General features: G+C 46.6%; 2 protein-coding genes, 1 long non-coding RNA gene and 1 other non-coding gene across 4 annotated transcripts; 2 read left to right on the top strand and 2 right to left on the bottom strand.

Annotated features, from left to right (window-relative positions):
* Window positions 1–2,480: 2,480 nt before the first annotated feature.
* On the bottom strand, window positions 2,481–6,350 carry LOC125546478 (probable ubiquitin-conjugating enzyme E2 23). Its single transcript, XM_048710733.1, has 6 exons — window positions 5,874–6,350; window positions 4,671–5,783; window positions 4,446–4,571; window positions 3,855–4,211; window positions 3,273–3,354; window positions 2,481–3,199 (listed from the first exon to the last, which is right to left on the bottom strand). The coding sequence occupies exons 1-6, from the start codon at window positions 6,348–6,350 to the stop codon at window positions 2,481–2,483; spliced, it is 2,874 nt and encodes a 957-aa protein (XP_048566690.1).
* A 32,203-nt stretch (window positions 6,351–38,553) lies between these two features.
* On the top strand, window positions 38,554–40,106 carry LOC125547630. The gene is made up of 4 exons (XR_007300715.1): window positions 38,554–39,045; window positions 39,152–39,544; window positions 39,630–39,730; window positions 39,871–40,106. It is a non-coding gene; the product is annotated as an uncharacterized LOC125547630 (long non-coding RNA).
* Window positions 40,107–43,565: 3,459 nt separating this feature from the next.
* Window positions 43,566–47,321, bottom strand: LOC125547627 (probable ubiquitin-conjugating enzyme E2 23). The gene is made up of 5 exons (XM_048711447.1): window positions 46,344–47,321; window positions 45,606–46,298; window positions 45,406–45,531; window positions 44,857–45,243; window positions 43,566–44,351 (listed from the first exon to the last, which is right to left on the bottom strand). Exons 1-5 carry the CDS (start codon window positions 47,319–47,321, stop codon window positions 43,782–43,784), a joined length of 2,754 nt encoding a protein of 917 aa, XP_048567404.1. The 3' UTR covers window positions 43,566–43,781.
* A 1,555-nt stretch (window positions 47,322–48,876) lies between these two features.
* Window positions 48,877–48,976, top strand: LOC125549651. The gene has a single exon (XR_007301426.1). It is a non-coding gene; the product is annotated as a small nucleolar RNA Z103 (small nucleolar RNA).
* The last annotated feature ends 23,113 nt before the right edge of the window (window positions 48,977–72,089 follow it).

Below are 72,089 nucleotides of genomic sequence, written 5' to 3'. Positions count from 1 at the left end.
GCCTCCGTCAAGATTGTGGAGTTGAACCAATGAGTTTGTAAGGGCAAGAAGATCGCCTACTTCGTGAAGATCTATCCGAGTGAGGCAAGTCCTTCGTGGGCGACGGCCATGGTGGGATAGACAAGGTTGCTTCTTCGTGGACCCTTCGTGGGTGGAGCCCTCCGTGGACTCGCGCAACCGTTACCCTTCGTGGGTTGAAGTCTCCATCAACGTGGATGTACGATAGCACCACCTATCGGAACCACGCCAAAAATCTCCGTGTCTCCAATTGTGTTTGCACACTCCAAACTCCTCCCTTTACCTTTATATGTAATTGTTTTACTTTCCGTTGCTATACTCTTAGAATTGCATGTGTAGGTTGATTGCTTGACTTGTGCTAAGTTGCTAAAATCTGCCTAGAACTAAAATTGGGAAAAGGCTAGATTTTTATTTGATCAAGTAGTCTAATCACCCCCCCTCTAGACATACTTTCGATTCTACAGAGGGACTTTCCACTGAGATGAAGCATGCGGTGGCCGTCCTTGCCTCCACATGGCAGAGCCTCCGTGCCAGGCAGATCGAGGCCGGCTTGCTGGCCAGCTTGCTCGAGGTCTCCGGCGACGAGGACGACACCACGATGAAGACGGGCTCCGACGACACTGCCTCGGCTCCCGCGCCTCCTGTGCATGCCAGCCTCACCATGGAGGAGGCGCAGTACAATGTAGCCATGGTAGAGGTGCAGCCTGTGCCGGCGCCTTTGTCTGCATTCCAACAGGCGTAGGTGGAACAGGTTGTATCGTTGTTCCTCCTGGAGCAGCACCGGCTGGCGGAGGGCCAGATTTACAACAAGCGCGCGAGCGAGAAGGTCGTGGCGGCTATGGCCGCGGCGAACCCCAACTTCATCGCGAAGCAGCGTGCCATATATGATGTCGTCCACGCTCAAGCGGCCGCCGTGGTGGCGCAGCTCCAGGCAATCGCGAACAAGAACAACGGCAGATGCGCCTCCTATACGCCGCTGGCGGCCCGGTGAGACGAAGACAGCGCGGGCGCCACCAATTTCTATCGTGGACCTCACGTCTACCGGCGACGGACAAGGCGCGGACTCCTTCGAGGATGAGTAGGGCACGGGAGGCATCAGGGCCTTGTGTCCCATGTGGGCCAGTCTGTCTCCCATGTTCTACTCTTCCTCGCCGAAGGCCGCATCTTCACTTCATCGGTCTTATCACCATGGACATGAAGACGACGGATGGAGGACGAGAAGGTTTTGGACGTTGGGCGTTGCCACTGTAGGATAGGTTTAGCGTCATTTTTTTCTAAATCTAATGAAAATCCGCCGTGTTTGTATGAAATCCGTCCGTCTTTGCATGAATTTCATCCGGGTTGCTGAAAAGGTGTTTGAAATGTATGCGCATACGGTTGGAAAAGGACCTCCCGCATCCGTGTGATCTGCGACTGCCCCCAAATTGGGGGTTGCCCTGGGAGATGTCCTAATGAGGTGAAACCAATGGGTGTTTGGCAAAATTTGGTGTTCTTGTATGTCCTAATATGTGTTGTTCTTGATCGATTTTTCGCCTGTTCGCCTCATTAGTTTGTAGATTTTTCTTCGATTATTAGGCTTGGTATATGGATGTTTGCGGGAGTCGGAGGATCGTACACATTATCTGCCATGTTTGATTAGCAAAGAATTTAATTCCCTTGCAATATCCTTTGGAAGCAAATACTTGTATTTTGTGTCTCTTTGTGAGAAATACATCATGGCTAAACTGTGTGGTTCGTCGAGCGCTACCAAATGTATCAAATTCTTTCTAAAGTGCTCGAAGCCTACCGAACGTAGTTGTATTACATGGAGCCTTGTTCTTAGAAGAATTTGGTATTGCGCACCTTGTTGATCAAAGTGCCATATGATGTACAATTCCGATCATTGTGGTTCTACATTTTTTTTCATGCATTGCAGATACCCCATAGCATCACTTTCTTTATAATATTTAGCATGATAAATTAACAGCAGACAAATGTAGAACAAAAAGCATGAAACAGCGAGAAGGTACATAACCATCATTTCAGAACAGAACGACACTTGTTATAACATGGTTATGATCTACTTTAAGTACAAAACCATCTTAATTAATTTGTAGTTTTACACCAAAAAAAGTGTTTTCCTTAACTCATTTCTTTCGCAGTTTACTCTCTTTAACTTCCTAGAAATGTATATATTAACCAAAATTATGACTTTTGGAAGTTATTATATAGCTATAGAAGGGAAGCATGTTTAATAAGCATAGCAAAATCCGTAACCTACAGGAGTATGTAATTGTTGTAGAACAAAAATGTGAATGATTACAAGACCACCACCATCACCAAAAATCATATATCTGCGTACCCCACTTTTCAGCTAATCCCCCCCCCCCCCCCCCCCCCCCCTTCAATTTTGACGTAGCCCCCTCCCTATCCAAACTAATCTGTAGGTGTACCAAAGGTCTCACAATCACATATTCATCTGTCTAGTGAGTTGCTGAGAGCACATGGCAATTTGATTCACAGCTACGGTACTCTTCGCACCCGTCGGCTCGGATCTCTGTGAAGGCCGCCATGAGGCTTGGCACCACGTTGGTGAGTGCAAGCCTTAACCCAGCCGAGCACGGCTGCTTCCTACTCACTTCAGTGGCATGAGCATTGTCGACAATATTTCCCTGCAGCCACGCATTGCATGTCCTGAGCACAAACCTTCCCCTATGGCGGAAGTGTTCCTTAATGAATTCCTCAAATCCCTGAGGTGGCCGACGTAAAAGGTGTAGCATGGTCCGGAGGGTGAGCAGATAAGCATTCTCGCTGTAGGGCAGCGCATTGCGGAGGCCCTCCGGTTTGTCGACCATTGTCTCATAGCCAGTCTCATTGTAGTATGGTTTGTCATTGAGGACAAGGCCCTGGATGGAGACAACGACTTGGAGGAGGCTTGACGCCGTCGAGGACCAGACCTCGGTGCCCTCGCCACCGAATGTGTTTAGCAGGCTGAGGCACACTGTACCAGACTCGTAGAGGTTTGGATTGAGGCGTAGGCCGAAGGAGTGGTAATACACTTGCGGTGGGGCATCTGGGTACGAAGGAGGTAGCTGCAGATCGAAGAAGAAGAGGCCGTCATGGTACGGTGTCCCGCTCGCGCCCACCATCACCACCCGGAGCAGATCCATGCGGTCCTCGAACGCTCGCACGTAGATGGTTTCTGCAATTAAATAAGTGGATATTCATTTGTATCCATGCATATGGACCATGTATTTTGAGCTACATTCACATACCTGGTAAGTCGTTCTCCAGAATTTTCCATTCCTTTTGCACTGCTTTAGCCCAACTCTTCGCACGACTAGTGCCCTGCATTTCCTTGAAAAAAAAAGAGCGTTGATTAAAGTTCTACATTTAGCAAAATACGTTTTGTAATGACTTGTAACATGTTGTGTGGTCATTTACTAATTTTAAGTTAGGGAGTTTAGTTTTGCACTAAAAAACGAATGCCGTAAAATGGATTCCAGCGTTAGACAAACCATATTGTGCATGTAAACCTTCTTTACTCTAAACTTAATAGTTACTTACGTTCTTCATCATTTTCTAACATACTCCCTCCGTTTCTTTTTAGTCCGCATATAAGATTTGGTCAAAGTCAAACTACACAAAGTTTGACCAAATTTATATAAAAAAATATGAACATCTACGATACTAAAACTATATGGTATGAAAATAGTTTCATGGTGCATCTGATAATATTGATTTCATATTGTGAATGTTTATATTTTTTAATATAAAGTTAGTCAAACTCTACAAAGCTTGACTTTGACCAAACTTTATATGCAGACTAAAAACAAATGGAGGGAGTATATAATTACCTGGTCCGTAGTGTCAAGGTAGTGGTGATCCAGAGGGCTGATCTGCAGTACATCGAAACGTGGAAAGCAGAACGATTCATCGGAGCAACAGGTACCATGGCTGGTCACATCTACAGCAGCATCGCTGGTCCCCACTGCAGCACCACCGATACTATCATCGTTTGCGGGCGCGGGTAACTCTGAGCTTGGCAACGACGACAACGATGATCGCCAGTTCATCAAGTATCCTTTACCTCGAGCCACCATGTCGCTGGTCAATTGGAGCAAAGACCGGAATGAAGAACCAAAAAGTCTTGTCCTTGACATTGTCGTGCTGACGCTTTCGACACCGTTATCTAGATTCTGAAGATCAATGTCCTAAAATCAGATAACACATATAGCCATATCATTTGAGGTGAAAATCTATAAAAATGACTGCCGGAAGAAATTCCTACAGTTTCAGGTCAAAACACATATAGCCACATCAATTGAGGTGAATCCATCCATAAAATCATATTATCATCATAGTATAAATAGTACTTAATTTGGTGCCTACCAGGAGAAACTAAAATAGTCCCCAAGTGGATAATGTTTACAAAGATAGATATATACCGTGTTGGCAGCAACCGGTTCTTCGGGTGCGTCATCAATGCCATCGTCCTCTACCCAGTCGCCCATTTCAAGCCATAGCTCCATGTAGTTCTCGTCATTGACGACAACGATCTCATGGGGCCATACCTGCAGCTCGCCCAAACAAATCAACAACAACTAATGAGTTTAGTAGAGAATGTAACATAGTTGTAGATCTAAGAAAGGTACTAGAAACTACCCACGTACCGTTGACATGCTACCATCACCCCACTTGACTTGGACGTGCCCATTAGAAAGTTCAACTACCCGCCCCACCCATGAAAGATTGGCGGGAACGGCATTTTTCTTCTTGTTTCCCTGTAACAAGGGTGCACTTTTGCCGTCATCTGTTGATACTGATGGTAGGATACGAATGACAATATCACCATAGTAAGCAGAGTGGTTAGAGTCCAATCTTAGGTCATAAGCACTGACGGTATCATCGCACTCAACCTCCCTAGCCTCATCAGGATGCCCTGGCGTCTTGAACCATGATACACAAACCGTCTGGTCCTCGTATTGCATGCTCTTGACGATGCCCACACGCTCCGCTGGTCTAGTTCCAGGTGCGGCAATGCCGTTGTTGACACTAATAGTTGTCATGTCATCAATAGCGTCAACGGTGGCATTAACAGGAAGGTTGGCGACAACGTGTTGCCCGGGAAAGAACTCTTGCTCATTCCAGATCCCAAAGGGGACGATGGTCGCTGAAGGCCTGCCTTGTTGCCGTGTGCCGTCTTGCCACAGCACGTCTACGGTGGTGCACGTGTTGGCGACGAGCATGGGAAACTCCACCTCCACATGTCTCATGACTTGTGACCGTTGTGCCCGTCTATGGCCCTCAAAGACAAACTTCCTTAGCTGCTTCCGATAAAACCTCGCATCTTTCTGCTTCGTGGGAGGTACCACCTGAGAGGTTGATGCTTCACACTCTTCTTGATTGTCCTCTGAGCATGCATTATATTCCTCCTCCTCCCCATCATCATCATCATCATCATGATGTTGATCAGGAGAGCAAGCTGCACCCCCTTCGTTGGAACTAGTTTCAAGGAAAAAACAGCGGTCAGCAAGCCCCCAGCAGCAATCGTACGAGGCGCAGAAAAATGTTAGATCGTCTGGGTTCTGGTAGGCCGGAGGAGCGGATGCCTCCAGTAGCTCCTTGTCGGTGCCACAATGCATTGATGCAACCCAGTAGACGAGGACGCCAGAGGTCTCCAGCGTCATGATGGTTCCTAGGTCTCGTTGAGGATGCCAATAGCCATTAAGCCACCGTGCCGCCTTGAAGATTGAACAAGCGTCCGGCCCGCCGACGGACTGCCCCTGGTGGAATATGCTGTTCATTTGGCAGCGACGCCTGGTGTGGCGGTTCTCACACACCGCCACAAGGTTCTTGGACTCCGCATCGCTGACCCTGCAGACGGCTCCGTCATCGAACAATACATCGATGTCGATCGACACCTCCACGACGCGGCCGAGCCACGGCCCGGACACGACAAAGTCGCCAAGGTTGAGGCTCCTGATGCGCCGCAGGCTAGATGGGGGCACTCCCCTGATGACCTTGATTGGCAGGCCTTTGTTGTCGAGCTTGGCCAGGTTGAGCATGGTGTTGACGCCGGTGATGACGCCGATTTGGCCGCCCATGTCGGAGGCCGATCCGACCAACTGTCCGGGGTACAGGTGGCTCCTGTCGACCACCTTGATGTCGCCGATGTTCTTGTACACAACACTGTCATCGATGCGCAGGAGCTCGAACTTGTCGACGGGGAGATAGTGGTTGTCCACCTCGCCGTCCGGGAGAACGAGACCTCGGTCGATGAGCATGGGGCCGGAACTCACGAGGTCGAGAAAGTAAAGATTGGGAGATTCCGCCGCGGGGACGACGTCCATCGTAACCGACTTTTCGGGCGAGAGCACGTACGTACGTACCAGAAGCTGGCGGCCTTATGCCGATTGCTTGCTTTCCGATCTCGTCCGGCGGATCGGTGGTGCTAGGTACATATGCTATATACCACGTACGGATTGTATTAGAATTCCTGTACTACTCGGACAAGTACCACGGCCTGCTTAATACAGATCGATCGCACACGACGGAAACTGTATATATAGAAAAAAAAAATGATCCTGAGTTCTAGCCTTATACGGATGAGGATTTTGTTCCTTCTACGATAGCAATACATTTTCTTTTCTTTTTCGATATCATAGGCGTCTAACATGCGTTCGTTTCTCCTCGTCACCCGATCGAAAATTCCCACCGCCTCATGCGACGTGCAGCGCCGTCTCATGGCAAGGTAGATGGAGAGAGGGAAGTACACTCTTTCCGGAGATGCAGAACCCATCTTAATAGTTTCTTCCCCTGACCTTAGACGGCTAGAACAAAATCTCTCTTCCAGACTTCACTGACGAGTCTGTAGATTTGCCTCCCCTCGTCTGCCGCTTCAGTGTTGGTGGCGGGGAGGGGAATCCCGGTGCCTCTCCTCCGATTAGTAGTTTATAGATTAGGGCTTTTTAGTTCTTGCAGGCACAACGCTCGGGTAGATGGTGGCGCTTCTTTTTCGAGTTTGTCTTGCTCCGATCCTCCTCAAGTTCGTTAGTCTGGACGTAGCTGACGGAGCTCCCTCCCCCAATCTCTCTCTCTCTTTCTCTCTCTCTCTCACACACACACACATTCTCCACAAAACTAGCCAAGGCTAGGGGAGGGGCATGGCACCTGCAACTTTGTACATAGCTTCACTAGTGCGCGCGCGCGCACACACACAGAGTCAAGGCACTAGGATTTGTAGTCGACAAGTAGAGAGGAAGAGAATCCATGGGCTCGGCCAAGAGTTGTTTTTCAAGTGTACAAAAATAGTTAGTAGACAATAGCCATATGAGATGCGCTACATAATTATGATTAATCTGATTTAGTCCCTAGCTCTGAGCTTGATCATGTGCTTAATGTTTAGATTTATGGATGCCTTTATGTTTGGTTTATGGATGCAAATTTCTCTTCGTATGCTTGTTTACTCTTGCCCAGATTAGATTGGTAGCCAATAGAGGGAGGGGTGTGCGTTAGTTGGATTCAATCTTGTAAGTAAACTACCGCATTGATAGAAAGTGGAAAATGCTTGTAGTGTATTGTTGCCGCTAAGGATATATATTTATAGGAGGAATAAAATGGGTCCTATATGACAGTTGTCATCATGCTTGAATCTTTGTGTTTACACTTAATTTTGGATGGTGCAGAAAGAATCTCGACCTACAAACAGACTATTAGCCATAAGATCTAGAGGGTATCCCTTAGTCTATGGAAATCATAGGTATTGCCTATATAAAATCAATACAGATATGCTACATTAATAGAAGATTCACAAATAAATCCAGGAAGACATGTAATTTCTTCATGCCTTACTATCACATTTAAGTTGAACAGATAGAAACATGTTTTAGTGTGTATTTTATTGAGAAATGTAAATCAATTATGAAAAATGTTTAAGTTCACCATAAAAATTAACAATCACTGTGAGTTGGAAAAATGACTTATAAATTAACATGTATTAACTTTTAGTATAAATGTTGATATTTATTTGACTCGCACATGTGCCTAATATTTACTATATTTGACTCCATACTAAATCCATAGTATAGGTAGATATATAGTTATCCAGAGACTCTTCGTAATTGATGTTGCTCAAGCTCGCCATCGCCGGAGTCGGCTACGCTCCGGCGCAAGCCCCTCCGATTAGGCCTTGGCTTGTCGTCCCCACTCACATCTGTGGGGACGCGCCGAAGGGGTTCACCAGGGCAGAGATACCGGTTGCGAGAAGAAGGACTGGACCTGCTCCTTCGTGTCGTTGAGCTGCACCTCAAGCTAGATGTGATGGAACAACGCCATGGTCGTGACGGCGGAAGGCCGAAGGCGGGGGTGACGTGCTTGGCCAGCGCGATGGGGCGGCGCGAGCGGGGCGGAGGAGGGGTGGTGCGGCGGCATACGACGGGAGCACGGGGCTGGGTGGTGGGGGCCATCAGGGATCACTTCGGCTTGGATCGCTCTTTCTCAGGAGGAGGGAGGAAGGAGGAGCAGATGAGCGCGGAGCGCGGCACCGGAAAATTCGGCTTCCCCCACGCCGCCTCCAAGATGGCGCCAGGTCTATGCATCTAGTTCAAGGTGCAGGAGGACGAGACCCCTGAGGAGGTCCCCGTCGACCTGACCACCACCGGAGTCTCCGCCCCGCCCAACCCGTTCGCCGCCCTTGCGTCGGACGTTACCGGGGACGATGACCCCAAGGCATAAGTGGGAGGGAGGTGCTCGCGCCGGAGCATGGGCGACAATATCTGCTTCTACAGCGGCTGCACAAGCTTCGTCCCGGGCCCGAGGACCACGTCGCGCGGCACCCCGAGCCCGAGGGCGTCCCCATGTGCGATGCCTTGCTCGTCCTCGTCATACTCCGACTTCCGCGTCGACCATGGCGACGCTGCGCGCGAGGCCGCTGCGCTCCGCCACGAGTATTCCAGGTTTGGGCTCCGCGTCGCCAACAACGGCCTCGGCGGCCGCTTCGCCATGCTCAGCGGCCGCCGTCACACTGGCCGAGCAGCTCCGCCGCCTCCACCTCGGCACGTGCACACGCAGGCCATGCCAATTCCCCCGTGCTGCCAATGGCGCGCCTCGCCTCCTCTCCATCCTCTCCACCTCAGCTCCCCCGAGGTGCAGGCCATGTAGCGCTCGTCTCCCAGCAGAAAAGCACGCAGCCACGGGGCAGATGGTGATGCCCAAGAGCATCTCCATCAGTCAACCGGCTACCTGGAAATGACCAGGAGGGGTGCCAAAGGCAAGCATCGCATGACGAAGCCGGTGAATTTTGTCTCGACGAGATCATCTCGAATCCTGCAGTTCTCTTCCATTACGAACAATGACACTCACCTGTTCCATAAAATGCTTGTATCGATGCAATGCCAGGAGCAACATGAGTTTATGAGCCATGAAGTGGAGGGCGCGCAGGCTAGGGGGCGGCGGCGGCGGGGAGAAGGGCGGCTAGCTGGTCAAGTCCGCCGGCGGGCTGGTGTTCGAGGAGACCCGGCAATTCGCACACGGCATGGCCGAGCTCCGCCACCCGCACTAGAAGACCCAGGCCCGCCGCATTTGTTTTGAAAAGGAGGTTAAAGCCCCGGCCTCTGCATCAATCGATGCATATAGCCATCTTTATTAATTATCCCACAAAGGTCTGGCAAGTATATACATCAATCCACCCGAAGCCACCACTCACACCTACAAACTCGATAATATGGAGTGCTCTCACTCCCCATATCTAAAACTGGCGTCGTCGCTGATCCATCCACATAACCTACCGGGGCCAATAGCCAGTGCAGCCTACCTAAAGGGCACACCACATGCATACGTTTTAGAAGCCACCATCATCATCGGACCACTGACCCATCTTTAGGATAGAGATCCGCATCATCTTTGCCAGTCCAAACATCCGTCGCCGCCACCACGGCACCCAACAAGACCACCGCCCTGCGCTCGTTCGTCTAGACGCAAAGACTCTGGAAGATCCGTCATGCGTAGCACCTGCCAACTAGGCATGACTCAGCTTAGCACCTGTCGGTCAGCCATGACTTGATAGCTCCACCGATGCTCCGTGCAAGACAAAGCCGCTCCACCTCCCGCCTTTGTCTCCCAGCGCTGCTCCACAAACGATACTCCCAAGAGAGAAACGACACCGTAGTACCGCCATCGTCCAATCTGGAAGACTAGATCCTAGGGTTTCCCCTGAAGCAGCACGGGTGGGTTGACAACTGCTACACGACGACGCCTTATCAAGGTAACGGCGCAAAATGCCGCCATCGCCCACCAACGGCTCGGTTTTCACCGGCAACTATGTCTCCCCGACTCGTAGCCGAGACTGCTGACGAATTTCGATATTCGACCACCCAGCCACGGGCTGGCCACCTCTGACGAAAGTGATGACCACCATTGCTGGCTGCACCAGTCAGAATAGATCTAACTGAAGGTGCCGCCGACGCGACCACCAGGCCCTCAAAGCCGCCGTCGCCGCCCAAACAGGGCAGGCCGGCGCGCCCGCAGCTTGCGCCGCCTCCGACGCCGCCGCGCACAGCCATCGCCGGCGCCTCCACAGCCGCCATTAGGATGCCAGCCGGCCGCCACACCGTCGTAATCCGGATCTGGGCCGTCATGAACCAGATCGTCCCCGCCGCAGTCCAGATTGGGGTCACACCATCGAGCCAGGGCGCCCCGCGTCACCCTATGACCCGCGAGAGGGAGGGGTGCCTCCGCCGCCACCGTCGCACGCATAAGCTATGCCCGGCACTGACCACCGGCAGCGACGGAGGGGAGGGAGAGGAAGGAGCGGTGACCCGGCGGCTAGGGTTGGAGCCCCTCGGTTGAGCGCGCACGCGGGGGGGGGGGGGGGGGGAACCCCCCAGGCCTGCCGCATGGTCATCGAGGTACCCTCTGCTCCTATGGCCACGCGACACGCTGTGATGACCAAGAGCATCTCCATCCAAGCCCTCCAGGTCGACGGCGGCGGCGAGAAGGGCGGCCAGTTCTCGAGGGCCACCGGCGGGCTGGAGTTGGAGGTGTGCAACAAGTGAGATCATCATCCAAGCCCTACACTACTGCTACTCCATCCCGCGGTTCTGTTCCATTTGGATCAATGGGGCTAACCTGTTCGACAATTTGCATGTGCAGATGCAATACGAGCAGCAGCGATGTGGAGGGCGTGAAGGTGCAGGAGCGCAAGGGCAGCAGCGGTGGCATCGAGAAGGGCAGCCAGCTGGTCAAGTCCGCCGGCGGGATGGAGTTGAAGGTGTACAGCTCGGGCATGTTGGAGCAGTTGCAGTGCAACAAGTGCGAGGAGACCTGGGGCATGCCTGTACAGCGAGTAGTGGCATCGCCGAGCTCCGACCAACATCCGCCACCCATGCTACAAGTCCCAGGAGCATGTTAAGCATAGATGTCATTGTTATGATTTGTTTGTAGTCAGTAGTCACTGTTGCTTTCTTTTCTGCTAGGCTTGATGTTTCGGTTCCTAATCGTAGTATGTCAGTCTAGCATGAGTTGGTTTTTTCTCCACATCTATAAGTTGTTCCAGTTCTCAACGGTGCACTGCCGGGCAATAGCTTGAGTGCTTGAAAACTTGTGATCGCCAGTTGCATTTTGAGTTCAGATTGCTACAGGAGTAAGACCAAATCCAACGTGCCGACCAAAAAGATAGTGATTTTGTCCATTTGAATCGGCCGCCCGTTCGGCGTCCGCCCTGTTTATGATTTGGGTCAGCAGTGCGCCCAACGCCCTAGACCAGTTTCATGCCCGCACACAAATTTGAAAAGGCCCGCGGCCGTAGATCATGCTAGCGGCCATGCCGTCGCCCAAAGTTCATGTCGACACCATGCCAGCGGCCGACATACAATGCCAGCTCCAAAAAAACACCACATAGTTCATATTGGCGCACTTGCTAGCGGTCGGCACAAATGCCAGCACACAAAAAGGGGCGGGAAATTCAACCACGCCATCTCGGTCGTGGTCATGACAACACACTTGCCCGGCATGCAAAAAAGGGATGGAGGTCGCCGCCATAGATCACTCGCCGTCGAACTTGAGCATGTCGTCCTGCATCTTCTCGAACCATGGCCTCTTCCTCGGCGACACGGTGTTGAGGTCGACCTTCTTGATTTCCAACCCCGTCATCATGCTAGCGAGAGCCACTTCTTTCGCCTTGGTCTTGGCATTGGCGGCCTTGATGTCTAGCATCTTGGCTTGCTTCTCCGCCTCCATCTCAAGCATTCTCGTTTGCTTCTCCGCCTTCATCTAAAGCCTTCTCATTGGATCTCCATGAAGGCATTCATTTGCTCTTTCTTGTCTTGCCGATGCTTCCCCTCCCTTGAGTCCTTCTTGGTCATCATGCTCTCCACGGTTGCGATCAAGGAGATCGATGCCACATCCCGCTTGTCCTTCTTCTTGGAGTTGGTCTTCCCCCGCAGCCGCTGCTTCGTCCCTTGCGTCCGCCGCGTGCCTCCAACCCTTCCTCTTCGCCGACTCCGCGGCCCGCTTCTCAGGCATTAGATGCTTCTTCTTCTTGGACGACGCGACGGTCTTGCGCCGGGGAGGGGGGGAGGGCTTGCCTTTACCGAAGGGGACGGATGTGATGTCGGACGAGGCGAGGAGGGCGAGGCCGGCAGTGGCATCGAGGGCGTCGTTCATGGCGAGCGGCGGGGAGTGCGTGCGGGCGGGATGGTTTTTGGGAAAGTGGAGGGAAATGGTGTAGTCTTTGCCACCGACTGGCGGGCCAGGGGTAGTAGTTGGCGCACGGCGCGCGCTTCCGTCTCATGTCTGCGTCGACCTAAATGAGGCTCAAAATTAGACCGCGAATGTGTCGGCAGGCGGACGAAATATGGACGCGCGTCCATTTGGGTCGGCGCGTTGAGACGAAAAGCGGACGCGTCCGTTTGAGTCGGCGCTATATTTAAATAGCACTGTAGCATTAAATCAAGGACTTAAAAAAGACCTCAAATGATTCGAATGCACTAGTTATGTTTTATTAGTTGCATAAACATTACTTAATCACTGCTAATAGGAGGAGTACGACAAAGTGGTTGCTACTCCCATTTGTCCGCTTCGAGGGACAAGGGCGCACAGGACAGCCAGCCAGCAACCGAACTCAGGTGAGCGGTGGGGTCCACCACTTTGATGACATTTTGGCTGATTGTTTACTTTCTGCCCTAAGCTGCAGCCGAAAGCTAGTACTTATAGATGTTTGCAAAGTTTGTCTAATTTGCGCTAGATTTTACCAGGTAAACGAGAAACAAATTTCGTTTAGTGCAAATTATCTGTAGCGCAAAACATTTGCATTAGATGTACAAAAAACCACTAGAAAGAATGCTAGAAAATCCAAAATTTGAGTGCAACACTAAAGAAATCATGAGCTCATAATTTTTGAACAAGAAATATACAGGGATGTGTTGTACAATTTTTTTAGAAAAAGAACTTTGGACCTAGACACGCATGGTGGCGCTGCGAGAAGGCCTCCTTGCTCCCGGCTGGGGTGTTGATGATGAACCTCATATGGAGGATTATGCGTACCTTCTATGAGGACAAATTACAGTGTAGCACCTTGGGAAGATCCACACTACTACCTATTGGGGGATAGCACTGGAGGGAAGGGAGAGGGACGACCACCTCCGGCCAACTTGCTGATGCTGCCGCAGCGGTGTCCTCCGCCCACCCCCTTTGGCCGTGAGGAGGTCGGGGTCAGCCGTGAGGATGTCGGCGTCGGGGATGAGCCGAAGGTCAAGGCAGTCGTGAGGATGTGGGGGACGAGGCGAAGGCTGAGGCGGTCCGTAGCAAGGTGGGCGGGCGGGGATGAGCTGGAGGCCAGGGCTGGCCGTGGTAGCAGGGAAGATGAAGGTGGGCGACGGGGACGAGGTGGATGCAGCGCCACCAGCAGGTTCGGTGGCTTCCCACCATTGTTGCTCTATCATCAGCAGCCCCACCGTGCATTTTGCTTCTCCTTGCGTGTTGGTTCCCTCCCAGTGCCATCACTGGTAGAAAAAGGGCCTATAGTCCCGGTTCGTAAGGGCCTTTAGTCCCGGTTCGTGAACCGGGACTAAAGTGTCGGTACTAATACCTCCCACCTTTAGTCCCGGTTCAATCCAGAACCGGGACTAAAGGCCCTCCACGTGGGCAGTGCGCAGAGCCCCGTCAGGAGACCCTTTGGTCCCGGTTGGTGGCACCAACCGGGACCAATAGGCATCCACGCGTCAGCATTTCTATGGCTGGATTTTTTGTTTTTTTTTGAAAGGGGGGGGGTTTGGGGGTTTTGGGGGGTTAATTTTGGTGTTTCATATATTGTGTTAGCTAGCTATAATTAATAGAGAGAAGTGTCCTCTCTTATGTCCGTGCTGGGTCGACGCTACGTACTATACATACGTATAGAGAGGACTAGACACGCTGGCTAGCTAGTAAGCAAACGAAGGAAACAGAAGATCATGATGAACATGTATGCATACAGAGAGAAGTGATATCGACCACCTCTCTTTCTTCGAAAGATTGGTCGAACAACAAGTTCTCGTATATCTATCTGACACTACCGGCTACATATATACAGTAATTATCTCTTACAAATATAATCATACGGATTCAGGGTCAACATAGAATTCTCCGTCTTCAGGGATCACGTGGTCAAGAAAGAATGCCGCCAATTCCTCTTGAATTCCTCGCATGCGAGCTGGTGCTAGGAGTTCATCCCGCTTCCGAAACATCTAATTTAAAGAAGGGGGTCAATACATATATATATGAATGAATGAAACTCAACACAAATGATGGTAATAAAATAAAATTGTGAATGTTGTTATTTACGTACTTCATATTGTTCGTCAGTGTAGCCCCGCTCACAGGTCGTGTGGCGGATGGACTCGCAAACATAGTATCCACAGAAATCATTCCCTTGTTGCTGCCACAACCACTTTACAAGAAATAGAGGTTAATCAAACTGATAAGCAAGAATGCCAAATGGTATTGATGAAACTAGCGCTTGAATGACTAGTAGATGCGCTTAAAATGCTACTATAGCTAGTACTTACTTTCGGGTGTCTAAATTGCAGCTCCTTCGGCAGTTCCGGAGCTTTTCTGGTGAATTTTCTCCAAACCCTGCCGGACAAAGAAAACAATTACTTGATATATCAGGAAATGAACAAAGTTGCTGATATGGTGGATAATGATCGATTTAACTTACTTCTCGAGTATTTGAGTCATGTCTGCATAGTCCTTGGGATCTTTTCGTCTTGAGTCTAAGACGGTTACTAGTCCCTGCTCAAGCTTAATATGTAGGAGAATATAGTGGAAACTGCACACGCATGCATAACTCATCAATTACATTACTATAACCTTGACTAATATATAAGGGAAACCGAATACGCACAAGACAGTAACACTCACTTGAAGTTGTAAGGAAAGAGTATTATATCTTTGTTTTGATTTATTATCAACGATTCTAGCATGCTGGCCTCGGTTTCTGTGGCATGAAATTTAGCCTGAGTTGCATCTATGAGATATGTGTTAATGAACCCAATATCACCGACTTGTCTTTTCTTCAATTCGACGATCTTCAATCTGCATAATATAGTGAGGATGATTATAAATACATGCAATGAAAGAGCTGAGCTATATGGAGAGACTTAATGATAGAAGTAGTAGTACTTACAGACAGTAGCAGGTGACCGTTGCTTTATCGAGGGCCAATTGATTGAAAAACTGATAGAACTCCTCAAATGGAACAGGCAACAGATCAATTCCAACGAGGTCATGCTCCTTTTTAACTTTCAAATACAAAGTACTCCTCCCCCCAGAGTCTCTGCAGATTTTCAAGTACCAATCATGCAATCTTCGCATCATCGTTGATAGAGATCTTTCATCTCTGACGAGAGGCTTCCCGTACTCGTATCTTTGTATCTGTACGTCCATGGGTTCATAATGTACTTCGTCGGGCAGGTAATCTGCAAGATTGCTATAACCGGGCACCATCCTCGGATCATTATCGACGTTGTGGCTAGGCACCTTGAGCGGGGGGCACGATTGCTTCGCTTGTTCGCCGAGCTGGGCAATTTGTTTCCCAGCTCGTCGTTCTTTCAGCCTTTGATCACTGACAGTACTTCCCGACCGCTCCGCTTCGGCAACTTCCTTTCCAATAATGCGGTCATAGTTTCCTTTCGGCGGATCAGACTTCGGTGGTTTTGTCAGGGCAGCCAGAGTGCGCTTCACTTTCACCCGATCTACCTTCTCCTCCGGAGGTGAATGTTTCTTTGCTTTCACCCCTTCAAAGAATTTCTTCACTTCTTCTCGCGCGATCTCGGCGTTCTCCTCCTGGGTCCTCTCGTATGGTAACTTCTCTGGAGTCTTCAGAGAAGGACCGAATCTGTATGTCCTCCCGCCTCTGGTTGTACTGCTAGACGCCAACCGAGCAGACGTAGCGGTTGTCTTCTTTACTTTCTTAAGCAGCGGAGGAGAAGGACTACGACGCGCCGGAGCAGCTGGAGCGGCGGCAGGTCTCTTCCGCCCTTGCTGACGAGGCGGAGAAGGAGGAGGCTGGCTGCTCGGGCGCGTCGGCGCAGGCGGAGAAGGAGGCGGAGTGCCGCCGCGCGCCGGAGAAGGAGCCGGCCGAGAGCCCTGATCGTCACTCGCCGGAGGAGGAGGAGGCGGTGGAGGCGGAGTGCCCTGACTCGCCGGAGGAGGAGGAGGAGGCGTCCAGTTCGGAAGGTTGATGAGCTCCTTCCGCCATAGGCATGGAGTCTTCAAAGCAGACCCCAGCCGAGTCTCCCCTTCACCGGTAGGGTGGTCAAGCTGGAGGTCCTCAAATCCCTCCGTTATCTCATCCACCATCACCCTAGCATATCCTTCTGGAATCGGCCGGCAGTGAAAAGTTGCGCCGGGTTCAGTAGGATAAACAGAGCCAACAGCCGCCTTGACCTTCAAATTCATCCATTGCGTCATAAGGTGGCAATTTTGAGACTCCGTGATAGCATCCACGGGATAGCTGGCAGGAGCCGTCAAGGCATGCTCTGGCTGAAGCAGCTCGGTGGAAGCCACGCTGCTTCTGCGCTGAGATGGCGGGGTAGCTTCGGGGGAGGCTTCGGCAGTACGTTTGCTACGATTTGCTTCTCGTTCCTCTATCGCGTCCACCCTTGCTTGCAGCGCCTGCATTTGTGTCTGCTGCACTTTTTTCCTCCTCTCATGGGATTTGTAGCCGCCTGCGTCCGGAAACCCAACCTTCCACGGAACGGAGCCTGGCGTGCCTCGTGTCCGTCCAGGGTGCTCAGGATTCCCAAGGGCCATTGTGAGCTCGTCGTTCTCTCTGTCTGGAAAGAACGTCCCTTCCTGCGCTGCTTTGATATACTGCTTAAGCTTACTGACTGGTATGTCCATTTGATCGTTCATCCAAATGCACTTCCCTGTTTCAGGGTCCAGGGTTCCGCCAGCCCCGAAGAACCAAGTCCGGCAACGGTCTGGCCAGTTAATTGTCTCTGGTTCGATCCTTTTATGAACCAGATCATTCTCAGTCTTGGACCACTTAGGCCGGGCTACGAGGTAGCCACCTGACCCCGTGCGATGGTGAAGCTTCTTCTTCGCAGCATTTTGCTTGTTTGTCGCCGACATCTTCTTACTCTTTTCCGATGTCTTGTGGGCCACAAATGCGGACCAGTGATCTCTGATATTCTCATATCTGCCCTTGAATTCTGGTGTCTCATTATTTTCGACAAACTTATCCAGCTCTTTCTTCCACCTCCTGAATAGTTCTGCCATCCTCTTCAGAGCAAAAGACTTGATTAATTTCTCTTTAACTGGGTTCTCTGGATTATCCTCAGGCGGTAGGGTGAAATTTGACTTCAGCTCAGTCCAAAGATCATTTTTCTGCATATCATTGACATAAGAGACCTCAGGGTCTTCTGTAGCCGGCTTAAACCATTGCTGGATGCTTATCGGGATCTTGTCCCTAACCAGAACCCCGCACTGAGCAACAAATGCGCTCTTTGTCCGGAGGGGTTCAATAGGTTGGCCGTTCGGGCGCGATTGCTATGATCTCAAACTTTTCATCCGAGCTCAACTTTTTCTTCGGGCCTCGTCTCTTTACCGAAGTTGTGCTCGATCCGGAGGGCTAGAAAAAAGAACAAAGACTTAATTAATATGTGTACATACCAAAACAATGAATGCATCAATCAGCTAGTCAGCATAGGCTTAACTAATATATATACCTGGCCGGACTCGGTTCGGTCACCGGAGCCGTCCTCATGTTCTTCTTCTTGCACCGGCATTAGGTCACCGTAGCCAGCTTGTTCACCCTCTCCTTCCAGACCATCGTTTCGTTGAGAAACAACGAGATGGCATCACTTCCTTCTGCGATTATGTCCCTCAACAATGCTTCTTTTGTTGCTTCGTCTAGGGCGGTGTCCATAGTTTCTACAAATATTTACAACATGGCAATTATTATTCAAACATGACAGATGGATATATTAGTGCCAAACGTAGAACTAGCTACCTAATCATAGTAAGCTATCGGGAGGGGGTATATATCGACAACGACGACACTACATCTATGTCCCTCGACGACCCTCGTTCCCGATAAAAAAAGAGGAAGAAGAAGAAAAAAAGAGGAGAAGAAAGAATAGAGGAGAAGATCTCCTCTATTCTTTCTTCTCCTCTTTTTTCTTCTTCCTCTTCTTTTTTTATCCTCTTCTTCCTCTCATGTTCGATAGGATCGCCGAGGGGTCGGGAGGTTGCGTAGTGTCTCAGGATTCAACAAAACCATGTCTTCATCATTAGGCGAAAGTAACATGTGCATGATGGTACGAAGCTCTTCAAAGTTGTTCTGGAACGGACTCCCAGATAGGATAATCCGCCTTTTGGTACAAAGTTCAGCAAGAGCCTTCCGAATATCGCTATTTGGAAGGCCTTTGCTGAATTGGTACCAAAAGGCGGATTATTCTATCCGGGACTCCATTCCAAAACAACTTTGCAGAACTTCGTACCAACATGCCCTGGTTACTTCCGGCTAATGATGAAGGCATGGATTTCTTCAATACTTTGACACTAGGAAACCTCTCTCTACTTCCGGCTAATAAGAAGAAGAAGAAGAAGAAAAAGAAGAAAAGAAGAAAAAAGAGGAGAAGAAGAAAGGAATAGTGGAGAAAAGAGAAAATAGAATATATTCTATTTTCTCTTCTTCTCCACTATTCCTTTCTTCTTCTCCTCTTCTTTTTCTTCTTTTTTCTTCTTCTTATTTATTTCTCCTCTTCTTTTCGGTAGAGGAAACCCTAAATAGCTAGCAAGTTTCGTGGGTGTGAGATACATGTGGCCTTCGGTGTCGGACACTACATCCACGTCCCACAAGTGACGTGGGCGTCGAAGCCCGCGCCACTTGTGGGATGTGGGTGTTAGTGTCCGACACCGACGGTACATGTATCTCACACCGACGATACTTTCTACTTAGGGTTTCTCGTCTACCGCTCCTCGACCTCTCGACGAACCTCATTCCCGATAAAATAAAGAGGAAGAAGAAGAAGAAAAAAGAAGAGAAGAAAGAATAGAGGAGAAGACTTCCTCTTCTTCCTCTCCTCTTCTTCTCCCTCTTCTTTCCCTTCTTCTTTGCCTCTCTCATGAATGTCCGACGTTCTCGACCCCCCCCCACGTGTCGAAGAAAAAGAAGAAGAAAAAAAATAGGAGAAGAAGAAAGGAATAGAGGAGAAAAGAGAAAATAGAATATATATTCTATTTTTCTCTTCTTCTCCTCTATTCCTTTCTTCTTCTCCTCTTCTTTTTCTTCTTTTTTCTTCTTCTTATTTATTTCTCCCCGTCTTCCTCTCCCCTCTCAGCGACCCTAGACCCCTTCTCGACCCTCGACCCCTAGGCGACCGTCGACCCCTCTCTTTTTTTTCTTCCTCTTCTTTTTTATCCTCTTCTTCCTCTACCGCTCGGCGACCCTCGACGACCCTCGTTCCCGATAAAAAAAGAGGAAGAAGAAGAAAATAAAGAGGAGAAGAAAGAATAGAGGAGATCTTCTCCTCTTCTTTCCTTCTCCTCTTTTTCTTCTATTCCTCTTCTTTTTATCCTCCTCCTCCTCTCATGTTCGACGACCCTCGACCCCTCGGCGACCCTAGACCCCCTCTCGACCCCCTCTTCTTCTCCCTCTTCTTCCCCTTCTTCCCCGCCTAAAATGACCTAAAATGAAAATAACCTAAAATTCACTAAAGTTATCGATGACCCTCTCGACACACCCACGAATAAGAAAATATATCATCTTCTTCATCTCCTCTTCTTTGCATATTCACATAGCCACATACACATACATAGCCACATACATATAGAACTTTTCTGAACATATATATATAGCCACATTCATATAGAACTTTTCTGAACATATATAGATGATTTCCTAAAAAAAAGTAACTTTTGCATATATGAACAGAGAGCAGCGGCAGCAATGGGTGGCATCGTCGGCGACGGGGATGGGAAAGGTGGGAGCTCACTGGGGGCGGGCGGCGACGGGGAGAGGAGGCCAGCGACGGGAAAGGAGCTACGGCGGGCTCGGGGATGCCGGCGACGGGGACGGCGTGCGCGGGGCGATGGGGAGACGGGGACGGCCGCGGGCTCGGGGCGGCACACGGCGACGGGGACGATCGAGGAGGCGGGGCTCGGGGCAGGGCGGACGGCAGCGAGCTCGGGGCGGGGGGGCACACGGCGACGGGGACGGCCGCGGGCTCGGGGCGGCACACGGCGGCGACGGGGACGATCGAGTAGGCGGGGCTCGGGGCAGGGCGGACGACGGCGACGAGGAGGACGATCGAGGAGGCGGGGCTCGGGGCGCGGCGACGGCGACGGCGATGGGGCAGGGCGCAGCGACGGCGACGAGGAGGACGAGCAGCCTGGCGGCGTCGGCGATGGGGAATGGAGCAGTTGGCGAAAATTTTCAAGGGTTGTATATATAGCCAGAGCAATGGTCCCGGTTTGTGGCACAAACCGTGACCAATGCCCCCCTTTGGTCCCGGTTGGTGCCACCAACCGGGACCAAAGGCCAATTTTCAGCAGCCCAAAGGGCGGGAAGCGGCGGCCTTTGGTCCCGGTTGGTGGCACCAACCGGGACTAAAGGGGGGCATTGGTCACGGTTGGTGCACGAACCGTGACCAATGCCCCTTTAGTCCCGGTTGGTGCCACCAACCGGGACCAATGCCCTTGCTGCCGCCCAAAAGTTTAGTCCCACATCGCTAGCTGAAGGGCGCCGGCACTGGTTTATAAGCCCTGCTGTGCCTCCCCATTCGAGCTCCTCTCTAATGCAGGCTTTCGGGCCTAAACTTGCTACTGCCTGTGGGCCTATTGGGCCTCTGCGGGCCTGAATCCTGGCCCATGTAGGGTTTCTAGTCGTATTCAGGCCGTGGAGGCCCAGTAGGAGGCATTTTTTTGGTTTTTTCTTTTTTATTTCTACATTTTTTTGGTTTTTTATTATTTTTTATTTCTACTTACAACTAAATACTTAAAGTTTTTTAGTGATTTCTTTTTGCTTTTAGGTCACAAAAATTATAAACTTTCTGTTAGTGCCATTAGTTTTAAATTTTAAATAGTTTAAATTTGAATTTTAAAAAATTTGTGTGAATCACTAGTTTATGAATAACTTTACTATAAAATTAGAATTTTTTTTCTATTTATTTTTTATTTCTACTTACAACTAAATAATTATAGTTTTTTAGTGATTTCTTTTTGCTTTTAGGTCACAAAAATTATAAACTTTCTGTTAGTGCCATTAGTTTTAAATTTTAAATAGTTTAAATTTGAATTTTTAAAAATTGTGTGAATCACTAGTTTATGAATAACTTTACTATAAAATTAGAATTTTTTTCTATTTATTTTTTATTTCTACTTACAACTAAATAATTACAGTTTTTTAGTGATTTCTTTTTGCTTTTAGGTCACAAAAATTATAAACTTTCTGTTAGTGCCATTAGTTTTAAATTTTAAATAGTTTAAATTTGAATTTTTAAAAATTGTGTGAATCACTAGTTTATGAATAACTTTACTATAAAATTAGAATTTTTTTCTATTTATTTTTTATTTCTACTTACAACTAAATAATTACAGTTTTTTAGTGATTTCTTTTTGCTTTTAGGTCACAAAAATTATAAACTTTCTGTTAGTGCCATTAGTTTTAAATTTTAAATAGTTTAAATTTGAATTTTTAAAAAAATTTGGTTACGACAAAAACTTGATGCACTTCGTGTACAAAATGGACAATCACTTTCGAAGTATCAAAGTTTCGAACCATAAGACATGAAAGCATTTCAAATGAACTCTGAAAAAGTTGAAAGTTGGGATGGTATCATAATTTTACCCACATAGCATTTGCTTATTGCGGGAGAAAGTCTTCACTTTTTTTTTGCTTGTGTCATTTGCTTATTGCGCCGTAACCATGGATAATCTTCATTGTTTATCAGGATGCTTGGGTCAGCCTTGACATTGAAGGGAGGAATTTCATGAAACTTTTCATAATCTTCAGACATGTCTGTCTTGCCGTCCACTCCCAGGATGTCCCTTTTTCCTGAAAGAACTATGTGGCGCTTTGGCTTATCATATGATGTATTCGCTTCCTTATCTTTTCTTTTTCTAGGTTTGGTAGACATGTCCTTCACATAGATAACCTGTGCCACATCATTGGCTAGGACGAACGGTTCGTCAGTGTACCCAAGATTTTTCAGATCCACTGTTGTCATTCCGTACTGTGGGTCTACCTGTACCCCGCCGCCTAACAGATTGACCCATTTGCACTTAAACAAAGGGACCTTAAAATCAGGTCCGTTGTCAAGTTCCCATATGTCCACTATGTAACCATAATATGTGTCCTTTCCGCTCTCGGTTGCTGCATCAAAGCGGACACCGCTGTTTTGGTTGGTGCTCTTTTGATCTTGGGCGATCGTGTAAAATATATTCCCATTTATCTCGTATCCTTTATAAGTCAATACAGTCAAAGATGGTCCCCTGGACAACAAGTACAACTCATCACAAACAGTGTTGTCACCTCTGAGACGTGTTTCCAACCAACTGCTGAAAGTCCTGATGTGTTCACATGTAATCCAGTCGTCGCACTGCTCCGGGTGTTTGGAGCGCAGACTGTTCTTGTGTTCATCGACATACGGGGTCACCAAGGTAGAGTTCTGTAGAACTGTGTAGTGTGCTTGAGACCAAGAATATCCGTCCCTGCATATTATTGAGTCTCTTCCCAGAGTGCCTTTTCCAGTCAGTCTCCCCTCATACCGCGATTTAGGGAGACCTATCTTGTTAAGGCCAGGAATGAAGTCAACACAAAACCCGATAACATCCTCTGTTTGATGGCCCATGGAGATGCTTCCTTCTGGCCTAGCGCGGTTACGGACATATTTCTTTAGGACTCCCATGAACCTCTCAAAGGGGAACATATTGTGTAGAAATACGGGCCCCAGGATGACAATCTCGTCAACTAGATGAACTAGGACGTGTGTCATGATATTGAAGAAGGATGGTGGGAACACCAGCTCGAAACTGACAAGACATTGCGCCAAATCACTCCTTAGCCTTGGTACGATTTCTGGATCGATCACCTTCTGAGAGATTACATTGAGGAATGCACATAGCTTCACAATGGCTAATCGAACGTTTTCCGGTAGAAGCCCCCTCAATGCAACCGGAAGCAGTTGTGTCATAATCACGTGGCAGTCATGAGACTTTAGATTCTGAAACTTTTTCTCTGGCATATTTATTATTCCCTTTATATTCGACGAGAAGACAGTCGTGACCTTCATACTGAGCAGGCATTCAAAGAAGATTTCTTTCTCTTCTTTCGTAAGAGCGTAGCTGGCAGGACCTTTATACTGCTTCGGAGGCATGCCGTCTTTTTCGTGCAAACGTTGCAGGTCCTCTCGTGCCTCAGGTGTATCTTTTGTCTTCCCATACACGCCCAAGAAGCCTAGCAGGTTCACGCAGAGGTTCTTCGTCACATGCATCACGTCGATTGAGGAGCGGACCTCTAGGTCTTTCCAGTAGGGTAGGTCCCAAAATATAGATTTCTTCTTCCACATGGGTGCGTGTCCCTCAGCGTCATTCGGAATAGCTAGTCCACCGGGACCCTTTCCAAAGATTACGTAGTGTAAATCATTGACCATAGCAAGCACGTGATCACCGGTGCGCATGGCGGGCTTCTTCCAGTGATCTGCCTCGCCTTTGAAATGCTTGCCTTTCTTTCGACATTGATGGTTGGTCGGAAGAAATCGACGATGGCCCAGGTACACATTCTTCCTGCATTTGTCCAGGTATATACTTTCAGTGTCATCTAAACAGTGCGTGCATGCGTGGTATCCTTTGTTTGTCTGTCCTGAAAGGTTACTGAGAGCGGGTCAATCGTTGATGGTCACGAACAGCAACGCCTTAAGGTTAAATTCCTCCTGTCTGTGCTCATCCCACGTACGTACACCGTTTCCATTCCATAGCTGTAAAAGTTCTTCAACTAATGGCCTTAGGTACACATCAATTTCGTTGCCGGGTTGCTTAGGGCCTTGGATGAGAACTGGCATCATAATGAACTTCCGCTTCATGCACATCCAAGGAGGAAGGTTATACATACATAGAGTCATGGGCCAGGTGCTGTGATTGCTGCTCTGCTCCCCGAAAGGATTAATGCCATCCGCGCTTAAAGCAAACCATACATTCCTTGGGTCCTTTGCAAACTCATCCCAGTACTTTCTCTCGATTTTTCTCCACTGCGACCCGTCAGCGGGTGCTCTCAACTTCCCATCTTTCTTTCGGTTCTCACTGTGCCATCGCATCAACTTGGCATGCTCTTCATTTCTGAACAGACGTTTCAACCGTGGTATTATAGGAGCATACCACATCACCTTCGCAGGAACCCTCTTCCTGAGGGGCTCGCCGTCAACATCACCAGGGTCATCTCGTCTGATCTTATACCGCAACGCACCGCATACCGGGCATGCGTTCAGATCCTTGTATGCACCGCGATAGAGGATGCAGTCATTAGGGCATGCATGTATCTTCTCCACCTCCAATCCTAGAGGGCATACGACCTTCTTTGCTGCGTATGTACTGTCGGGAAATTCATTATCGTTTGGAAGCTTCTTCTTCAATATTTTCAGTAGCTTCTCAAATCCTTTGTCAGCCACAGCATTCTCTGCCTTCCACTTCAGCAATTCCAGTACGGTACCGAGCTTTGTGTTGCCATCTTCGCAATTGGGGTATAACCCTTTTTTGTGATCCTCTAACATGCGATCGAACTTCAGCTTCTCCTTTTGACTAATGCATTGCGTCCTTGCATCGACAATGACCCGGCGGAGATCATCATCATCGGGCACATTGTTTGGTTCCTCTTTATCTTCAGCAGCTTCACCCGTGGCAGCATCATTGGGCACATCGTCTGGTTCCTCTTGATCTTCACCAGCTCCCCCCGTTGCAGCATCACCGTATTCAGGGGGCACATAGTTGTCATCGTACTCTTCTTCTTCGCCGTCTTCCATCATAACCCCTATTTCTCCGTGCCTCGTCCAAACATTATAGTGTGTGCATGAAACCCTTATAAAGCAGGTGGGAGTGAAGGATTTTCCGGTTAGAGTAAGACCTCGTATTCCCACATTCAGTGCATGGACAACACATAAAACCATTCTGCTTGTTTGCCTCAGCCGCATCGAGAAACTCATGCACGCCCTTAATGTACTCGCGGGTGTGTCTGTCACCGTACATCCATTGCCGGTTCATCTGCGTGCATTATATATAATTAAGTGTCCAAATTAATAGAAGTTCATCATCACATTAAAACCAAAGTGCATACATAGTTCTCATCTAACAACATATAGCTCTCCAGAGCATCTAATTAATTAAACCATACATTGAAAACTATGTAAAACATTTCAATGCGAAAACAAATGCGATCATAATCGCAACCAAGGTAACAATTGATCCAACGGCATAATGATACCAAGCCTCGGTATGAATGGCATATTTTCTAATCTTTCTAATCTTCAAGCGCATTGCATCCATCTTGATCTTGTGATCATCGACGACATCCGCAACATGCAACTCCAATATCATCTTCTCCTCCTCAATTTTTTTTATTTTTTCCTTCAACAAATTGTTTTCTTCTTCAACTAAATTTAACCTCTCGACAATAGGGTCGGTTGGCATTTCCGATTCACATACATCCTAGATAAATAAAATCTATGTCACGTTGGTCGGCATAATTTTCATAAACAATAAATGAACCAATAGTTATGAAGATAATATACATACCAAATCCGAATCATAGACAGGACGAGGGCCGACGGGGGCGGATACCAAAACCATCGCACTATATAAGATGCAATAATAAATGTAAGAAAATGATACAAGTATCTATCTAAACAGACAAGTAAGAATATTTTTCCTTTCAGAAAGAAGATAAGAACAAGAGGCTCACCATGGTGGTGTCGGTGATGAGATCAGCGCGGGTGATCGACGGCGGTGAAGACGGGGACGGGGCGTGACGGACCGCTAAATCTAGACAAATCTCGAGGAAAATGGAGCTTGGAGGTCGAGCTTCGAGAGGAGAAAGCTTAAGTAGTGTGGCTCGGGCATTCCATCGAACACCTCATGTGCACAGGAAGTGAGCTAGAGCACCACAAAGCCCTCTCCCCCTCGGCCAGAAAAAACAGAGCACTGTGCTCTGCTCTTGCGCGAGGGGGTATATATAGGCACCTCATTGGTCCCGGTTGGTGGCATGAACCGGGACTAAAGGGGAGCCTTTGGTCCCGGTTCAAGCCACCAACCGGGACCAATGGTGGTGGGCCAGGAGCGAGGCCCATTGGTCCCGGTTCGTTCCACCAACCGGGACCAAAAGGTCCAGACGAACCGGGACCAATGGCCCACGTGGCACGGCTGGCCCCCTGGGCTCACGAACCGGGACCAATGCCCACATTAGTCCCGGTTCTACACTGAACCGGGACTAATGGGCTGAGCCGGCCTGGACCATAGCCCTGTTTTCTACTAGTGCATGTTTGCCTTTGTGGAGCTCGGCGACGCGAGTTGGTGGTGCCCTGGTCTGGCTTTCCGGGAGGCAATGGCATAGGTTGTACACCTTTGCTCTTTGGAGAGCGTTTGCATCGTCCGACAGATCGACGCCTCGTGCCAGGCGAGGAGCTAGGGAGCCCCTTCGGAGATGTAGGAGGTTGTCAACAGTTCGGTCGGAGTCTATGGAGTTGTCAGCGTTATACTCACATGCTAGTTGGGTCTCCTCAAGGCTTGGCGGTGTCTCGGCAGGGTGGATTGCACTCCGTGGAGGGCTTCACTGTCTTCAAGCTGGTCTTGTTCTTTAGTTTCTTCATCTTTGCTTGTAGATGGTAGGAAGCCTATTAGCCGCTTGCACATCACTCTGTATCCTTTGATTTGTTTCTTTGTTTCGTCTATGTAAGTTGACGTTTGATGTAATCCTGATCGGTTGATGGCTTTGTTAATTTAAAGCCAGACTCGACTTGAGCCTTCGTTCTAAAAAAATGTTGCCTTCAAGAATAGGAACCACGTGCCAGGCCATCATTGATGCTGACATTTAACAGGGTCGGACTAGGCTTTCCCCTAAAGCTCACCAAAACCATCGTCGCTTTAGCCTACCTAGCCGACCGTAGCCGTTATCTATTGACCCAATCCATGGTAGCCATAGACGTTAGTCAGCTGACTATCACCGTCCTTCACCAACATAGCTAGCAAACCACCACGATACCACCCACCATTGTCACCCCCATCTCAACCCCGACCATAAGTGCGAGTGATGATGTAATCCTTCGTATCAGGTTCATCGCCAATGCTCCGATCACGATCAAGGCGGCCCTCTCGCCATACCACCATGCATGACTAGGTCCACATGCGGTCCTAGCTCTGGCAACATCCGCTAGTTCCGGCTCAGATCCAGCTTGTGTGAATCTACTATGTCTACCATGCCATTGTCCGGCCGGACAAGCAAATCAATACTCTCGATCTAGCAAACCGCCTTGACGAAGAGTTGCGCACCTTGTGTCCTAGCATTGGCAGCATCGATGCGGTCGATGTCAGGTCACCCCCAAAACTCAAACTTAACTGACATCTTGCCACCATCGCGAGCATTAAGCCACATCAGAATAAGGCCCCCGATGGTTTGGACTTGTATCCATAGTTTTTTTAATTACAACGTATCCTTACATATTTTTCTTCAAAAATTACAAGCTAGTGATTTATCAAGCGTTGCACTCAATATTTGTAATTCCTAGCATTTTTCTAGTGGGTTTTTTCGTACAACGCATTACAGATTTTTTTCCGCTGCAGATCATTTACACTAAACAAGTTATGTTTCTTCCCTAGTTTGTAAATCTAGCACAAATTAGAAAAGGTTCGCAAACATCTACTGCACACATGAGTTCGGTTGATGGCTGGTGGTCTTGTGCGCCCTCATTTCTCGAAGCGGACAAATACCACCTGGTTAACACTGATTAACTATAATCATGTAAAGCAACACTGAATAAGTAAGGTTTCGCAAGATATTGCGTTCCAACCATTAGCCGTCTTTTTTAAGTCCTTGATTATCAACTGCCTCACTGAGTAATGACCAATGCATGCCAATTACTAGCGGGGGTAATTAGGAGTAGTACTACGTACGTACGTAGGAGTATCGAACATATAAAGGACGCTATGCTACCCGCCCACCTGAGGCACTTGCCATCGCTAATCCCCCTCCATCGTTCGATTTTCTTTACTGTGGTACGGTTTTTACGCTGGCAGTTGTTGCACCGTTCATTCGTGTTGCACATCATTAGTTTCATCAAAAGTCAATGACAGGTGGGTCTCGTTGGATGTAGACCTAGGCAAATGAAGTGAGTTTGCCTCCGATCAGGGTATGACAATAACCGACGTGCGGGGAGCGCTGTGAAAACCCTAGCCCCGAATCCCCGTCCTCCCTCGAGCCCCACGCCCAACTCATTCGCCTCTCCCCTCTTCGGCTGCCTTGCCCCTCCTCCTCTCGCCTCTTCTCCTCAAGCCCGCAGCTCTTCCAGCCAGCGATCTCACGTCGTTGCCGCCCTCCACCTCGCCCATGTCCTCAGGGCCCAAGCCACAACCGCACGGCAAGAGGCAGGGATGGCTGACGTCGGAGCCGGTGGTTGAGGTCACCCGCAAGGCAACGCCCCCGTCAGCATCCGCGTCTGCGTCACCGTTGTCCTCGCATCGAGAAGAAATCCACTCCAACCACCAGGACCTCGACTCTTCTGTTGCAACCACATCCCCATTGTTGTCGTTGCGTACATCTGGTGCTACTCAGGTTTGGATTTTTTATCTTAATCCCCTATTTTGCTCATGACCCTTGATTTCAAAATTCAGGAACTTGTTGTGGAAGATTTGCATTGCAAAGACATCTTCATTCATAGGGTTTGTTTTTGTTTTCCCCATGTATGTAGCCAATGGGCCCAACCGTGCTTCTCCATTGAAATCAAGACAACTACAGAATGCCAGGAGGTTGTTGAAGTGGTCCATGCCAAGGAAAACGATGGCATCAAGTATGTCAAAAATTTCTGGTCTAAACTACAGGTGAGCTTTTCATTGACCCAATTTCGACTTCTGCATAGTCCTAGGTTCTGTACAGATTTGAGATGATAGAAATTCAATTTAGGTAAGCCAATAAGCCATGGTTTTTCTTTGCTACCGTTGCTGTCATGTTCCACATAGTTCTTTCTGCCCCAAAATACTACTGGCTGCCTCTTCATTATTTTATCACTAGATCCATCTCCATGAATTTCGTTATTTCATACTGGATATTGCAAAATAAGATTTGACGCCGTTTGTTCATTGTGTTCAAAACAAATCTTATAGCGGATCTATTTATTATTTCCAGTCTCGCTTAGGCTAAACATTATGAGTGACAAGTTGTTTTCATCCTTTGTTGTCAAGAATTGATGTGGGTGTGCTTTGCTCTTCTCTCTACAGCCAGCTTGCTGCAGTTAGTGAAGACAACAGAGGTTAACAAAGTGCCGTGCTATACCACTATGTTGACTAGGCAAAGAAATTACAAGTGAAACCTTTGTTGTAGCTGAAATAATTTACCCTTGCATCACGATAATTAGTTTACACTGCATTATATTAGTCTCGGAAACTGATTATTGGGCATAGAAGTTAGACAGTTTGTGGAGTGTCAAAATATAATACATGCCTTCTCTTTAATTTCCACATCAAGCTAAGGTGTTCCCCTGTTTAGAATTTAGGCACTTTCTATTTATTGCTTCAATGTAATGTTTAAGTTCTTTGCTCTAATGATGTCTGATATATTTTATCAGTAAAACACACTCACAATTATTTGTTCTTCCTTGGTAAGCCACCCGCATTTCTTTTGCTGGATTGGTGCAGTTTCTTTGCCTTCCACAGGTCCTTTGTTGTTGTTGGCCATGGCCTTGCTGCTTGGAGGGGGGTCAGAGGACTTTAATGAATGAGATGAGGGTGTCCGTGGGGTTACAGGCCAGAAATAGGGGAGGTAAAAACAATACTAGGCTATATCTATGCTACAGCTTTACTTGTTGTATGTGAAGTGATACAGTTGTATTTCATTGGTGTGACATGGAGCCTGTTTGTATGTGCATGGAACGTGGACTGTCGGTTCAGTATCAGTCAGGCCTTTGTGCGTGCGCTGCTTCAGGCTCGAGAGAAAAATTGACTGACACCAAAAAGATTTCAGGTGCCTGAAGAATAGCAAAAGCAAATTATTTATATTGCTAACTGAGATGGAATTACAGTTTATTTGCTTGATTGTTTGGTCGTGTCTACCTAGGATAAGTCATTGATGGTTGACCTTGTTAGCTATAGATGCTACCCCCTGTTCCGAACAAGACTGAGGCGCGTGGTTGAAGTCTCCTGGGCAGGTTTATCTGCTTCGACATGTGTCATAGTTTGAGAGGTATGCTCTGGGGATTCAATTTTTTTGTCCGTCCAGGCATCTTTGTTTCTATCTGCCTGATAATGTTTCTTTATAGGAAACCATTTATTCTAGGCCAGTGGTGTTCCTATCTGCTGTAACCAGTGGGATGTGTATTTGTCTAGGTGGTGTCTAAGGGCAAAAGGTACAAAACATGATGTTTGTCTCTCCCTCGCAAGTCACTTTCCGCTCGATTCGTACATGATCTGATGTTATGAGCTGTTAGTTCAATTCGGTTGGTTGATTAATCATTCTCAATGTATCTCAGGTATTGGTCTCCTCTCCGTAACTGCATATATTTTACCATGCTAATTTTGAGTTAACCGTTCGGTAATATTCCGCCACTGGAGATATATGACATAACCATTTTTGTTATATATACATAAAAAAGGTTGCATATGTGATGTACTGTTGTTTGTAGCTTTTTGCACTTGTCTAATTTTTTAAGCCATATTCTTGAAACTTCATTCTGCTTATTGTTTAATTGTTTGCTCATAAAGTAGAATACACCAAAACAATAGGCAAACCGTAAAGTACCTTGGCATGAATTATTTTCTCCATTAGAGAGACGGGGTGCAATTGGTTAGGATGTCTGTCTGTCAAGTTATATGGTGTGTTTGTAGTTGTATCAATTATGCAAGACAGTAAAACTTTCAAGCTAACATGATACTAGAGATTTTGTATAGTTACAAACAACATCGATTTACCTGGAAGTATCACCATGAACATAACTGCTTGATGAAGTTAACATTTCTTCGCAGATAGTGTTGGCAAACGTGTTGCCTAAAGACTGGAAGAGATTGAGTACAGATGCCTCCCACACCCTGAAATCAGACCATAACTGCCAATACAGGGTATTGTTTAGGTACAGTTAAGCCTGATTTATTTTTTAACAACTAACTGCTACACACATTAATGATGAATTCATTTTATGAGTTACAAATACAAAATCTAAAATGGCATGGTTTTATAAAGTTGGGTGGGTTGAAAGAAACAAACTGTTCCAGGTTACATGTCATCATCTCTGTCGTGGGCTAAAAGCTCTATATGTTTTCCTCGAAGAATTTTCAAAAGAAAATACAATATGCCTTTATTTACCATTGATTGATCGAGTTAACTTGTGTTTTCATTGGTTTTGTAAATAATTTCTTAAGCGGCCTTTTATGATTGCCCGCTATATTATTTAATTGGGCTTGAAGGGTAGATCTTTTGAATGCATGTTTGGAATATGCAGTAAGGTAAATGGTGCCGGAAATAACCATAAATAACTCTATGCTGACAAGATGTGATTCCCCGCTGTCCAGTCACTATAAAACAGTGAGGTGGTGTTGGAAACTATGAAATTGGATTTCTCTTAATTTTCTTATTATAGAGGTAATTTAATTTGGAGCCTCGATGATGTCTATATCCAATATGTATATCTAGAAGTAGTGTTTTTTTGTGTGTATTATGATCCCCCGTCAGAACAAAAATGGTTTAAACTTACTGCTTTCGATCATAACTCATTGAATGATTTTGTAAGCATCCGCAAACTGTTCACCAGTTAGAATTTCAAAGAGGGTTTTATATAGGTCCTATTTTTCAGTTTGATATGTCCATGGCATCCTTGCATTAATATTGTATGTCATTGTTTATTCATGTCCAGATGTTCTATTCAGTGCTAATGCTACATGTATATTCTTATTAGGTCAGCATGGTGATTTGTTTGATGCTTGTATGCATATGCTACTTTATTTTATAGTTCATCTTTTCCATTCATTTCTTAATAATCTCGATGATTTTTAATGAAATGGCACCATAATATGTCATATGGTGGTAGGAAATATGGTTACACATGGAATTCTGTATCTTCTTGGATAAAGAACTATTATCAAATAAAATCTGCATATGAATTTCCATATCTCTTGGTTATTTATATATGCATTACATATTATTCCTAACCAATTTCTTACTTTTACTTAGGGTGTGTTTGCTTGGGCTACAATTTCCATGGCTGCAGCTGAAGGAGCGGCTGTAGCTGGTGAGGCACTTCGCATTTGCCCCACCATAACTACAGATCAGTAAAGTACAGAGAGGCTTTAGAGCATGGTAACATTGTTTATGAGAAGAATCCACGACAAACTGATAACCTATTTCTTGGAGCTATCTACTGTAAGTTTATGACTTGGAGCTAGCTGAAGCTTCTATTTTCTACCAAAACTGCCGTTAACAAAAAACTCCTGCGATCAAGGATTTTTTCCTAAACTACTATTAAACTCACAAGAGGGAGCATTTTAATAACAAAAGAACTCTAGCCATGCTTTGTAATATACTGTGTGTATGTATGTTGTACTAGCAGTTCCTATTTTTTAACTATTGTGTACCAGATAATTGAATTGGCAATGTCTGCATAGATATGATGTGTTAAATTATGTTATGAGAGGGATTTGTTCATATTCAAAACTAAGGCAGTTGGATGAGCTTAAAGCACCTATTCACCAGTTAACTGAACTTTTCTAATTGTATTTTAAATCCACAAGAGGGCAAAATCGTTATTCTTTCCCACATCTAAATCAGATGGATGGGCTCCAAACTCCCAGTGCCATTTGTTTGAATTTTACTCGAGTGCCTTTGGACATATGGTATCATGGAGAGGTGGCATTAGCACAATTGATGGTTGCTTCTCCTCTCCTGTCGGCTACACCTCCTTCCTCTATATGTCAATATATCAACAAAACAAGAGATCTCTAATATCATTGTGTTATGGAGTTCACAGATTGTTGAAGATTTTTGCTGCCATGGAATTGTGAGTTTGTGACTATACATTCTTGCCCTATATGTGAATTGAAGATATACTGTCTCTGTATGTGAATGCAAATATCCAGGTATGTAAGCAAGTCCTAACTTTTATTTACATATTTATCTATGAAATGCATGCAAGCAAGTCACATCTTACAGACCATTGCTGTCTTATAGGTAAATCTAATGATTTATAGATTAACCGGTTGGAGATCGGTAGACATTCAAGTGTATTGATAACTGGAGTTTAGAGCTCAAAATCCTTCTAACTTTTATACTAACTGTATTTTCTTGACAGCTTTCAGAGAAGAACAAGTACTGTTAGTCATTCTCTGACATGTACAATACAATTCTGGAGATGTGAACGGATGCATTCATTTAGTAGAGTATTAGTAGATGATGATTTCTTTTCTTCGCAGTCATCTGGTGTATATCCTGATATGTTTAATTTGTTCCCAAATTAATTTGTAAAGTAGCTTGAACAATTGTACAGTCTCTCGGTGTATTAGTACTCTGTTTTTTGGGCAGCCGGAAGAAATCAGTTTGTCATTACATGTGAAAATGAGTTTATTTACCTTCACTGTTGCTTTTATTAGCTAACAAAGATGTTTGTGAAATAGTTAGTTAGGCATCACAGTGAAGCTTGGCAAAGGGACTTATGGTGAGGCCTACAAGGCTCGAAGCACTGTATGTAAAGTGGTGCCCTCTCATGGATACTCATTTGTCAACCAATACATGACCATACTAGAGAAGCACATGCCTCGCACACACAAGGACCCTAACAGGTTCTAAATGTGTATGTGGACGATCTTTAAATACCTGGATGATTATTATTTAAATACCTGGATGAGTGTTCCACATAAACAAAGTCATTGTCATTTTAACGCAAGAAGCAAGCAGTGTCCCATAGCACAAATAGCTATTGTTTGTGTTGATTAGCAAAATTCATTCATTAGTTATGGGGCATCAAGAAGAGCAAATGCCAATGCGGTGAGACATACCTGATCCATATAACCATCTGGAAAGTAGTAAATCCTTTCACCTTGGCAAGGCATTGTGATCAACAGACTAGCTTAAGCATGCCATAGCTCCTTGTATAATGCATCGCTATAACTCCCTGCACAAAGAATTCATTATGTGAACGAGGCATACAATTCAAGGGGCCTTTCACCTTAATTTAGAGCGGCAGGTTTTAACAGTTGATCATGAGTTAATTTAACCAGTATTACTATCTAAACTGGTACTGCATGCAAGGATCAGGGATCCACCACTCGCCTGATGTGGTAGCACCAATTTACAATGGCGGCTGCTACGAAATCATCCACCACTACCAGCACAAGCAACGCAAAGCAGCAAACGTGACTCTGACTCCGCATGACCAACGTGACTACAGCAGGTCCTCAACGTGGCAACGACGCCAGCGCCGACGATATCGCAGCAGCGGCGATGTTGCGACCCAGTCGTCGGTGGCTCCATTGACGCTTCATTGCAGCACCGCCGTCCTCGACTTGTCGCGCCGTTGGCAGCAATGCTCGCTTCATTGCATCACCGGTGGCGAGCGTCGCCGTCCTCGACTTGCCGCGCCGCCCGCAGCAGCAGCTGCTCCATTGCAATGCCGCCGGCAGCAACGCCCGCTTCATTGCAGCACCGGTGGCGAGTGTCGCCGTCCTCAACTTGCCATGCCGCCAGCAGTAGCGCCCGCTCTTCATTGCGGCCCTGACGGAGCTCCATTGCAGCTCCGGGCGCCATTGCAGCCCCGGCAGAGCTCCATTGTAGCCCCAACCGACGACGCCCACAGTATCCCGTCGTCAGCTGGCGTCCATACTCTCACCTCCGCCGTCCCGGGCTCGCAGCAGAGCCACTGAGCTTGCAGCAGCGTAATCCAGCCATGGTCCGCTCCCTCTACCTCACTTTCTCTTGGGACACACATGGAGGCCATCGATTTGACTGCATTGCTTGACGGAGGCAGCAGATCGGGGAGGTAGGAGGGGCTTGGGGGAGGCAACAGATCAGGGAGAGACGAACAGAGGAAGGGAGGAGGGGCTTGGGGAAATATGTGTCCGTGGCCGTGTGTCTCTCGGCTGGAGATAAGAGAAAGGGAGGGCGGTGTGAGGACCCCACAGAGGCACGTGGCACACAAACAAGGCAGTTGGTGGAGAATAAGAAATCATGCAGCTCCTATATTTATGCGGCAACAGCGGATTATTCATTTTCTGATACACTTGCAATTTCATACTAACAGCCTGTGAAATTATGTCCAGTAATAACTCGGTCTGCTTGTATTCAAACACATGCATAACTGTTAAACATGCCAGGTGAAACCACAGGGCAGATAGGTCAGCTTAATGATTCTACTACTTCTTTCCAGATGTCAGCAATTAAACAAGAGGAGGCAGACACAACCAACGATACCGGCGGCGGCCAAATTACCAAGAGTAATACTCAAAAACATATTTATAATGACTATTGACAAGTTTCAAATCATAGACATCATTTTATTTTATCATGGTTTTATTTATTCATTATAGACGAACCGCTATGTCAGAAGCACAATAAACCATTCGAGTATATTCATCACCCACGCAAAGCAAGCTCAATGCAAAAATTCAAAGGCAAGAAAATCAATCTAAAGTCAAGAAAGTATATTCTCCGTGGTAAGAGCTACTCCCTCCGTTTTAAATTACTTGTCGCAGGTATGGATGTATCTAGATGCATTTTAGTTCTAGATACATCCATTTCTGCAACGAGTAATTTGAAACGGAGGGAGTACATTACTCTTCTCATTCCAACTACTCTCATCGCAATTACAAAATGGTATAACTTAATATAATTTAACATAGGTAAGCCTGACACCCACTACCTAGATGAATTTAGTCGGCACTTTGTGTGGGGAAACACAGTTAAAGCTCGACAACCATAATGGTCGTAGGCTGCGAAAGCTCCTCCACAACACCACCACACCTAATCAGTACTATATATGTGTGCCACATGATGGAAACATTTGCTACCGACTGCAAAAGGACGGTAATCCTTTGCAATTACTTTGTTCTATTTCATACAATGACATCGTATAAAATGATATACTAACTAACCATTTTCTAAGGGCTCCCTTTTCCCTCACATGGATGCTGACCATGGTGAACTGCCAGTCACTATTAGAGATGGAACTATCGCTGCACACCCCGCTTTATCAAGGGTGTTGACAAAAGGGCCACCATCACTAGAGGCTGGACCAACTTCTTCCATCAGGCGCACATGGAGGAAGGTCAAGCATATGCTTTCGCCTTCAAATACACTTTCAAAGGACTCTCTGATCGTCTATTCAATATAATTAAGTTGCAAGAGCCCTTTATTATATAACTTCGCATTAGTATACATGCCTACCAAGACTTCTATGTTTATCATGCTTTTGAATCTTATGTAATCACCTAAGACCATCCTGTGCGTTTAACTGTCGGTCATTTGCAGCTTAGACTGTTGTCTGGTGCGCTTCTGAACCAATATATGCTTTTGCCTTTAAGTGCACGTCCAAGGGCCTATGCATAATTGTTTATCAGTATCACTTACTTGTTGCATGCAGTATCATGAGCTATGCTTTGTCAGCAGCAATACTTTTAAAAAAATCTTCCTTTGTCTACTGCATATTCTCTGCTCATTGCAAATATGCAAGCTCTACTTTTTAAAATTCTTAGTGTAAAGATGCCTTATCAAGAATATTTGCTCAAATAAGTCCAGATGTATGTCAACTGAAAAGGCTCTTATATATGTTTCAATTTGTATCTATATATTTCAATGCACACTCCTCCAATACCTGGCTTGCGCTCGGCCTTTGCGCCATGGGCGCAACGGGTCATCTAGTGATAGCTAAAGCAAGAGAGAAAATTTAGACTTTTTCTAGAAACACCGGTAATTTTATTCATAACAACGATCATTATAGGTACACTTCTTTGGATCCAACATGCAATAAATTACAAAATATTTTTCTAAAGTAATTTTCACAACTACAAATTACAATAGAAGTTCCTGGAGACATATTTTCTGACGTATCAATCTTTGTAAAATGTGGTACCGCCAAGACTCTAGTAAAGAAATTGAATTGGACTAGAGCAGCAGTATTGCAACTCATTCTCCTAGACAAACTTGATTACAAATAAAGAGTTTTCGAAAGCGCTTGAGTCACCCATCCAAAAAGATCATAAGGCAGAAGCCTTGAGCGATGAACTATTTGGACTGGGAATGATTCCCTAGATGTTTAGGTCAATGAATCCGAAATCCCATGAGTCACCCATCCTAAAAGTCCAGAATCCATGAGCGATGAACTACTTGGGCCAGGAATGATTCCCTAGATGTTGAGGCCATCGAACCACATAATCTTACCATAATGCGAGGAGGGATTCTAGCTCCCTAGAAAATCAAACCAACATAGCACAACACGGCAACATAATCTCATCAGATATGAATAATCGACTCTGCGAGAACAAAGACCTCTCTGTCTCCAGGGCACAGCCACAAAAGACTTGGAGTAATTTTATTTGCAGAAAGAGTACGATGACTACTAGAGAAGAATATATATAAAGAAAAACCCTGAAGATCACCCACCTCTAAGCGTCAAGATCACATCTCGAGATGAGGGGACTCCACATTCGTGCTGTTAAAGGTACAAATATATTTGTAATTTATTGACTAGTATATGGAGAGTAAAATTGAGAGGTAGAACATGCCACTTTGATTTTCGTGATCTAGCGCGAATGTGTATATCCCTGAAAAAAAAAGGCTGTGAGTAACAATAATGGGAAGCCGTCTACCCCAGTTCTTCGACCCACCTCAATCAGAAAAAAATAAAAAGAAAAAAAAAACCTCCGAGACCTCCCACGCGAGCTCACCGCGGCCTCCTCGACCTCAACTGGTCGCTCCCCGCCGGCGCCGCCGACTCCCGCATCCCGGCCTTCTCCGATCCGGAACGCCCGCCCTAGCCCCGGCAACCACCTTCCTCTCATCAGGCAGCAGAGCGCCAAGTGCTGGCTCCCCTCCTCCACCCCGACGCCCCCGCCTCCGCCGTGTAAGGTCATCACGGACTGGAGCGATTCTGACGCCGTCTTCGTTCGTGCCCGTCTTCGCCGCCAAGATGGAGCTCCGATGCCGCTGGGGCGCCACCAGATGCAACATTTCGCAGGAAGGAGGGCCACGGCGGCTGCCGCCGGTTAGCGAGAGGTCGTCGCTCGCGTCACCACACCGCCCACCCGGCGTGGCGCCGGTCCGGCGGCCGCGACCACATCTTCGTGTACGACGCCCTCCTCGTCGAATGCTTCCTCGATACCCTTCACCTCCGCGAATTTGTATGCCCAGCCCTTCCCATCCCGTCTACTTCCCAAACACGCGCACCATCTGTTCGACGGCATGCCCATACGGATTATTTGCTTCTCTTTTCCTCTGCCGGTGCAGAGTGCTATGATGAAATACTAGACCGATTGTGACGAGACGGGGATAGCCAAGCTCGGCAGCAAGCTCACCAGTCTTTCCCCACTACGCCCTCTTGCTCTCTCGTCCAAGGTCAGATTGATTAACAAGTTTCCGGGATTTTAAGATGATTAGTACTACTTGAGAACGATAGTTGATTGTTCAGATCGAATTTCCAATCAGTTTTCCCTTCCAAGTGAAATGAAATATGCAGCAAAATTAGATGGTGTGTGTGACATGCATCAGGTGCCCTTGCGATCGCTGTGGCCAACCCCACTGACCTTGTCAAACTCAGGCCTCAGTCCGAGGGGAAGCTGGCACCTGGTTTGCCACACCGTTGCACGGACAATGCATGCTTATGTGAAGATTGTTAGGCAGGTCAGTTTCTTCCGCTCTGCACGTTAACTGTGGATTGCTGCATTTCCCAAATAGCTTGCTTCAGATATGTTTGTATCATCTTTAGGAAGGGGTTGCTGCTTTGTGCGGACTGACGTTGGTCTGAATGTTGGACATGAGGCCATCATAAACGCTTCTGAGTTGTTCAGTTATGATCAAGTGAAGCAGGTGTGCTTGTTGTCATGATTTCCTATAATTGGTTGCTTATTCTCTCTTGCTGTCATGATCTCCTATATTTGATTGCTTATCCTCTTGCTGTTTTTTTGCTTATCCTCTTGCTGTTGTGAACTGAATTGTCTATCCTACAGTCATTATCAAACTTCCTGGGTTCAAAGACGACGTCGTCACTCATATCTTCGCTGGTTTGGGTGCTCAATTCTTTGCTGTTCATGTTGGTTCTCCGGTCGACGTGGTGAGATGTCCTCCTCGCTCAGTGGCCAATTATCCATACTCTATCTAGTCTAAAGTATTATTTCGTATACAATCAACTCGAACTAATTATGGTGAGCAATGCTTTTTTGGTGTATTTATCTACTAGATATTCCCTCCTTCGCATAATATAAGATCTTATTACATCCTATTTGTGAAAATTGGATGTGATAAGATCTTATATTATGCGACGGACGGAGTAGTACTCGTGCTCTTCTTCGCCGCAGAGTGCGCATTTTGTGGGAAGGAGGGCAGGTGGCTACTGCCGTCAGTGAGAGGCGAAGTCTGGCAATTGATTTGCTGCGTTATGGGTTTCAAGGTGTTGACTCAACCCCTACCCAAGGGTGCCTCTTATTACTTTGTACCCCCTTTTATAGTTGAAGTTGCTTTTGGTTCATTTCTGTCCTAAAAGGTAACACACCTCTTAGGTTTGCTAGCTCACATCTGTTGTCTCTTTTCCTTTTTCGCCGTTCTGGACTTGACTACACGACCGCCGTGGATCCTCCTCTCCCACTACCTCCTCGTAATGCCCTCCTGTCGGTGCAGACCGCCGACCCTGGCTGCCACGAGTTGAGGGTCTACGTCACTGACCTCCCCCACGCGCCCACCACGGCCTCGTCGACCTTGATTGGTTGCTTCTTGCCGCCGAGTTCCGCATCCGGCCTCCTCTGACCGGGGCCACCTTCCCTAACCCGGCAACGTCCTCATCAGGCCGTAGTAGTACAACACTACCTTTGATGCAGTGTAGTTGGGAAGGCAGCTGCTCATTTTGATGCTTTTGCATGCTCGTTATTGAATGGTTATTGATCAACCTACTGTGTTGTCGATCAAGTTCTTTATTTTGAGTATAGTGTTCTTTATCTACATGACATTCAGTTTTTGCTTGTAGTTCACGGGGTTAATGTTTCTTGTTGTACAGGACTAATGTTCTTGTGCGGGGGATTTGGTTTTTTGAATGTACAGTTACTTAGAGGGTGCATTTAAAGGATGAGAAGGCACGTGTTGATGAACTTTGAAAGATGGTCTCAATTTCCCATGCGGGACTCTATGGGAATACATGGTTAGTGCTCAACTGTAGTATCTATCTGCAAGATACTATTTTGTGCTGGCTTGTATTTTTTAGGCATGACAGAATCTAGATGTTGATGACAAAAGCAGACTCGATTATTCATCTCTATCTGCAAGATACTATTCCCACCTCTATTTTGTTGCTCTTGCTCCTAAGAAAGTAATGCTGTGTTGTAGAAAGTGAGTTTCATGCTCGATTATTTTACTCTTATGTACCAACATAAAGACATGGCTGCTTGCATGAACTGCCAGAATAACAAACAAGTGGTGCATTTTGCTACCAGTTTAATAAAACAGTATGCGTGTGATGGATCTTTTCAACTTTGCTTCCTATTCAATTTGGTGCAGACTTTCTGAGATAATCCAATTCGAACATGTTTATTGTTTGGTTTTGTTTTTCCCTGTGGATTTCAGGATAGGAGGCCAGCTTCGCGGGGGGGCGGGGGGACTGGGGGGGGGGGGGGGGAATCATGACAAGCAAGGTGAGCCTATTCTGTGTAGTTTGTTTCACTGTTTTTTCTCAATATTTGTTTATTTGTAGAGAAATTAGTCAAAGACAAGCTTCAGTGAAGACTGATCTAGAACTGGTAGTACATTTCTGAACATTGTGCAATTTTGGTGATATGTGGGCACTTGACTGAATGTATTGCTTTTGAAATTTATCCAAACATCGTGTCATTGTGCCACTACCTGGTTCCTCATAGAATGTATGTCTGTTTGGGTTGTGCAAATTGCTAGTAGTGGAAGAGCTGTCTTCCGGTTGAACAATGCCAACATTGCATAGTTTTATGTTTTTAGGGCTTTCTCAGTTTCATATGACCTGGAGTTGTCTGATGTCTCTAAATATGTTGATCGCATGAGTTAATAAATTTTACGGATTATACCTAACATATGTGCAGCTTAAATGAAGTAATATAGAATTCGATTCCCCTGCTTGAGAGGTGGTATACTAATCAAACGAGGGTTCAAGGCATCAATTTTTATCATGATTATTTTTCTAACTATGAGGTAATTAGTAGCGTAGCTGTACCAGAACTGGCCCGTAATGTTTCTACTTTCTGCACAAGTGACAATAAGGTTTCTCTTGAAAAGCTAGTACATAAGGCAATCATATATTGGATTTCGGACATAAGCAGTGAATACAGCTGGGAATATAGAGGTGGAACTGACTTGACACTATTTCTTTAGCTGAGGTAGGAACTATGAAGCATGCAACTTGGACAAGAAACAAAAACTTAGTGACGTCTGGTTGCATGTTCTAAAGATGCTCAGTTTCAGCTCTTTGGTGGCCTTGGTTTTAGTGACGTGGCTATCTCTGAGGTCAGGATCTCTGCTTGTGTTGCCATCTTTCTTTCCTCTTCTCATTGATTCATTATGCAATCTTATTATTGTCTATTCTTATATTTTGTTTAAACAAGGTCTCACCTTCGGTGCCCATCCCTCCAACGTCTCCATCTGTGGTGAAACCCCCAGAACCTAGGTATATCCCAAGTACACACTCTGGTTATGTCGCACCATCTCCAGAGACCAACCTAATTGAGCTCATATTTGTGTAGCGACAAGGTGTTTTTTGTTGCTATGTGATATATCTGTGTGATCCACGTGTTTGCTTCTGTTGTTGTGCCATGAGCTGCAAGTGCTCTTCGCAAGACAATGTGACCTACATACCCTGCTCTTCTGGTTCTATCGATGCGTGTTATCCATATGACCTTAGCTATTGTCCTGTAAATTTTGTTACCCCTCATCAAGACTGTATCATGCGTGTGCTTCTTTTGTTGAACATGCGTTCCCCACTTCCATGTTTGGTCTATGAACTAGTTTGCTGTCATTTGGCTGCTTTTCCTGTTCTTCAGTTTAGTATGATGGTGATTCTATCGAATGTTGCTTTTAGTGTGCCATGACTGTAGACGAGGGTATCATGGCCGAGAAGCTTGCAGGACTCAGCAGCCCTCTACAAGATTTGGGGTAAGCAAAGAATAAATATTGCCTCCTATCTTGTCTACAGATTTGGTTTAGCCAGATCACTTCATCTCAAGAAAACAATAGTAGTAGCAAGATCAACTGTACACCATGCAATTAAGATGCAAGTAGCAGATTGAATTCTGAAACACCTAAACAAATGGTGATGATAACCATCTTAATTTGTAGCTTTACACCAAAGAGTGTTTTCTACCTAATGATTCAGTTAAACCTCATTTCTTTTTGCAGTAACTACTATATATGGGGTATATAAACAGGTCATCTGGAAGTGCATGCTTAACCTGCTCTCTAACCTCTAGGTCATCTCCGTCTATTATTGCTAACTGGATTGAGCTGGATCCAAAAGCAGATCTTGCACGTTCTTAAAGCATGACCATGCTTGGCAATATATAGATGATAAATATACACAAAATATGTTGATAGATAAATATTGTATTAATGCATCACAATGATAAATATACACCCAGCCTTTATATATGTTGATAGATAAATGACGTAGTCCACAATGATACCTCTCTTGCTGAACTCCTTTTTAATCGAGAAAATAAAGCAAAAAGGAGTATGTAATTGTTGTAGAACAAAAATGTGACTGATTACAAGACCACCACCATCACCAAAAATCCTATATCCACGGACCCCTCTTTTGAACTAACCTGCCCCCCATGTGCAGCAAAGCTCCCACCATCAAACACTCCTCTGTCTAGTGAGTGGTGCTGAGAGCACATGGCAACTTGATTTGCAGCTACTGGAACTCTTCACACCCCACGGCGCCGATCTCGGTGAAGGCTGCCACGAGGCTTGGCATCATGTTTGTGAGTGCAAGCCTTAACCCAGCCGAGCACGGTCGCTTCCTAGTCGCTTCAATGGCATGGGCATCGTCGACAACATTTCCCTGAAGCCATACATTGCATGTCCTAAGCACAAATTTTCCCCGACGGCGGAAGTGTTCCTTGACGAATTCCTCAAATCCCCGAGGTGGCCGACGTAAAAGGTGCTGCATGGTCCGGAGGGTTAGTAGGTAAGCATTCTCATTGTAGGGCAGCGCATTGCGGCGGCCCTCCGGTTTGCCGACCAGTGTCTCATAGCCGGCCTCGTTGTAGTATGGTTGGTCATTGAGGACGAGGCCCTGGATGGAGACAACGACTTGGAGGAGGCTTGATGTTGCTGACGACCAAACCTCAGTGCCCTCGCCACCGAATGTGTTCAGCAGGCTGAGACACACTGTACCAGACTCGTAGAGGTTGGGATTGAGGCGTAGGCCAAAGGAGTGGTAGTACACTTGCGGTGGGGCATCCGGGTACGACGGAGGTAGCTGCATATCAAAGAAGAAGAGGCCGTGATGATATGGCGTCCCGCTTGCGCCCACCATCACCACCCGAAGCAGATCCATGCGGTCCTCAAACGCTCGCACGTAGATGGTTTCTGCACATTAAATGGTTGGCTATTCATTTGTAACCATGCACATGGACCGTGTATTTTCAGGTGCATTCACATACCTGGTAAGTCGTTCTCCATAATTTTCCATTCCTTTTGCACTGTTTTGGCCCAACTCTTCCCACAACTAGCGCCCTGCATTTCCTTTGAAAGAAAAGAGTATAGATTAAAGTTCTACATTTAGTAAAATTTGTTTAATAATGACTTGTAATATGTTGTGTGGTCATTTACTTATTTTAAGTTATGGAGTTTAGTTTTGCATTAAAAAATGAATGCCATAAGATCGATTCCACCGTTAGACAAACCATATTGTGCATGTAAACATCCCTTACTCTAACCTTAATTACCTCCGTTCTTCATCATTTTCTAACATATATAATTACCTGGTCCGTAGTGTCAAGGTAGTGGTGATCCAGAGGGCTCATCTGCAGTACATTGAAATGTGGAAAGCATGACGATTCATCGCAGCAACAGGTAGCATATGCAGCCTTCGTCCCCCCAGCAAAACCGTGACAAGTCAAATCTACAGCAGCATCGTTGATCCCCATTGCAGCAGCACCACCGATACTATCATCATTTGCGGGCGCGGGTAACTCTGAGCTTGGTGACAACGACGAGGGCCGCCAGTTCATCAGGTATCCTTTACCTCGAGCTACCACGTCACTGGTGAATTGGAGCAAAGACCGGAATGGAAAACCTAAAAGGCTTGTCCTTGACATTGCCGGGCTAACGCTTTCGACATCATTATCTAGATTCTGAAGATCAATTTCCTAAAATAAGATAACACATATAACCACATCAATTGAGGTGTATCCATCCATATAATCATTTATCATAGTATATAGTACTTTGGTGCCTACCAGGAGAAACCAAAATAGTCCCCACCTCATTATTTGTCGAAGTGGACAATGTTTAGAAAGATAGATAAATACCATGTTGGCAGCAACCGGTTCTTCGGGTGCATCATCGATGCCATCGTCCTCTACCCAGTCGCCCATTTCAAGCCATAGCTCCATGTAGTGCTTGTCCTTGACGGCAACGATCTCATGGGGCGATACCTGCAGCACGCCCAAACAAATCAACAAAGTTGAGTCTGTAGATCTAAGAAAGGTACTAGAAACTATCCACGTACCGTTGACATGCTACCATCACCCCACTTGACTTGGATGTGCCCATTAGGAAGTTCAACTACCCGCCCAACCCATGAAAGATCGGCAGGAACGGCATTTTTCTTCTTGTTTCCCGATAACAAGGGTGCACTTTCAGCGTCATTTGTTGATCCCGATGGTAGGATACGAATGACAATATCACCATAGTAAGCAGAGTGGTTAGAGTCCAATTTTAAGTCGTAAGCACTGATGGTTTGGTCGCATTCGACCTCCCTAGCCTCATCTGGGTGCCCTGACGTCTTGAACCATGATACACAAACCGTCTGGTCCTTGTATTGCAGGCTCTTGACGATGCCCACACGCTCTGTTGGTCCAGTTCCAGACGCAACAATGTCATTGTTGACACTAGTAGTTATCACATCATCATGGTCACCAGTACTATCAACGGCAGCACTAATAGGGAGAATGTTGGCGACAACATGTTGTCCCGGGAAGAACTCTTGCTCATTCCAGATCCCAAAGGGGACGACAGTCGCTGAACGTCTGCCATGTTGCCGTGTGCCGTCCTGCCACAACACATCGACGGTGGTGCAGGTGTCGGCGACGACCATAGGAAACTCCACCTCCACATGTCTCATGACTTGTGGTCGTTGCGCCCGTCTATGGCCCTCAAAGACGACCTTCCTTAGCTGCTTCCGATAAAACCTCTCATCCTTCTGCTTGGTGGGTGGTCCCACATGAGAGGTTGATGCTTCACACACCTCTTGGTTGTCTTGTGAGCACGCATTGTATTCCTCTTCCTCGTCCTCGTCCTCGTCCTCCTCCACCACCTCATCATCATCATCACCGTGTTGATCAGGAGCACAAGCTGCATCCTCTTTGGTGGAACTTGTTTCTAGAAAAAAACAACGGTCAGCAAGCCCCCAGCAGCAATTGTACGAGGCGCAGAAGAACGTAAGATCATCTGGGTTCTGGTAGGCTGGAGGAGCGGATGCCTCTACTAGCCCCTTGTCGGTGCCACAATGTCTGGATGCAACCCAGTAGACAAGGACGCCGGACGTCTCCACCTTCATAATGGTGCCTACTTGTCGGTAGGGATGCCAGTAGCCATTAAGCCAGCGAGCATCCTTGAAGAGTGAACAAGCGCCTGTCAAGGTGACATGCTGCCCCTGGTGGAATTGACTATTCATCTGGTGGCGATGCAAGGTCGCCATGGTGCCGATTTCACGCACTCTGGCCAGGTTCGTGGACTCCGCATCGGTGATCCTGCAGATGGCTCCGTCATCAAACAACACATCGACGTCGATCGACACCTCGACGACACGGCCGAGCCACGGCCCGGACACGACAAAGTCGCCAAGGTTGAGACTCCTGACGCGCCGCAGGCTAGACGGGGACACCCCCCTGATGACCTTGGTCGGCACGCCGTTGTTGTCGAGCTTGGCCAGGTTGAGCACGGTGTTGACACCGGTGACAACGCCGATCTGGCCGCCCATGTCAGATGCCGACCCGACCACCTGTCCGGGGTACAGGTGGCTCCTGTCGACCACCTTGATGTCACCGACATTCTTGTACACAACACTGTCATCGATGCGCAAGAGCTTGAACGTGTCGACTGGGAGATAGATGTTGTCCACCTCGCCGTCCGCGAGAACGAGGCCACGGTCGATGAGCATGCGGCCCGATTTCACGAGGTCGAGCAAGTAAAGATTGGGAGATGCCGCCGCGGGGACGACCATCGTAACCGACTTTTCCGGCGAGAGTACGTGCCGATTGCTTTCCGGCCAGAACCTGGTGTCGACTGATCTCGCCGGCCGGAGGCTTGCTAGATCTCGTCCGGCTGGAAACGCACGGTCGTGCGGTATATGTTATGCCACGTACGGATTGGATTAGAATTCCTATAATACTACACGGACAAAAGTACCACGGCCTGCTTAATTAATTCCAACAGATAGATCGCACACTACGGCTCCTGAGTTCCAGCCTTATACGGATGAGATTTTTGTTCCTTATACAAAAGCAGCACATTCTTTTTTCTTTTTAAAAAAGGACAGATCATAGGCGTCTCGGAAGCGTTTGTCTCCTCGTCCCCCGATCAAAAATTCCCACCGCCTCATGCATCGTGCAGCGCCGTCCCATGGCAATGTAGATGGAGAGAAGGAAGTACACTCTTTCCGGAGATGCAGAACCCATCTTAATAGTTTCTTCCCTAGACCTTAGGCGGTCAAAGCAAACTCTCATTCCAGACTTTACCGGTGACCTTATGAATTCGCCTTCCCTCTGCCTTCCGCTCCGGTGAGCGGTGGTGGGGAGGAGAATCCCAATGCCTCTGTTCCGATTAGTATTTTATAGATTACGGTTGTTTAGTCCTTGTCAGTTATAGATGAACAAATTCATGATTAATTCCAGTAAGTACTTTATGACTCTAATAGAAAATAGCATGCAACAATCTAGCATACTAGATGAATAGAAAAAACATGCACAACAACATTGGAATGTAACAACAACTATAGGTAGACACATGAACATATCATGATGGACGTACGGTTCATTAGTTGCTGCGGGATCGGCGTTGTTGGTGACAATGTTGGCGACGATCTATTGCTGACGACGATGATAAGTAGCACCGCCCGACTTGGACGGAAGAGGACCCATGATGACAAACTTGGGTAGTCGCGCAGAGCGCTTCCCAAGAAACCTAATTCATGCTCACCTGATGTAAGTATGCAAGAACGAATTCGGACACCTTCTCTCCCGCACGCCGGTGTTCGGGATAGAGTAGACTATGGTGACGGGGCAAGTTGCAAGATGAGGCAAAACACTAGGTGTTTTCGATGTATCTTTGGCTGCGGCCCGGTAGCAGTACATATAAGAGGACCAGAGGCGGTATTGTGTCGCGATCATGATCTCAAACCGACTTGGATTCTAACTCGTATACTTACCGAACAAGAAATAATTAACTTTTCTGCTAAGACATCAAAAAATAAAATGGAGAGGCGAGCGTGCACGCATGCGATCTCCTTCACACCTCAATAAGTATGGTGTAGAGAACCAACTATATAAAGAGGTCTCTCACTTCCTCAACTTTCAGGGTGGTATTAAACTTTAGAATCACCACTTGCTATTTTATACATGAGCCACTTTGAGATTTCAGAAATTGTTAATGGGTCAAGCCCATTCATTTCTACGGGGTAGGAGAAAACATCAGGGCGGAGGAAGAAAAAAGAAAAGAAGAACAGTGCGCACTTGATGGTTGTTGGAAGTTGATCGTACTGTTAAAAGAAAAAGTGACCGACGGAAGTGAGGATCCTTTCCCCAGCTGATCGACTATAATTATACTGTGCTCAAATGTAATCCTTTGTCAGAGGATTCCAAGTGAAAAAAATCGATCCATCTTTATTATCTTCGCCACCTTTTTTTGAAACAAGGCAAAAGATTTGCCATTTCATTCATTAAAAAGAAGGTTTAGACAGGCCACGAAGTGGCTAGAAATAAAATCTACTCTTGTGGCATTACAATATTTAAATGCTTGGCGCCCGCCAACGCCGAAAGCGAAAATTCCTCTTTTATCTTACTAATGATATGACGACCGTCGTAGGTGCGGCCGTGTTGTGAAAAACTCTAGCATTGCGCTCCGCCCAAATTTCCCAGAAGATTAGCATCATGAGTGAGGCAAGCGCCTTGGGGGATTCGGAACGAAGATATACGTTTCCATTCCACCATTCCAACACCGAGCCCCTCGCTGGCCAAGCAGTAGTATGAATCTGACTCATGCCTAGCCAGTGAAGAATATCGTTCCACACACGAAGGGTGAAATGACATTGGAAAAGTAAGTGCTGCCGTCTCTGGACTTTTCTTGCAAAGAGGGCATAGCCGGCAGTTGGGCCACCCATGCCGAGCAAGGCGATCCGATGTCTAGATTCTATCTTGAAGAACAAGCTAGGCAAAAAATTTGCACCATGGAGGAGCCCACACCTTCCACACCGATAGGACCATTGCCGACGTAGTTAGGCCCTCAAACTGCGCCTTGTAAGCCGAGGAAGCAGAGTACGATCCATCCTTGGTGAACATCCAAATAATGGAATCGCCACACTTTGGCAGAAGATTGAATCCACCTTTTTTTATCTCATTTTGTTTTCAGTACTCAGAAACTGAACGGATTTGACTGAGACATCTGATGATCACCATTGGATGGCCTATACCCGGCCGGCTGTCCATGAATACGTTTGAACCCATGTTTGAATGTGTTCGCGGATATTTGGTGGCATTTGTTTGATGATTTACTAGCAAAAAGGCCCGTGCGTTGCAACGGGAGAAAACAAATACTACACGCTCACTACAAGAAATATGTCAACTTGTGACCACCACTATTGGTCACTGAATGGTCACAAATTTTTATTTGTGACCTTTTTGTGACCAAAAACATAAGGTCAAAAGCTGGCCGTCGTAAACTGACTATAGCGACCTTTCTTCTGGAATGGTCGTAGACGTTTATAACCAAAATACGTCTACTGTGGCGTTTTGGTCACTAGCAACCTCCCCAGGCCACGTAGGCATCCAGCGTGGCAATCTGACGTGGCACAAGATTCAGCCCGGTCCAATTTGATTTTCTACATGGGCCGAGCCCATTTATTGTTTTTTTCTTGCAATTTGGGTAAGCTACACGGGCCAGGCCCTATAGTTCGGCCTTTTTATTTCTGGGTTGTGTTCCTTTTTTTCCTTTTTCAAATGGGTCCCAATTGTCAGGTTCTGATAAGCGGGTCCCAAATGTCTGATTCTGGTTTGTGGAACTTTGTTGTCATGACCATGTTCCTCATATTTCAATATGCCAATAATTAAACAACCAGTATTTAAATCAAAATAGACAGAAAACAAGTGTAACAAGCCGATTCTAATATACAAATGTGATCAATCTGTTACATCAACAAGAAGCAACAATCTGTTACATCAACAAGAAGCAACAATCTATTACATCAACACATACAAATGCGATCACAGTATAACAAACTCTACAGGTGTCTTTTGACAGCTTCAAGTGGCCCTTCATGGCGGCAGGAAGATGGTTCCTATCACCCTTCATGGGCATCAGAGTGATGCAGCTGAACGTGGCAGGGAAAAGGATTACCTGCAAAAGCCAAATTTATACAAGATATCAGCCTTTCAGTCATGCAGAATATCAGAGACACATGCTTCATCACTCCAGGGCATGGAAACGTAAAATGCATTTTTTTACAAAGGGCTTACAATTGCGAATTTACTATCCACAAAATTAAATTAGAAAAAACAAATAAAACAGTGAGGTCCAAAAGATGTCAGCCTTAGTGTTTCTACTTCCTACAAATGACCGAGACCATGCTGTTTCAACCTTTTGTAGAACACACTATTCTCGAACAGTATATATTGAGCATGCTACAGCAGAAGCTTGAATTTATGGTTTCTATACTTCTACATTATACATCCTCAGTAATATAGACCAGTTTGTTAAACTTCAGAGGTTGAGATCAAGGCCTGTCAACTAAATCATATATATGCATTAAAAAACAAGGCCATATGGACCAATGCATCATAATTATCAGTTTAAACATCAGCAAAGGAATTAAGTAAACTATTGTGCTGGATCACTACCATTATTGTTCCATAGAGTTTATGTGTACATTGTCCACTAATTCATGAGGATTGATGCAATGGATGCTGGCTTGGCAACCATAGTAGTTTAGGCACAACAGTGTAAACCCACACAAATGCTACTAATTCCATCATATCAAGGACCATTTTATCAGGTCCATGTGTATACTACTCACTACAAGAAGCAACATGACAGCAGTATCACCATGATCATCAAAAAAAGGAACAGCTTTTCCTCTGCTCAAGCCAGCCTCAAACAACACCATAGCAATCAAATTTTCAAATAATGAACCAAGACATGTCCAGAACAATCCAAAGTTTGTTGTGCACGTGAGATGAGATGAGATGACATGACATGAGCTCACCACACCAAGTCATGTGGTTGGAGGAGTAGGGAGCAGCCATGAGGCCTCGTCATCCACCTGCGGGAGCAGCAACAACTCGTCCAAATCAGATCTAAGCAACCTGCACAAAAAGCAAAACAAATCAAATGAAAGGCAGGAATCACAACGAGACAGGAGAAGGGATTCTATCCCAAGATAGCAACCCGAAAAACAAAAAACATGATTAGGGAGCTGGTACATAAGAAAGGAATTCATGCATGAATGACATATACAACTTAAAAATCAGGATATGAAATATTATTAGAATTGCATATTAGATGGCTGCAAGATAACTGTTGCTTCATATAAAGTAACTAGAATTAGCACCCAACAGCTAGATAGCATATGGTGCAGAAACTAGTTTCAACTAAATGGGTCGTCCAAATTGGAGGGTAACTCACTTCATTATCCAGAACATTATCCAAAAATATAGGAGTGTTGTGCATATCGAGATAAAATCCAAGACCAAGACACTTGGAGAAAGCAACTGATGTAGTAACAAGCTTTGATTGTGCGAAATGCAACAGGTTTGCATAATATGAAGTTTACCAATTATTCCAGAAAACAAGGAAAAATACATGTTGATGTTTCAAGTGCAGAAGAACATAAACCGGTACATATATTGGCCCAGAAAACACTGCTCATCCAAGATGAGAACAGAACATATCTAAGCAAACTAGCAACAATGCACTGTACATGCGTTTGTAGATTAATAAAAAAAAGTATCACAGCCAATAATCCATTCCAGTGCAGTGCACTCTTAATCACCCCTAGTATAATTAGCTAAACTGTGCACACAGTTGTGTTTATATTATGAGCAAGTGTTGGTTCCAACTCAAGCACAAATGTACGCAGAACTGGAGGCCTGCCTTAAGAATCCCAACATTTTAACTACATCACCATTCGCCTCAAAACAGAAAAAGCACACGAAACCCCCACCACACAGCAATCTTAACGTCTTTAGGCAGCAACCAAATTACAGACCAGTTAATTTTTAGGCCAGCAACCAAATTTTCTTCATCCAAATTCATGACATAGAGCAGAGTTGTGTAACAGCTAGCTAACCAGTGGAACTCATGTAGTATTGTTTCTGTTCATTCAGTTAACAATGGCAGAGTAATTTTAGGCAACCTTGAGTACCAAATGACATTGTCTCTTAAAATTTATCTAATACCAGTTAACATATGCATGCAACTGTAAACATGACCACACAGAGCTACTAAACAGGCATGGAATGGGAGAGGCAACGCCAGTTGGTGTGGTCGTCGATGACGAGGCCGGCGGCGGCCGTTGGCGTCGATAGTAGTCAACCCGACATCCTGGTGCTCGAGTGACGACGGATCTGGGAGGGAGAACGGACGAGGTGAGTAAGAGAGCAGAGATTTGGGATTATCCAAATGAGGAGAAGTGGAGGGACTCACCTGAACCGGTGGAGCAAGTGACGAAACTGAACCGGTGGTGCTCCTCCTAGGCCGCCATGGATGATCTGATGCCCGCGGGATCTTCTCCATGGCCGGCCCCTTCCTTCACAAAACCAGATCGAGTCTCTTCACGAACATGCAAGAAAATGGGCGCATGCATCAGATTTAGGGAGGGGGAGGGGGCGAGATGCAGGAGAAGAGAAGGGGAGGAGCAGGGATGCGTACCACTGCCTTGCTCGATCTGGGCCGCGTAGAAGCACGCGTAGGTCATCTCCCGACGCTCGAGCCTGCCCTCCGTCAAGGACCGGGTCAAAGAAGCCCTTGACCTCGACGACGGCGCTGCCGGATCTGGGAGGGAGCACCGTCGATGCTGGCCTAGGGCCACGGGGAAGCGAAGGATCGGCGGGGAGGAGGAGGCGGTTCAGGCGGGGGAAGGCGGGGAACGAGCGCATCGGCGTCGGGGAGGAGGAGGAGGGACGGGTGAGCTGCTGCGGGTGGCCTAATGGGGGATGACCACCGGGCGTCGAGGGAATGGAGCAGGGGAGGGGATGGATCTGGCCGCCGCCATGGCCATGGCCGTGCCATGCGGCTAGGTCTAGGTCATGAGCGAGGGGGGAGCACGGATCCGACCGCAGCCGTGGGAGAGAAGGGAAGGTGAGGGGTTGACGGCGGCCGGGGTTGGGGGAGAGGAAGGAGGATGGTGGCGGCGGCGGCAGGGTGGTTGGGGATCGAGAGATTGAGAAGGAGCGAGAGGGTTGGGAGGTGGCGGCTGTGGGACGAGAGGGGAGAGTGGATCGGGGGAGAGGTGGGGATTCAGAAGTTAAGGTTTGGGTGAGAGGGTAAGGGGGCGCGGGCTGCCATTGGATCCAGAAGCATCCAACGGTGGTTGACGCATGATCCGCGTGATATACCTATGGACCAATCAGAGCGCACCAAATAATTTGAAGATCTTTTGACCATATAAATTGGTCATGATTGATTACATACAAATTTTTCATTCCATTTTTCAATGCTCAAAATGAGTTTTTTGGTGAAAGACATATAAAATATTTGTTTAACGATGTCATATTTTGCACAAGTTTACATCTTAGATTGTCAAACAACATTGACAAAGGGAGTTTTCATTTTCTATGCACAGAAAATTCAATTTCCATTTTCCGAGTGCCCGAAATGAGTTTTTTTGTGAAGGACCTACCATATATTTGTTGCAAAATTGGACCAAATCAATTTTATAAAATACTAGGCCATATTTAATTCACAATTGACCAAATGGTTGGGTGTCAAAAGTTTTGATCCACCTCTGGTGAAAAAGACAAATTCTCGCCGATTCAGCAGGAAGCGAGTCAAATTTGAACTATGGCTGCCTCATAGTTTGCTATTTATTTTTTCTAAAAATCATTTCTAGGTACGAAATTATCTATTTAATCAGAGAAACATAAAAAAACCAAGATTCAAGGACTAGCTAGGAACGGTCAAGCCCGCCGTTTTGACCGCATTTTGAAACGGGCATAAAAAATTCAAAAAAATCAGAAAATTGGAAAACCTTCACATTGTGTCATTATATGTGATCAAATTTCCAGAAAAAATAATAAACTTGTAATACGGCAATTATTTTTAAAATGTGTTCTCAGAAATGAGCTATCATGCGTGAAGATGCATGGCTTTCAAGCCAAATGATCAATCTTATGGCCACATTCATGGCATAGTTTGTTCAAATGATCTCATATTGTGCACAAGGGTGCATATTGGAATGGCAAACAATGTTTCCTAAGGAAATTTTCATTGTCTTTGCACGGAAAATTCATTTTCCATTTTTCGAGTGCCCGAAATGAGGTTTTTTGTGAAGGACCTACCATATATTTGTTGCAAAATTGTACCAAATCATTTTTATAAAATACTAGGACATATTTAATGCACAATTGATAAAATGTTTGGGTGTCAAAAGTTTTGATCCACCTCTCGTGAAAAAGACAAATTTCCGCCGATTCAGGTGGAAGCGGGTCAAATTTGAACTGTAACTACCTCGTAGATTGCTCTTTTATTTTTCAAAAAATCATTTCTAGGTACATAAGTATCTATTTAATCAGAGAAACACCAAAAAAATTCCAAGATTCAACAACTAGCTAGGAACAGTCATTCCCGCCGTTTTGACCGCATTTTGAAACGGGCATAAAAAATTCAAAAAAATCAAAAAATTTGGAAACCTTCGCATTGTGTCATTATATGTGGCCAATTTCCCAGGAAAAATAACAAACTTGTAATACGACAATTATTTTAAAAAAGCGTTCTTAGAAACGAGCTATCACGTATGGAGATTAGTGGCTTTCAAGCCAAATGATCAATCTTATGGCCACATTCATGGCATAGTTCGTTCAAATGATCTCATATTGTGCACAAGGGTGCATATTGGAATTCCAAACAATGTTGCCTAAGGAAGTTTTCATTTTCTTTGCACGGAAAATTCATTTTCCATTTTTCGAGTGCCCGAAATGAGGTTTTTTTGTGAAGGACCTACCATATATTTGTTGCAAATTGTACCAAATCATTTTTATAAAATACTATGACATATTTAATGCACAAATGACAAAATGGTTGGGTGTCAAAAGTTTAGATCCACCTCTGGTGAAAAAGATAAATTCTCGCCGATTCAGCTGGAAGCGGGTCAAATTTGAACTGCAGCTGCCTCATAGTTTGCTATTTATTTTTTCCAAAAATCATTTCTAGGTACATAAGTATCTATTTAATCAGAGAAACACCAAAAAAATTCCAATATTCAACCACTAGCTAGGAACGGTCAAACCCGCCGTTTTGACCACATTTTGAAACGGGCATAAAAAATTCAAAAAAAAATCAAAAATTGGAAAACCTTCGCATTGTGTCATTATATGTGAACAAGTTTCCAGGAAAAATAATAAAATTGTAATAAATTAATTATTTTAAAAAAGTGTTCTCAGAAATGAGCTATCAAGTGTGAAGATTCATGGCTTTCAAGCCAAATGATCAATCTTATGGCCACATTCATGGCATAGTTTGTTCAAATGATCTCATATTGTGCACAAGGATGCATATTGGAATGGCAAACAATGTTGCCTAAGGAAGTTTTCATTTTCGTTGGACGAAAAAACCATTTTCCATTTTTCGAGTGCCCGAAAGGAGGTTTTTTTGTGAAGGAACTACCAAATAATTGTTGCAAAATTGGACCAAATCATTTTTATAAAATACTAGGCCATATTTAATGCACAATTGACAAAATGGTTGGGTGTAAAATGTTTTGATCCACCTCTCGTGAAAAATACAAATTTCCACCGATTCAGTTGGAAGCGGGTCAAATTTGAACTGCAGCTGCCTCATAGTTTGCTATTTATTTTTTCCAAAAATCATTTCTAGTTACATAAGGACCTATTTAATCATAAATACATAGTTTGGTGGCGATACGTCGAGGTTTGGGCGGTGGCCGAGGGCCTCGACTCTAGAGCGCGTAAACTCGCATGCCCGTCACGTGGTCACCGCGTGACCGTAATGTTGCCATGTGTTCTGGGCGGCCTAGGCATGTCTAGTGGGTTGGGCACTCCCCAGGTTGGTTCTAGGAAGAAGATTACAACATAAGATTCTCACGAGGAGACCGATCGATGCTCAAACATGAATTAGCAGCCAAGTGTTTGATTAGCGGTACGGGAAATGCACATGGCCAATGGGCGTGAGTTTTGGCTGAGGATGATCATCTACTAAGGAGAATGTCTTCACAAATTTTTAGCTCAAAAGGAGGATCCTAGGTGGTACTTGCTTTCCAAAGTACCACGTTGGACAAAAATATGAATGTTGAAGCTGGGCTCAAAATAATGAGTGGAGTGAGCGGAAATTTTGTGGAGGATGGTTATTTGGGCATAGGAAAGCATTGTAGAAAATTGATACCATTTGGACATGCGAAAGTAGTACTTCCTTCACAATGCTCTTCTATGGGCAAAAATTTGGGAAAACTAGTGAGAGAGATTGGATGAATGAAATGAGCTCAAAAGTGGTGTAGGTAAGTTACTTAGGTATGGTCATGCGCTGGTAAATTTTCAGATCATTTGGGTAAGCCTAGCTAGTACTTACTTCACAAAGCTTCTCTTGACGTAGAAACTTTGGAAATTTCCCGAGAAAGATTTACTAGGAAAATTGAGCTGAATATTATCATGTGGCAATCATTTGGGTATAGAAGAGTGCCCGAAAAGTTTCAGGGTAATAGGAGGGGTCTATATAACACTTGCTTTGCAACGTGCCAATTTGGCCATAAAATATAAACTGAACCTGGGCTCACATAGATGATTTGACTGAGCTACAATTTGGAGGAGGGTGATAATTTGGGCATATGAAGGAACTGTATAAATTTCATGTAATTTAGAGATATAAAAAAGGTACTTCCTTCACAATGCTTCTAGGTGGACAAAAACTTTGAAAATTTGCCGAGGAAGATTTGCTAGGAAAATGGAGCTGAATTTTGTCATGCGGTAATGATTTGGATAGGAAAGAATGCCCAAAAATTCCGAGGGCAATCAAGAATATATAAATAGCACTTCCTTCATAAAGTGTTGTTGTGAACAGAATAGGAAAATGAATATTGTTGAATTAGTTTTGAACTAGGCAAGGAAGGATTTTTACATATTTGATGAAGATATGCCCCAAAGAATTTATGAGATTTTTTTGGGAATTTTGGGAATGATAGAAATATAGGTTGCTTCACAACCTAGGGCAAAAACTGCCACATGAACATGACACATAGGCAAAACTGATGAGATGGCGCCTAGTCATCACAACCCACCACAATCTACAAGGCTATGACCATCTATATTGGTCATTAACAACTAGAAATAAGGCAGCGGACTAGCACTGTTTGCTTTGTGACCATTTCGTGTAAGGAAATTACGACTTTTCTGACCAAAATGGTCGCAATGGTTTAGGGTTTGGAGCCCTCTGAACAGCTTTTGACCAATTGGTCTAAAATGGTCATAAATTTATGACCAATTCTTCGAGGGCCACTGACAGAAGGTCATAAGTTGACATATTTCTTGTAGTGGCTCTTAATTTAGAAAAAAATAGTATGTAATCTGTGAATTTGTAGCTACGGCCCAAACAAAGATGGTCTTAACCTATAAAGCTAGTTTAATATTCTACAGGTGTTCTATTTGAACACGGCTTGCATGTAGATTTAATCCAAACAAAGAAACGGGTAAGTGATTATGCATTTATTCATGTCATGTTCGGAATGGGGTGTTGTTACGCGAGAGTAAAAAAAAGGACAAAAACAAACGATGACACGTTAGCACACTAAGGAGACATGTGTGCATCAATGGCAGTTTTCAGTTTAAGAATCACCAACTTAGGGTAACTCTTGAACACTTTTTTCCCATGCATATTTCTTAAATAAATGAAGAGTTATTAAAAAGATACATGATTTTTAATTATAAAAATGACTTTTTTATCTAGAAAAGAACATTTTTGTATGGTCTTCTGTGGACGCAGGTATTTGCGCCGCTATTTTCTTGCCATACATGTCATAGGTATTGGTACCTGTTTCATCACTATGTATATCTTATCAAACTTGTATTTTATTTTATTTTTGTCATGCATGCCTCTTGTTTTACTTTTCTTCATGCATGTCCTCTTTTTTCTTCTTCTCATCTTTATCAAATCTTCTCTGCATTTTCTCTTTTATTTCTTTTATAGCGGACATCTCATTTTTATTGGGTCCTTTTTTTATTTCTTGTCATGCATGTCCTTATTTATTGGGTGTCCCTAGCAAATTTATCTTCAATTTCATGTCTAATCCTGATTTTGCTGAGGTGTTCATCCCCAATCTGAATCAGTACCGGTATGGAAAAAAGACGGATAATGCATTATTGATTAACATTGCTGCCTAAATAGTATTTTTTTAATTGTTAACAGGTAAAATAACATCATATTCAAATTCTACATATTTTTCTAATCTAGTTCCATATATAACATGTTAAATTTGGAGCTACGGTTTAGTAGATATGAGTATTTTTAAAAACATTTGATATGTATTGCGGGTTTAATGTTAGAAACATTAGGGGTTTTTCTATAAAATTGCAAAACGGACTAAGAATACCTATTTCTTTCTTTTATTAGTAGGTATAGATATAGATTTTGAGATGCCCTAAACCAAGCAGGTTTTTTTTTGTGAGACCGAGCAGATTATACGCATAAAGGAAATGTCGGTGGATCTATGCTGGTCCGACGGCGCATCGAAGGAATACTTACTATTTTCTGCGTCTCCTCATGTGCCTAATCAGGTAAGGACTCCTCCATCTGTACGGCTGGTAGCTTTGACGGGTACGAGTTCGGGTTGGACTTCTATTTATAACCACAATCAGCCTTGCTTTTGTTGTATATAAAAACCTCGCCAAGGACCCAGCTGAGTACGTATATCGGCAGGCGGCAAACACATCGATCGTTCTCGAGCATCTGCTCTTATGGCTGGATTGATGAAGGAGACTAGCAGCGGAGACGTCAGGTATGATCCTCAGCTTTTTACATGGGTTGACATGAATATATTTTTCCGAGGAGCATGCATGAATTTCACGAATAAATCTTGGTAGTCCCGTCCTTCGCTATATTTTGAGCATCAAGGCTAATTAAGAGTCTCGTTTTATATTGTGCAGCAAAAGTCATGGAAAGAAAAAATTCAAGATGCCAAAAAAAAGTTTTAGACTTTGCCGAAGGGAGGAGAACGGTACCTTCCCAATGGTCAACCGGCACCTTATTCTCAGGACCACATCGTTGTACCGTGAATCGTACAAACGCATCTTTTTTAGATCAGCGCTCAAGGTCTACGATGAACTCGTGAGAGATGGCATGCTTACGTGGGAAGTTTACGAAGAGCATCGCCTCGCCATCGAAAGCTCAATGCAATCTATCAGGCATAGCATTCAAAGATACAAAGAGCGCCGCTTGCAGGCTGGGCTATTCTACTTTGCGCATGATTTAGGCGGAACCAGGCTGACTACCCATACGCACTTGTACAAAATGCCTCTCAGGGAAGCGTTAAGGAAACATCGACAAGAAAATAAAAGGAGGAAACAGCTACTGGATTCTTTCAACAATTCAAAGAAATCAAGCATCTTTGACACCATCATGCAGAGACCATCTGTGAAAAGGCTAGTCATGTATACAGTGTCTTCCCTTGTATTGGGTTGCCTCATAAATTTTCTATGAAAGGTCATGAACAGTGTGGAGTATGGTTGTGTTCTAGGCTTATTGCTGAGATAGAAAAAGAAAAAGAAATTGTGTCATCCTCCCTTCTTGAGAGTCTCCTCTAGGACCTAGCAGAACACATCTTTCTTCAATGTACGGCATGTGTTATAGTTCATGGAAGAAAATCTTTCTTCAATGTAAGGCATGTGTTATAGTTCATGTAAGAAAATGCGTCGTGTAACACATTATTGTCCGCCCTCCTTCTGTGTTAGGTGGATTCGGAAAACAATATGGCCGCGGGAAATTTTAGTCGAACACACTAAAATCGACTGGATTTGCTGTCAACGGTTTTATTTCTGGGTTTACTTGTATGTACATTCCAAGTAATTTACCACCTTCACGCACGCAATATGGGATACACCGTATTCTTTTTTGAACCTGAATCCTTGTTAGGCACGGGAATAATTTGAAAGTTGGTGGTGTTTGGTGTTGTTGGGGATAGTTTTAGAACATGAAGGTTCACTGTAATTAGCAAAGCGACATTAACATTTGCAAATGCCAATAGGAGTTTAGGTTTTGTTTGGTACTGTAGCAACCACTATCACTCTCAACAGCAATTGAAACTTGTATAAATACCCATCAACTAGTGATACTGATGTTAGTCGATTTTAATCACCTTTATTCCTCACACGTGATACGCATGCCTCTGCCAAGCAGCATGAAAGTGAAATAAGTACTTCCTCCGTTCCTAAATATAAGTCTTTTTAGAGATTTCAATACAAACTACATACGCCCACTATGGTGCTCAAATCCGTCGCCCTGCTTCGCTGGCACACCATGCAGGACAAGTACCCAACCGTCACCGTGGACCACGTCGAACCAACGGCTCTAAACTTCGCCACTCCTCCCATTGGGCAGTCTCCTTGCCGGTCGGATGGAACCATTCCTAAGGATTTCATTCTATAAATGAAACAACACCCATAGGAAGAAAAATCATGGATCATATTCTTATAAAGCTCCCTACGAATCAAAGCAGCTCTCAGAGCATCTACAGCCGAACATCTCAAACCGCCTCATATGCCCGGGCGGGCTGACCATTCAAGACGCCCCCCTCAAACGGCCCTCAAACGCGCGGACTGACCGACACCTCCCATATCCAACCCAATTATGGGGCGGATATGGGGGCCCCTGGGCGCGGCCGCCACGTCGGCCCCGGACACGCTGGCCCACCCGACCCCACATAAAACCCCCTCCCCCTCCCCCATCCGTTAGCCGGACTAAACCCTAGCCACTTCAGTCCCCTCCCCTTCGCCACCCAAGCTCGTCTCCGACTCCTTCCGACCGTCACGGGCAGTGGATCCGAGTCTTTCACCTTCAGATCCATCGACCCTGAGCTCATCCCACGCTGCCCCAAGGAGGAGATAGCCGTCCGGCATGCGCTCCGCCGCTCCCGGGAGGAGGCTCGTGCGAGGCAGCGCTCAGACTCCTTCCATCAAGAATCCATTGCGTCCGCCCAAATGGCGCATGGATCCGACACTAGGCCAACCATAGCTGCCTCGCCGGTGGCCGTGCGGTCCGTCTGGTGTCCGAATGCCCTGGCGGACCCGCAACCCCTCCGGTGGCGCACGGAGCATGGGGACGCACCATGGGCCTCGTCCGACGAGGACATGGCACGGTGTGCCCGCCGTGCAAGGCACCGGGCGCGGGAGACAGTGGCAGCCCTCGCGGCGATGGACGTCGGCGAGGTGGAGTCGCATTCTCCGGCGCCCTGTATGGTGCATCAGTCCGGGCAATCGAGTTGTGGTGGAAGTCCGCGGCTCATCTCAGGACGGATCCGTCATCGATCTGATGTCCACCGGCACCGTTCGGGTTTCGGGCTCCGACAAGGAAGAGTAGGCCATGGGAGACGGCAACGCCTTGAGTCCCGTGAGCCGGCTCATTTCCCATGCCCTACTCTACCTTGCCGGCGACCGGACCAACATTCTGAGGAGCGTAGCCAGCCGCCGGACATGGCCACGGCGGAGCCGGCCGAGCTCCACTTAGATTAAGATTCACTTTGCATGTAATAATATGGATTTGAGTTTCTAATTTGAGGTATCCGAATATGGAATGCATTTATTGAGGGAGTCGGGTGCGTCTGCGGGCGTTTGAGGGGTCGGATTGCCAAGTCCGGCTGTAGATGGTCTTGGGAGTAGTATGAGTATAATTATTTGTGTAGGAATATTTAGTAGCCCTTTCCTTTTTTTACGAGAAAACTTTCCATCTATTCATCAACTGTCCAGGTAGTACAAAGAACACTAGAAGTAAAATTTAAATCCAGGTCCATAGACCACCTAACGACGACTATAAGCACTGGAGCGAGCCGAAGGCGCGCCACCATCATCGCCCCTCCCTCGTTGGAGCCGGGCAAACATTGTTGTAGCTGTAGACAGTCGGGAAGTCGTCGTGCTAAGGCCCCATAGGACCAGCGCACCAGAACAGCAACCGCCACCAATGAAGAGAAGCATAGACCGAAAGGATCCAACCTGCAGACACAGAAATGTAGACGAACGAAGACCGGATCCAGTCGGATCCACCGAAGACAAATGCCGACCGGATCCCACGAGATCTGTCGGAGATAAATCTCCACACGGCTTCCGACGATGCTTGAAACATCACCGGGACGGGGGTTGGCCGGGGAGGACCTTATTCCATCTTCATGAAGCCGCCGCCAGCTCATCTTCTTGAGCATGGCACAAACCCTAACAGAACTCAGAAAAGCATATAAAAACGGAGCCCTCCCGCTAGCAAGGGCCGTGATCCACCATGCCTCCATGATCCAAGAACCATAGAAGATGAGGCGGACTGGCGGCGCCGGCGAGAGGCAAGAAAACCCTAGATGGGAGTTCGCACATGGGTAGGAGCGAAGGGTTACGTGGGCTCCTTTCCAAAAGACTCATTGGCACGTCAAAAGAAAAATGTAATAAAAAAAGCAAATAGACGAAACCAAAAAGGCATGCAATAAATAGAAGAAGAACCCCGCGAAAAAAAAGAAAGAAAAGAGGGAACCAAGAAGGATAGTTCACCATATCCAACGAAGACCCAAAGTAGATGAAAGTAGTCGTAGCCATGGGAGAGGGCAGATCCAAGAAACGAAACGGCAGCTCATGCCACGAACGGTACTGGCTGCTGGGCAAACGGGAAAGCACAACTACTTTCAGCCTTGCAGGGGTGGGAGAAGAAAAAGAATTGGGCTTCCTTGCACGTACTAGGACGGATAGTTGATCAAATCCAACGAAGACTAAATGTAGATGAAAGTTGTCGTAGCCATGGCAAGAAACAAAACGGCAACTCCTGCCATGGATGCTGGGCATGCGGGAAAGAAAGCACAACTACTGTTGCAGCCTTGCTTGCAGGGGGTGGGAGAAGGAAACGAATGGGGCTTTTCCTGCACCTACGTACGGGCGATGGGAACCCAAAAGGTGCAGCGCAGGCCACAACTCGTGTCCGCTGCCCGCTCCCTCTCCTTGGTTCTACGCCGTTTGCTTCCTCCGTTAGCCTACCTGACGGTGACAGACGTGATCACTGTTAAATTAGTTTCTTAATGGCATGCATGCATGGATCGTATCCAAGTTGATCCCCACTTCTTTAATGATGTGACATATTTGTATGCATGAACCGCATCCAAGTATCAACAGAACAGATGTGATGGCTTACTTTTCTTTTGTTGAGGCACTGAGGAAGGAATAGATCCAAATAGGAACAATGCGAGTTCTATAAGTGGGCATGCACGTATCATGTATGTCATGTACATGTTACGTGTCCTAAAAATGAAAACCATGCATATACTTCCTCCGACCGGAAATACTTGTCATCAGAATTAATAAAAGGAGATGTATCTAGACTTATTTTACTTCTAGATACATCTCTTTTTATCCATTTTGATGACAAATATTTTCGAACGGAGGGAGTACTAAGTACAAAAAGAGACATGATCTGCCGACCCATGTGTCACTTGTTTCCACAACTCATGGGAGAAACCATAGCTTGCACCGCCCTTCCCTGACATCCCATCTCACTGCCACTATCGTGAAGGTGGTAGTCCCAGTCCCTCAAAGGGGGAGGGGGTCTTCCGACCATTCTCGCGTGGCGGAGACTGGATACTGAAGCGGCGACCCCGGAGATGGTGATGGAAGAGCAGCATGCTTGGGGACGGTGTGCGGCGTTGGTCGGGTGGTGCAAAGCGGCGCGATCGACCTCGCGGTGATGCGATCACGTCTGGGGCAGAGGAAGGGGAGTCAACAATGGCCCGTCTGGCGCCCTACGCCTCCGGGTGTCGTGGATGTGTAGCATGTGGGCTCCATCACTTGTCTCTAGTGTTGCGACACCACTGCTCATGCCGACTGGAGGCCGTGTGGCCTTGATCATGCAAGGGGTTGGGATTTCATGGTGTCCTGGAGGTGGGGACATCGGGTGGATCGAGTGAACGGTAGAAGCTAGGTCGGTGACCTCAGGATGTGGATACCCTACGTACACTGATATGGCAACTCCGAAATATTTGGCAGCATCAGCTCTGTAGGGCGAAGTTATCGGCCCTCCATGGTGTGTGCGACATGTTGGCGTTGCGTGGGCAATGGTATGTGTATGTTGGTTGGGCCCATTTTATTGTGGTGATGGTTGTTGGCGACGACAATCTTCCTATGACGCATGCCTATTGTGGCTTCAATGGATGGTTGGGCATGATTCGACCATGTTGGGTCGATGCTGATGAGCACGGTGTCCTTGGATGTCTTAACTTCTATTTGAGGTGTGGTCGAGGAACTCCTTCACCTCCCCGAGGACACATGCCCACCTGGACAGTGGTGAAACTACAAGGTAAGGCACCGTCCCTAGGAGCAAGTAATGGGAACGCCGCCACGCTACAACCTAGGCAAAAACTTGTGGTTTCACTCGAGACCCGGACTATGTTGACGAGGGATGTGAAGGAGCTCCATAATGATGTCTCTGAGGGAAGTAACGACGTCCTAGGGCATCGTCAATGCTGGCATATAACGTGGCTAACCTAGGCTTTCACCTATATCATGAAAAAAAAACATCGTCACTTCAGCCTACCTAGCCGATCGTCAGCTGTTGGGGAACGCAGTAATTTCAAAAAAATTCCTACGCACAAGCAAGATCCATCTAGGTGATGCATATCAACGAGAAGGGAAGAGTGTTGTCCACGTACCCTCGTAGACCGTAAGCGGAAACATTATGACAACGTGGTTGAGGTAGTCGTACGTCTTCACGATCCGACTGATCCTAGTACCGAAGGTACGGCACCTCCGCGATCTGGGCACACGTTCAGCTCGGTGACGTCCCGCGAACTCTAGATCCAGCTGTGTGTCGAGGGATAGTTTCGTCAGCACGACTGCGTGATGACGGTGATGATGAAGCTACCGGCGCAGGGCTTCGCCTAAGCACTACAACGATATGACCGAGGTGGAAATCTATGAAGGGGGGCACCGCACACGGCTAAACAATCAACTTGTGTGTCTATGGGGTGCCCCCCTTCCCCGTATATAAAGGAGTGGAGGAGGGGGAGGGCCGACCCCTCTATGGCGCGCCCAAGAGGAGTCCTACTCCCACCGGGAGTAGGATTTGCCCCCCCTTCCCTAGTTGGATTAGGAGAGAAAGGAAGGGAGAGAGAGGGCGAAGGAAAGGGGGGGCCGACCCCCCCCCCCCCACCCCACCCAATTCGGATTGGGCTTGGCGGGGGGCGACCCCTCCTAGGCTCCCTTATCCTCTCTCCTACTATGGCCCAATAAGGCCCATATACTTCCCGAGGGGTTCCGGTAACCTCCTGGTACTCCGGTATATGCCCGAACTCACCCGGAACCATTTCGATGTCCAAACATAGGCTTCCAATATATCGATCTTTATGTCTCGACCATTCCGAGACTCCTTGTCATGTCCGTGAACATATCCGGGACTCCGAACTACCTTCGGTACATCAAAACACATAAACTCATACTACCGATCGTCACCGAACATTAAGCGTGCAGACCCTACGGGTTCAAGAACTATGTAGACATGACCGAGACTCATCTACGGTCAATAACCAATAGCGAAACCTGGATGCTCATATTGGTTCCTACATATTCTACCAAGATCTTTATCGGTCAAACCGCATAACAACATACGTTATTCCCTTTGTCATCGGTATGTTACTTGCCCGAGATTCGATCATCGGTATCTTAATACCTAGTTCAATCTCGTTACTGGCAGGTCTTTTTACTCGTTCCGTAATGCAACATCCCGTAACTAACTCATTAGTTATATAGTTTGCAAGGCTTATAGTGATGTGCATTACCGAGAGGGCACACAGATACCTCTCCGATACACGGAGTGACAAATCCTAATCTCGATCTATGCCAACTCAACAAACACCATCGGAGACACCTGCAGAGCATCTTTATAGTCACCCAGTTACGTTGTGACGTTTGATAGCACACTAAGTGTTCCTCCGGTATTCGAAAGTTGCATAATCTCATAGTCATAGGAACATGTATAAGTTATGGAGAAAGCAATAGCAATAAACTAAACGATCATAGTGCTAAGCTAACGGATGGGTCAAGTCAATCACATCATTCTCTAATGATGTGATCCCGTTCATCAAATGACAACTCTCTGTCCATGGCTAGGAAACTTAACCATCTTTGATTAACGAGCTAGTTAAGTAGAGGCATACTAGTGACACTCTGTTTGTCTATGTATCCACACATGTACTAAGTTTCCGGTTAATACAATTCTAGCATGAATAATAAACATTTATCATGATATAAGGAAATATAAATAACAACTTTATTATTGTCTCTAGGGCATATTTCCTTCTTCAGCAACCAAATTGTGGTAGCCATATGCGTCAATTGGCTCTCTTCCCCGTCCTCTGCTAAGCAAGCCAACAAATCACCATGAAACCACACACCGCCATGGACACCCCCATCCCAACCCTCAAGTGTGAGCAACTAATCCTGTATGATGTTTATCGTCAACACTCCGGCCGGGAGCAAGGTGGCCCTCCAGTCGCCCACCATGGATGACTAGCTCCGCATGCGGTCCTAGCTATGGCAACACCAAATGGATCCCACTCGAATCCGGCTTGTGTGAGTTTATTTTGTCTACAATGGCACCTCTTCTGCATTTAGTTGTAGTGTTGCCCCTCTTCTCGCGCCCCTTACTAGTCGTCTCGCATCCAGCATGACATGCAGACACTAGTAGAAAAGGGGGCTTTGGTCCAGGCCGGGTAAGCCCATTAGTCCCGGTTCAGTCCAGAACCGGGACCAATGGGTGCATTTATCCCGGTTCGTGCGGCTAAGGCATTAGTCCCGGTTCACCTGGGTCCTTTAGTCCCGGTTCGTGCCACGAACCGGGACTAAAGGGTGCGATGCCCATTAGTCCCGGTTGGTGGCACCAACCGGTACTAAAGGTTAGACCTTTAGTTCCGGTTCGTGCCACGAACCGGGACTAAAGGGTGCGATGCCCATTAGTCCCGGTTGGTGGCACCAACCGGTACTAAAGGTTAGACCTTTAGTTCCGGTTCGTGCCACGAACCGGGACTAAAGGGTGCGATGCCCATTAGTCCCGGTTGGTGGCACCAACCGGTACTAAAGGTTAGACCTTTAGTTCCGGTTGGTGCCACCAACCGGGACTAATGAGCTTTGAGGCATTAGTACCGATTCATGGCACGAACCGGTACTAAAGGTCCCATTTTCAAACTCCCCCCGGACCGCCTTTTCAGTTTTAGAAAAAACAAAACAAAATGATGGAAATGTCAAAAAAATAAAATAAAATAAGTTTCCCATGTGATATGTGGTCTAGTTGTTGGGAAAATTTATAAATATGAATTTCGACTTTATTTACAAAATCTCTCTGGAATTTGTAAAATGGGCATAACTTTTGCATACGAACTCGGATTAAAAAGTTTTTTATATGAAAAATCATCTACTCGAAAAGTTACATCCGATGGAGACGGCCTATGGCCTGTTTGCAAATTTGTAGAATCTTCAAATTCCAAAAGGAAAAAAAGTTATGCTCAAATTTCAGTTTTTTTAAATTTTCATTAAATCTGGTCAAATATGGTCAAACTACTTATTCAAGAAGCATTAGTGTTACTAAATAATTATTCAAGAATATTAGTGTTATTAAATAATTATTTTAGTTTTTTGAATTTTGGTCAAATCTGGTCAAACTATGGTCAAACTGTGGTCAAACAATGGTCAAACTACTTATTCAAGAAATATTAGTGTTACTAAAAAATTATTGTTTTTTAGAACAATAGTTTTAAACTCAAACAGTGAAATGTGTGACTTCATGCTCAAGCTAAACTCCTGAGGGTTAATAGGATTGACATCTTACTATTGTGAGGAAAACAACGAGTGCAGACTTGGAAACGAGGGAGAATAGAACCCGGAAGTTAAGCGTGCTCAGGCTGGGGGAGTGGGAGGATAGGTGACCGTCCGGGAAGTTAAATGATTTGGAATGATGAGGGGTGATTAGAGATTAAATTGAGCAGTGATGAGGGGTGATTAGAGATTAGAGGTTAAAATAATTCAGAAATTTGAAAATAAAAAAATTTCAAAAAAAAATCAAAAAATTTCCTTTAGTGGACTAAAGGTGGACCGGCCACGTGGAGGGCCTTTAGTCCCGGTTCTGGTTTGAACCAGGACTAAAGGGTCAGGGCATTAGTACCGACCCTTTAGTCCCGGTTCAGGAACCGGGACTAAAGACCCTTACAAACCGGGACAACATGCCATTTTTCTATCAGTGAGATCATTACTCTCGATCAATCGAATGGCTTGACAAAGAATTGCCACACATCGCGTGCTAGTGTTGGCAGCCCAAAGCGGTCGATGTGAGATCACCCCCCAAATCTTGGCCTAAGTTGACATCCCGTCACCATAATGATCATTAACTCACTCTGGACAAGTCTGCTATGTTGTGGGCATGTAACCATAGCGTTTTAAAATGTTTGTACAACGTATCCCTATATGTTTGTCATGTAGAAATTACAAGGTCGTGATTTATCAAGCGTTGCACTCGAAATATCAATTCCTAGAATTTTCGTAATGATTTTTTCTGTACTCTCATCGACCGCTTCGGGCTGCAGATCGTTTGCACTAAATAAATTTTGTTTTTGGATTTGCTTGTAAAATTGGCACATATTAAGGTATTGGACAAAGTTTACATACAAAAGATCTGGATTATTGCGACAGAAACGAAACGAGTAGCCAAAATGTCGTCAAAGTGGTGGGCCGCCCGGCGTACGTGGGTTCGGGCTGCTGGCTGGTGGGCCCGGTCCCTCGAAGTGGAGAAACAGGAAACCTACCACTTGTAGTTGTAGTACTTCCACTAAAAAAACAGTTGTAGTACTCCTCTGATTGACACTGCTATGTGCTCCAGTGTTCATGCAATTAATATACTCAACCAGTGCATGCGCCAATCATTAGCCGGCCTTGAGAACGCCTTGATTAACTAAGTTTGTTAATAACATGCTCCTTGATTAACTCAGTTTGTTAATGGCATGCATGCATGGGTCGCATTCTCCTTCTTAATAATGCGACAAATTTGCATGTTTGCATGCATGGATAGCATCTGTTCCCAAGCGATATCAACGGATGTGGTGGCCTACTTTCCGTTTGTTGGGGTACTCAGGAAAGACTATGCCAGAAAAGGAATAGGAAAAGTTTATACTTGTGATTAATCCATATGCATATACGTGTCATATGAGAATGAAAACCATGCATATATGTAGATGGAGTACGTATAGAAAGAGACCTGATGGAAACAATTAGAAATGGATGGAAAGGCATTCTACTTTCGGATAATGCAGGGAAGTTAGGGCATCTCCAGCCGTTGGCCCCCAGGGGGCGTCTAAAAGCGCCGCCTGGGGTGAGCCGGCGCAAAAAATGGCCCTGGGGGCGAGTCGGTCCCCAGCTGTCGGCCCCCAGGGCCGCCCCCAGGCGCGTATTAAAAAACAAAAAAAAGAACGTTCGGCGAAGTTATAATAAAAACTAGTTAAATTTCGGCCAAACATGGCAAATTTCGACGAAATTCGTCCAAACATTACATTAACCTAATCTAAAAAAAGAAAGCGGCTGAAGTCGTCGCCGCCGCCGTCGCCGCCGGCCTTCTCCTCCTTGACGCGGGCGCCCCTGCTGGACCCCTGCCCGGCGTCGCCATGGCGAACAGGCGGCGGCGCGTCGTCGTCATCGCTGCTGTCGCATAAGACGACGACCCCGCCTTCCTCGCGGCCGCGTCGGCGCTCCTCGAAGCGGTGTAGGGCGGCGCGCTGGCGCTCCTTCTCCTTCTCGCGGCGCGCCTTCTCCATCGCAATGGAGTCCTGGCGCGCCCATTCGAGGGCGGCGTCGCCGTCGTCGGCGAACTAGGCCTTCACCAGCGCCAGCCCCGGCTCCGTCTTCACCGGCGCCAGCCCCGGCTCCGTCTTCACCGACGCCAGCCCCGGCTCCGTCTTTGGCTTGACGAAGCGCGGAGGAGCCGACGAGGGGGCGCGCCGGCCGAGCGGCGTCTCCGCCGCGGGCTCGGCCTTGACGCCGAGCAGCGCCGGAGAGCCGGAGGAGTGTGAAGAAGAACGGGACGATGAGGAGGAAGAAGAGGAGGCGCCGAACCTCCTTGGAGCCAATGGCCCGGCGCGTCGGTGCTGCGCCGGGGCGGCCACCCTCGCCGGGGGGTACGCCAACGGCTGGTCGTTGCCGCCCTCGAGTTACGTGAGCACGCCCTCGACTGTGCGGCCGGGGACGCCCCACCAGAGGTAGCGTCCCTCGCTGTTCTGCCGGCTGCCGACCACCGGCGCGCCGTTGGTGGACGCCAAGCGCTGCTGTTGGCGGCGCTCGAAATACGCCGCCCAGGCCGCGTGGTTGTCGGCGGCGTACTGGGGGAGGGAGAGCTCGGCGTCGGTGAGGGACGCGCGCACGATCTCGACCTCCTCGGCGAAGTACCTCGGGTCCGCCACGGCGTCGGGCAACGGGGGAATGGGCACTCCCTCGGCGCTGAGTCTCCACCCCGTCGGCCCGGCGCGCATGTCCGGCGGCGCTGGGATGTTCGCCTGGAACAGGAGCCAGGACTCCTGTTTGCGCAGCGAACGGCGACCGAAGCCGTTGGCCGCCGCCGTATCTCCGGGGAAGCGTTCTGCCATGGCGAAGGCGGGGCTGGGCGGGCTCGGAAGAGGTAGAGGGAGGGGCTGGGCGGCGGCGCTCGGGGAGAGGTAGGGAGAGGAAGGGCTGGACGGCGGCGAGGGGCGGGGCTGGTGTGGGCGCAGGTGAGTGGAGGCCGCCGGCTTTTATAGCCGGGCCGCGCCCGTGTGTAGGCGTGCGAGGGAGTGGAGGCGTCGGCGCGCCGTCCCGTGAACGCGCCGCCCGTGAGGAATCAATGGCAAGGCTGACCGGTGGCAGCCTTGCCATTGATTCCCCGCGGGAACCGAGGCCGTTGGGGGAAGACAAGGCGCCGAGTCGCTGACGCGGCTGGCCCGCGTCCTTTTCGCGCCAAAACAGCTCGCCCCGGTGCCCCCGGGCGCCTCCCAGCGCGCCGGGTTCGGCCTGGGTCCGCCGGCGCTGTTTTCGGCCCAAGCCGGTGAAAATCGGTCTCCTAGGGGCGCGACTGGGCCGTTTTTTCGGCGCCGGCACGAAAAAATCGCCTAGGGAGGCCTTCCTAGGGGCGCGGCTGGAGATGCCCTTAGTAGCGAATATCCAATTTTGAGCCCGGACTCATCTGCACCCGGTCAAGAAATAATTCATAAAAAATTCAAAACAATTCAAAAAAATCCAAAGATTTTGTGCATGGTAGATAATTTGGTACGTGAGGTGCGCTCCATATTTCAGAGCATTTGGACATTTGAGTAGCTCTCAGC

The sequence above is a fragment of the Triticum urartu genome, chromosome 3 (genome assembly GCF_003073215.2).
Source record: "Triticum urartu cultivar G1812 chromosome 3, Tu2.1, whole genome shotgun sequence".
NCBI classification, from domain to species: domain Eukaryota; kingdom Viridiplantae; phylum Streptophyta; class Magnoliopsida; order Poales; family Poaceae; genus Triticum; species Triticum urartu.
This window is presented reverse-complemented; position numbering and strand designations above follow the sequence as displayed.

Bases quoted from the DNA above. Each gene is read 5' to 3' on its own strand.
- LOC125546478 (XM_048710733.1), bottom strand. From the start codon at position 6,350: ATGGACGTCGTCCCCGCGGCGGAATCTCCCAATCTTTACTTTCTCGAC. The intron at 4,212-4,445 runs GTATATATCTAT...ATCTGATTTTAG, and splicing joins AACCGGTTGCTGCCAACACG to GACATTGATCTTCAGAATCT. The intron at 3,200-3,272 runs GTATGTGAATGT...ATTTAATTGCAG, and splicing joins TCTGGAGAACGACTTACCAG to AAACCATCTACGTGCGAGCG.
- LOC125547627 (XM_048711447.1), bottom strand. From the start codon at position 47,321: ATGGTCGTCCCCGCGGCGGCATCTCCCAATCTTTACTTGCTCGACCTC. The intron at 45,532-45,605 runs GTACGTGGATAG...GGCGTGCTGCAG, and splicing joins GTGATGGTAGCATGTCAACG to GTATCGCCCCATGAGATCGT. The intron at 44,352-44,856 runs GTAATTATATAT...TTTGATATGCAG, and splicing joins ACCTTGACACTACGGACCAG to CTACCTCCGTCGTACCCGGA.